The sequence below is a fragment of the Populus alba genome, chromosome 12, assembly GCF_005239225.2.
Source record: "Populus alba chromosome 12, ASM523922v2, whole genome shotgun sequence".
Lineage (NCBI taxonomy): Eukaryota > Viridiplantae > Streptophyta > Magnoliopsida > Malpighiales > Salicaceae > Populus > Populus alba.
Genome location: NC_133295.1, coordinates 10,281,350 through 10,353,438, shown reverse-complemented (window position 1 = coordinate 10,353,438; position 72,089 = coordinate 10,281,350). Strand labels below are relative to the sequence as shown.

The 72,089-nt window shown below is 31.2% G+C and overlaps 4 protein-coding genes across 5 annotated transcripts; 2 read left to right on the top strand and 2 right to left on the bottom strand.

Moving 5' to 3' along the window:
• The first annotated feature begins 18,632 nt into the window (after window positions 1-18,632).
• Window positions 18,633-22,107, top strand: LOC118044822 (probable inactive poly [ADP-ribose] polymerase SRO5). Of its 2 annotated transcripts, XM_035053309.2 has the most exons (6): window positions 18,633-19,055; window positions 19,163-19,715; window positions 19,872-20,113; window positions 20,210-20,346; window positions 20,444-20,539; window positions 21,698-22,107. In XM_035053309.2, the coding sequence occupies exons 2-6, from the start codon at window positions 19,165-19,167 to the stop codon at window positions 21,809-21,811; spliced, it is 1,140 nt and encodes a 379-aa protein (XP_034909200.1). In that variant the 5' UTR covers window positions 18,633-19,055; window positions 19,163-19,164; the 3' UTR covers window positions 21,812-22,107. The 2 variants fall into 2 exon arrangements, with proteins under 2 accessions (XP_034909200.1, XP_034909199.1); XM_035053308.2 differs by having other exon boundaries at window positions 18,636-19,715.
• A 5,885-nt stretch (window positions 22,108-27,992) lies between these two features.
• On the top strand, window positions 27,993-28,922 carry LOC118044855 (uncharacterized). The gene has a single exon (XM_035053335.1). The coding sequence runs from the start codon at window positions 27,993-27,995 to the stop codon at window positions 28,920-28,922; it is 930 nt and encodes a 309-aa protein (XP_034909226.1).
• A 9,772-nt stretch (window positions 28,923-38,694) lies between these two features.
• Window positions 38,695-44,279, bottom strand: LOC118044823 (1-deoxy-D-xylulose 5-phosphate reductoisomerase, chloroplastic). The gene is made up of 12 exons (XM_035053310.2): window positions 43,782-44,279; window positions 43,283-43,467; window positions 42,810-42,896; window positions 42,444-42,569; window positions 42,299-42,361; window positions 41,384-41,533; window positions 41,114-41,181; window positions 40,551-40,662; window positions 40,335-40,439; window positions 40,047-40,168; window positions 39,563-39,709; window positions 38,695-39,218 (listed from the first exon to the last, which is right to left on the bottom strand). The coding sequence occupies exons 1-12, from the start codon at window positions 43,867-43,869 to the stop codon at window positions 39,050-39,052; spliced, it is 1,422 nt and encodes a 473-aa protein (XP_034909201.1). The 5' UTR covers window positions 43,870-44,279; the 3' UTR covers window positions 38,695-39,049.
• An 8,504-nt stretch (window positions 44,280-52,783) lies between these two features.
• On the bottom strand, window positions 52,784-59,545 carry LOC118044856 (peroxisomal membrane protein PEX14). Its single transcript, XM_073412932.1, has 13 exons — window positions 59,384-59,545; window positions 58,703-58,938; window positions 58,508-58,547; window positions 58,190-58,381; window positions 57,778-57,987; window positions 57,394-57,458; window positions 57,147-57,261; window positions 55,864-55,937; window positions 55,694-55,736; window positions 55,546-55,613; window positions 54,740-54,784; window positions 54,587-54,655; window positions 52,784-53,432 (listed from the first exon to the last, which is right to left on the bottom strand). Exons 1-13 carry the CDS (start codon window positions 59,439-59,441, stop codon window positions 52,944-52,946), a joined length of 1,704 nt encoding a protein of 567 aa, XP_073269033.1. The 5' UTR covers window positions 59,442-59,545; the 3' UTR covers window positions 52,784-52,943.
• Between the last annotated feature and the right edge of the window lie 12,544 nt (window positions 59,546-72,089).

The window sequence follows — 72,089 nt, the reverse complement described above, 5'->3', positions numbered from 1 at the left end:
TATATTCCAGAGGGTTTGAAACAATTTACTTCATATACCACTACCAAACTGCTACATCATCAACATAATAAGTTCATTGGTATTTTATAGAGGGTTGGAATAAAATTACAATAAATGTCACTACAAATCACTGTAATTCCGTCGGTTTATTAAAGCGGATAAATTTTTTTTGCGTGTATTTTCTGTTTGTAAAGTCATCAATGTTTTTTTTACCGACATAAATGAAATTACCAACGAACAGTTTCTAAGGATGCCATATTCTAGCTAGTGGTTAGACCATAAACAAACATCCTTCCTGTCACCCAATTTCAAACGAATACTTTCTTTGATAGATACTAAAATTGGACCTACAATATTGGTGATAAAGTAAATTCCTTGCCAAGTATCAGATAATAGGAGATTAAAAAATGGGAGGCCACTATCGAAAATGGGTTTATACTTCTTGGATATTACATCTTGCCAACCTCTTAAGCTTTGATCATCTAGCCTTGAAAGCAAATTGATTAACAAAGCTTTGTTTTTCCTATTAACGATCCATCCTCTATCCTTTTCTCGCACCATTAAAATTCAAAGATACTTTGCATATCTTTCTAGCATTAGAAGTTCCAGCCCCTAAAAATCTTCTTTGAATAGATATAATAGCTTGAACGATACTTTTTGGCATAACAAATATGGACATATAGTATAAAGGCGGAGTTTAAAATTGTTTTGAAGCAAATAGATACAAACTAACCATACTTAGCAACCTTTATTTCCACATACACAATCTAGAGTGTATACGAGAGAACACTAGTTTCCAAGTAATAAATCTTTTTGGATTAGCTCTTAAAAGGAGTTCTAAGTATTTGATTGGAAAGGGATCTCATCTATAAAAGATTGATTCTGCCTTATTAGCCACAAATTCATTGTCCAGGTTAATTCCTACAAGAGACTTTTATAGAAATTAACTTGTAATCCTAATGCCATATCATCTCAAAATCCTATTAGCATGGATAAGTGAATTTCAATAATTAGGTATAAAAGCCAAAGTGTTATATGTGTATTGTAGATGACTGAGGAATCATCATTACTGTCGCACGTGTGCGGCATCGCGGCAAAAACATCCACCCTCAAAAATTTTTTTATCTTATGTGGCAAATGTGGGGAAACAAGGAATTCTTGTCTTTTATTAGTGAAAAAATAGAATGGAAATTGCCAACTAGTATTTTGGTCACTAGAAACCCTAACTAGTCTCAAAGATCAGGTACAGGGACTGGTTGTGTAAATGGAAGGTATTAGCACCCCAAATACGCCTACTTAAGGTAAGCTGCATTGTTTTATCGTCTAATAAATCTAAAGTCTTGTTGTGCTTTTTAGTTGTTGGTCCGTTTGTGATTTAAGAAAAGTTCTCATCGATAAGAAGATCCTTATTTTATCAGAAAAAAACCTAATTGTTCTAACCTCAACAAAAGAATTTAAGATATGGAGTACGTCTTATATATAAGATCATAACCCTAGATATTAAAAGAAAACAAAATAATTTTTTTGAATTTTTAAAATATTGGTCTAGTTCTCGTGACTTTAATAAACTGTTATTAAAGTCCCAAAATGCATGCTAAAACCCTTTTTTTTTATTTTTTATAAAGATACAATATGATTTTTTTTTTTATTATTTTTTTAGAGAGACTTGGCCGTATGCATAAAAAAAATATTTTTTTATTTTTTATTTTTTAATGTCTTGACAAAAACCGGGTATTTTAATACCGGATCTGTATCTTTACAATATAAAAATACAAACCGGTATTGATCAAAAATGTAGTAAAAAAATTTGCGGAAAATCACATATTTTTTTTTGAAATAATTTTTGAAGAATTTATTTATTTTGTTTTATTTTTGGGCTAGGCCTGACCTGAATATAACCTTCTAAATTAGGGTTGGGCTCAGCCCAGCCACGTGGGTTAGGTTGATGATCCAGCCTGTAGCAACCATGGACTAGTTACTGTGCATGAGCACAATAACCAGTTAATTAATTAGCCGGTTACTATGCACATGCATAGTAATTTTTGAAGAATTTATTTTTTTTTATTTTTCTTAGGCTGGGCCCGACCTAAATATAACAAGTTACTGTGCACATGCACAATATTCACCGGCTAAATAATTTTTGAAGAATATTTATTTTTTATTTTTTTTTTTGCTGGGCCCGACCTGAAATATAACCTTCTATATTGAGGCTGGGCTGATGATCCAGCTTGTAGCAACCATGGACTGGTTACTGTGAATGAGCACAGTAACCAGTTAATTAATTAGCCGGTTACTAAGCACATGCACAGTAATTTTTGAAGAATATATTTTTTTTTTTTTTAGGCTGGGTCTAACCTGAATATAACCGATTATTATGCACACGCATAGTATTCACCGGCTAAATAATTTTTGAAGAATTTTTATTTTTATTTTTATTTTGCTGGGCCCGACCTGAATATAACCTTCTATATTTGGGTTGGGCTGATGATCCAGCCTGTAGCAACCATGGACTGGTTACTATGAATGAGCACAGTAACAAGCTAATTATTTTCTTGTTTGCATAACGTGCACTGAGCACGTTCTACATGCAAGAAGATGAATAATGAACGAATATGTGGGGAAGAGAATTAACTGTAACGATGAACTCGGATGGTTGAGCTGACGGTGATGTTGGTGGCCGTTCTCGAAGGTATTGCGGTGGTAATGATTGTGGTGGTAAACGTTGCTACTACTTCTTCTCTCCTCTGTTTCGGTGATGCTTTCTTCTTACTCTGTTTTTTGTTCCCTCCTGTCAATGATGTTCCTGCTTCTCTTACAGTGGCTTCGTGGAGGTGTTGTTAGTGTTAGCGGTGCCACTGGTGGCGCCGAAGATGAGGACCAGTCGTGGTACACGAAGGATGCTGCTTCTGTTTTTTTATGTATTTTCTTATTCTTCCTCCTGCCTTCTCTTGTGTTTCGTTCCTTCCCCTCCCTCTCCTCTCTCTCTCAAATTTTCTGTCATTCTTTGTTGTCTCGTTCCCTCTGTCCTCCCTTTAGTTTTCTTTCCTCTGGCTTTTATAGCCAGTGGATGCAAATGTTTTACGGCAACAAAGTAATGGTCGGCGTACATCATAGTAGCCGTGAAACATGCCCCTTTGATTGAAGCAAATCGCACCTTCGCCGCTGCTAATTTTTCTCGACCAGCTCACGTAACGTCTTATAAAGAAGACAATAAACAGTGTTGAATAAAACGGCACCTTTTTGCAACTTTAAATGATATTTTTTTATTTAGTCCTTGGATGTTAATGCAATTTTGTAATCAAGCCCCCTGGAAAAATTTTAATGAGATCCCTTGATTTTAGCGTCTTTTCTTGTTTGGTCCTTGGTTTTGAATTGTTTCAATTACACCCCTAATTGGCCATTAAACTTCAATAACTATGCAATTAAGCCCCTGATTTGGCCAAATCAACTCTTTAAAACTATAATTGGACTCTAAAACTTTAATTTCATCCAATAAAAGCCTAAATTGACTTAAAATCTATTTTTCTTGCAATCGAACCGTCCATAAATTCAATTAAACCTTGGATAAAATTTAATTGAGTCCATAAATATCTTATTTTGGACTTTTCTTTCTCAACTTGAATTTTCTTTGTCAATAGGGCTCTCATCAGTAAAAAAATATAATGTAAAATTTTCAATTCTTGTATTTTTGAACCTCCTCAACCAATTCCTAGCTATTTTTATGGGCGTTCCAGCATCCTTTTCTTGCTTATATTATTTTTTTGAATATTTATTTTGATATTTTTTTTTGTATTTTCTCTTTCTTTTTTTTTTTGTGGGAACCAAAAAATGGATAACAACAATTACCATATTCAATATTCATTCTTAAATGATGGCCTTTAATTTTTTTCCATACCCCATGTAACCTATAACCTCACTACCTATTCATTTTCTCTCAAGAACAAACAAGGAGAACAATGTGTAATCCACCATATAAGAGAAAATTAGAAGGGTGAGGGAAGATTTAGACATCAAAAGACAAGACAAGAGAAGAAGAAAGCCAATAAGCAGCTGGGTAGTATGAGAAAAGAAGAAGAACAACCAAAATATTTGAGGGAGAAGGGGTTCTAAGGAGCAAAAAACACAACTAGGAAAAACCTAAAACCTTTCTAGAGAAATTTCAAACATTTTGGGTAAGGTGCATACAAGAAAACAATAGCTCTAGGTTAAGTTTTTGAGGAAATTTTTGGGTAAGTTAAGGTGAGTATGAGTATGGAAGAGAGGTAAAGAATGGCTAGGTGATATTCTTGACTCAATTAAAAAATAAAGAAACTAGGGGAAAGTCTGCAGATCTGAGACCAAATATGAACAAAGAGGGAGGACAAATATGTTGATACTAATTAAGCATACATGTTAAGAGACAATGCTGAATTTCATAAAATTATGATGTGTTGATACTTGAAAACATATGAACAACCTTATTACACATATTCTTGTGAAGCCAAATCCTTAAATGAACTATGTCCTTATGTGTGATTGCTAACGTGAGAAAATGATGAAATTCTGTAAGTAATAATGGAAGAAGAAAGGAAAAGAAATGCATGAAAAATGATAGTTTGTGTGCTAAACACCCAAATTGGGAAAAATCTAGGTTGTTATGTTAATTAGCTTACACCCAGGAATTGACATAGATAAAGGCATAATCTGGACTATCGCCCTTCATAGAAGTTGTAGTCTGAGATGTTATCTTTCCAACGAGTCCAACCTTGTTTAATTTGGATTTTTAGAGCTCCAGATATAAGTAAACATCTGAGGAGAGGTTAGGCTGCTACCCCTGCTGGCAGATTCAACCAAGTTGACAAAACATTGAAATTTAGCCATGTTAAGAATAAAATTCCTTTTCCCTCCCTTGGATTTGAATAACTGGTCCCAAATACGGGAGGCTAATGATGTTAGCCAAGATGGCTAACATCAGCATGACCAATACAAAGTATGAGAAATATTGAACTTGATTAACTATTCGGGTTTAGAATAGTTAATGATATCGGCAGTTGACGTCGGTATCAGCAAACTCATGGAACTTGATTAGCTTTTCTGAGGTGAAAGCTAATGATGTTAAGAATTCTTGACATTGGTATACTCGAGGATATCCCAAGGTAATATGGAACACTAATTAACTATTTCGGTTTGGAAATAGTTATGACATCAACGAGTTACATTAGTGTCAATATTCCCATGAACTTGATTAGTTGATCTCGAAATAGGCGACTAAAGATACTAATGTGAGTCAATAGTATCGGCAATGATCTTCCCGGATTGGGAAGAAGTGGCACGAAGTTGTGCTGTTGATGAAATTTGGGATGTTTATGAAATGAAAAATAATGGCTGATGTCTAAAAGAATAAATAGGGATATAATTATAAAAGACAAATTAATAATTCAAAAAAGCCACAATACATGGGCTAGTATATGATTATATGTGTGTGTGTGTGTGTGTGTGTGTAAATTTCCCTTTTCTATTTTATTGTATTCTTATTTTATTTATTCTTAAAATTATAAATTACAGGTCCTTCTACTCACGTCAGGAGTAGTATTTAGGTTCCCTGGTTTTCCTTTACATGAATTAGGAATGTAAGAATTACCTAGGTATTTTGTTCTTAAGTAACCATGTAACTTGGAAATATATTGTCATCCTTGTAATGTTGTGTTTGAATTATTGGATTGTATTATTTTGTATTTGGAATTCAAATGTTTTGTATGCTTCTCTTATTTGTTAAATTATGTATGTTAAATGTGAAAGAAATTGAGTAGATAAAATGTCATATTTACATTCTTGAATTTATTGTTAAGTTGGACTCGTTGTGATTGCAATATGATTAAGAAGTGAACATAAGATATGTACAGGATGATAGTCAATAACTTGGGACCTTCTAGTATAAGGAAGACTCTACCTAAATTTCGATGGAAATTTCAGTAAACCTTAAATAACGAAAAAAAAATTACCCACAAATTCAATAGTATAATTATGTTGTTTGGTCCTAGAAATAGGAATGTTACAATTAATTGTGTTGTTTGATCCCAAAAATGGAAATGTTACATGCATGACATGTTTTGTCCTTGTATTCTTAACTTTTTATGGATTTTACTCTTATATAATTTTATTTTATTTTAGATTCTATCTTGCTATTATAAATATTATTAAGGTTTTATCATTCAATCAAATCTTGTTATGTTAGATGTCATGTATCAAAAATCTATTTGTCAAATCAAAATAAAATCAAAATAGAAATTTGACAAATGATCAAAAAGAAAAGGAAAAAGGAAGAAAAGGCCCGATTAAATCTCTTTTCAATTTTTTTTTTCAATTTCATCTTTTGATATTACTACGTTGATTTTGAATTGGTTTTCATAATTTGTTTTGGTTTTTTTTTTTCTATGAAGTTATCACAGTCTTAAAAAAATCCTGATATTTGATTGGTGCATGAGCGTCTATTTTTGTTATTATATTATTAAGTAAAAAAAAAGATTGAAAAAAAAGTGTGAATTCAATGGAGTTCATTATCAGGATCACAAGCTTGGCGAGTTAAGTCACAAAGCCAAGTCGATACAATATGTTACCGTCTCGATATTAAAAAAAAAAAAAAGATGTCATCTTTAATTTTTTTTAAAGTCAAACCACATTTTTTACCCACTATTTGGGTTGCCTTTAGACTTACCAAGTTGACTTGATCACATCAGAACAACTCCTATGCAGGTTAATTTTAAACTCAAGCTAGGTAAGGAGTAGGTCAAGAGATTTTAAGGTTGACCTATTGGGTCAAGCCTTTTCTTTTTCTTTTTCCAATTAAAATTTCATCTTCCAATTTTTTCTTTCAATTGAATCCCTTTTGGCTTTTTGTTTTTCCTTCCTTTTTTTATCTTTCAACATATAGTTAATTTTGAATTAGTCTTCATAATTTATATCGGTTTACTTTCTATAAAGTTATCACAGTCTTATAAAAATATCTTAGTATTTGATTGGTACTTAATTTTACATGTCTATTTTTGTTATCATTATGTAAAAACTAGTTTTTTTAAAAATAAAAAGAAAAAATCAAGTAGTTAAACCTATTGGAGACCATGTTGTGTTACGAGTTTAGTAAGTTAAGTTGTAAAGCTCGAGTCGATCCAATATGTCGTCATTTCAATATAAAGATGCCATCTTGAATTTTTTTAAAAATAAAACTTAAACCATATATTTATATCGATCACCTAAGTTGTTTTTGGACCCGCCAAGTCAATTAAGTCATGTCAAGAAAAATCTTACACGTGTTAATTTTAAACTCAAGCTACACAAGGATTCGATTAAGAGGTATCAAGATTGACCATTGGATTGAGTTTAATAACAATAATAAATAGATTCTTATGACCTCAAATATTTTTTTTATGTTCAATTGTTTTTTTATTCCAGCCCACGATGTATCATGGGAAGTAAACTAGTCTTCTCTGTTATCCTAGCCCCTTCACTATTCATATGCTTTTTTAAAAAATAATCTATCTTTCGAATTAAATATTATTTAACTGCTTTTATTAAATTTTATCTTTTAATATTATGTTAATTTTGTATTGGTTTTTATAATTTATTATGTTTTGTTTTCTATGAGGTTATTACAGTTTTAAACAAACATCCTGATATTTAATTAGAGTGTGAACATCTATTTTTGTTATTATATCATTAATTAAAAAAAAATTGAAAAAAAAATGTTAAATTCAATGGAGTTCTTGATTAGGATCACGGGCTTGGTGGGTTAAGTCGCAAAGACGAGTTGATTCAATATGTTACCATCTCAATATTAAAAAAAGATGTCATATTAAATTTTAAAAAAAAGTCACACCATATATTTTACTAACTATTTAGGTTGTCTTTGGGCTTGTTAAGTTGACTGGATCACGTTAGAAAAACTCTTGCATAGGTTAATTTTAAACTCATGTTAGGTAAGGAGTTAGGTCAAGAGATTTTAAGGTTGACCAACTAGGTCGAGCCCCTTTTTCTTTTTAAAATTTCATCTTTCAATTTTTTCTTTCAATTGAATCCTTTTTTTGCTTTTTGTTTTTTCTTTCTATTTCATATTTCAACATTTAATTGATTTTGAATTGATTTTCATAATTTATATCAGTTTACTTTTTATAAAGTTATCATCGTCTCAAACAAATATCTTAGTATTTGATTGGTACTTAATTTTACGAGTGTCTATTTTTATTATTATTATATATATATATATATATATATATATATATATATATATATATATATATATATATATATATATATATATATATATATATAAACCTAGTGGAGGCCATGGTTGTGTTGCGGGTTTAGCAGGTTAAACTGTAATGTCCGAATCAATCCAACTTGTTGCCATCTCAATATTAAAATAAAATAAAAACATCATCTTGAATTTTTTTTAAAAAAGTTAAAATATATATTTATACCAATCACCTAAATTTTTTTTTAACTCGCCAAGTTAACTAGGTTATGTCAAGGAAAATCTCACACATATTAATTTTAAAATCAATTTATAAGTCTATTAAGAAATTTCAAAATTTACATTTGAATCGAAATTGATAATAATATTAAAAAATTATCATTTAGAATATTTTTTTATATTTAAAAAAATTTTAATACGATCTCGGCATATCGCATATCACGGCCAGTAAACTAGTCTTCTCTAAACATTTGTAGTCTGATTTTCCAAGCGTCGTGGGGCAGAAAAAATGGTTAAGTTATAATTAAACCTTTCACCATCCTTAAGCTTCACATCACAGGCTGCCAACCTAACACTCAAACGACTAAAATAAGACTATGCTCAGCCCTCTAATTGGATGGACTTACGTGCAAAAAAAAAAAAAAACTATTTTCAGCCTTCTAATTGGATGGACTTGCGTCCATGTGAACCGACTGGTTCCTAGTCTTACATGTGACGCACATTAATATTGCTGGCGGCTTTGGTACATCAAGCGAGGCATTGCAGAGAGAGATCTGGCTTGGCTTGGCTTGGCACATTAATATTTGACTAGGATTATGCCGTGATTTGATTCCAATTAAGAAAACCAAAATTAGATTATGTCTGTCTTTAGCTTGATATCATAGAGCATGATTCCACACTAATCACAACATGCATTGCATTAATCAAATTAGATTAATTTTGTCTCTAGCATGATATGAAGAAGACAATTCCACGCTGCACGTGTGAACACAATTTTAATTAGAGATTTTCTAGCTTCATTAATATGAATATAAAAAGATAGGCGATGTATGTACATGTCGATGATAGCGATGTTCGTTTTTTATTAATCAATTTAGTGAAAAATGTGACTTTCTTCTTCATGGAGAATAATAAAAATAAAAATAAATAAAAAAAGCAAGAAAATGAATGATCCATTATTTAAAAATAATAGTCATTTAAAAATTAACATTGGCGCGTGTCTATACCCACCCACCCCCCCCTCACGCATATATATATATATATATATATATATAGTAGTTTAGTTTGCAATTGAAAATATATATTTTTCATACCACATGGTTATTTTATTTCTTGCAAAAATAGAAGGAAAAAAAAAACATTAAAGGAGCTTCTTTTTAATTATGATCGATGCATATGGTTTGATTTTTCAAATGAAATACTTTAAAAATAATTTTGACATCTTATTGTAAGATTTTCATGTATTGTATGGACCTACAATTGTTTTTATTATCTGTATGTAATTAACATGGAATTGGGGTGATTTGTCCAATTAAAACGAATTCATTCTAGTATAATTAAAAAAATAATTTTAGATCCTAGATCTCATTTGACATATTAAAAAGGCTTGAAATTAAATTATATAATATTTGAAAGCGTGATATATGATATAGAGTATTTAATATTTAAGGTTATATAATTGTTGTTGTTGTAATTTTTTGAAGTTAAAAGTGATATTATATAGCACAATTTCTATCTTTGTATAGAAAGCTAGAGAATTGTTTTTATTGCATCTTAGTCCAAGTCTGTTTAAACTTAATATCTGAGACAAATTTGATTTCGATCATAGTGTCTTTATTATTATTATTTGGACCATGCTTATTTATCTTTGGTTTTGTTTGTTATTTTTATTTTATTTTGTTTGCGCCACTAATATTTCTATATTAGTTTGTTAGGGAATGTTGTTACGATTGATTTTCAAAGTGTTTCTCGTGTTGATATATATCAAAATGATGTTTTTTTAAAAAAAATAATTTTTGAAATCAATCCATAAAAATAATCCAAAATATATAAAAAATATTAATTTTTAACAAAAAAAAATATTATTTTTTTTTAAAACATGAAGTTATCAAACATATTTAACTTTGAGATTGAGCCTCGAGCCTGGTGCCATCAATCCAACATATTCTCGCTTTGTTATCTCCTTCACCTTCAGTTGAAAAACCTTTGAATCTCAGGCCTATATCAGTTCTTCCCGTTTACACAAGCTGTTCTGATAGATAGTTTAATTATCATTAAATGCCAAACATTGATTCCACACCTCACATTCAACATTTGTACTCAGAGAAAATCACTACAGTGGTATCATACTTCAAATACTGGCAGCTTGAAGAAGCAAAGCTGTTGCGAGCCCAAGGCCCGTATGAGATGGCTATCAGCCTGGCCCAGATAACAATTAATCCAGCATGAGCTCCCAGAAATTTACTGGATAGATTGATAAGTCAGGCCTTCCCAGCCCACCAAGTGAAACTCGTGGTTTCTTGGTCACCATCAGCCAAAGCTCCACTAAGGAGTGTTTCCACGGTGGAGAACCTCCGTAGGGAATATAAAAAGAGGCTGATCTTGAGCCACCATCCAACTCCAAGCACAAATGCCTTCATTTAAAAAGAATATTTTTGGTATCGAAAATCACAAATTCACGCTGCACGGATTTCCCATGCATACTGACAGGTATTTAAATTACATAATAATGTGCAACCTTGAACCTGCAGATCCACAAGTAAACATCGAATCTGATCGTTTATGTGATATAACTTCTTCTTTTTTCATTTATAGGTCCGACAACTTGTTCAGGATGTTAATGATCCTGAGCGTTTATGTCAAATGTTTGCTGGAGGGGGGGAGGTTGGAAGTGTACATGTGTTGAACAACACAAGAGTGAGGTACTTTCGTGTAATCTGAGGAGAGGACATGGATGGCTAAGGTTAAGAGTGGAACACTTGTTTCCATGGTCCCTTGTTTATCTGCCTCGTGGATGCCTGTATGGATATTTTATTTTCTTTATCTACGTAGTTACATCTTGGCTTACCCATAGAGTTGCGTTTAAACTAGCTGCTCCCTCGCTGTCTTTACAACAGCCACCTCCTGTGCCCAAAGTGTGTGTGTGTGTGTGTGTGTGTGTCATATCCTCTCGTCATTATTTCAGCTAGATATTTGCTTTCACAACGCTGGTTTTACTCTTAAAATGTTTCAAATGCTAGTGCAAATAAAATACTGCTATATTTGTTGATATTTTCTCGAAAGACCAGCTACTCTTGGCCATGAGAATGTTCTTGAAGGATACTGCTTTTTATTCCTATTTTACTCTTTCCCATTTGAAGCCAGCATTTGTGCCTTTAGTAACACCATTGACAGGACAATATCAGTTAGAGTAATAGCCAAGAAATATCTAATGTTGATGAAGAAGCGAAAACCAACTTCTTAATCATCGCCTATCTTCAAATCTGTATTGATCTCTCTGATTTATAAGCAAAAATAAATCTAATTAAAATACGGTTGCTGCTTTCAGTAATCTGTATGCCCTTGAGAATAAAATGGAAAAGGGAAAGAATTTCTCAAAAATCTATACCACATGTGTTCCATAGAAGCAAGCGTGGAGCTATATATATATATATATATATATATATATATATATATATATATATATATATATATAAACTATCTGCCTTTATCTCCAAGGCAATCCAGCTTCATTAGCAAGCGGTCCCTCTTGCATTGAATTGTCAACTACATTAAGCTAGATACTTGAATTAATGGACCTCGTCCTGAAGGCGTGCGTTCTTCTTGCATCATCTTGAATGATTTTAATTTCTAGGAAGCAAACTTTCATGAGGAACTTGTCAAAATGCGTCTGACATAAGGATCCTCACTGAGAAAAAACTCATTTACAAGTTCACGAATAGAAATTAATTTTTTTCCATTCCAAAAAGAATGATTATTTCAAATATAGCACTGTAGTCAGCTTAATTATAGCTTTAATATCCGACTTGGCATCAATGAATGACTTTTATTTCAGGAGATAAGGATTAAGAATACTGAAGAACTTACCAGCAAAAAAAAAACTCGTCTTTTTACCTTTTAGCTTTTGTTTTGTTCTTTGTTTTTTCCCGACCCAGCTGCATCATCTCTAATTAAGTTTATCCCTTTCTTGAAATCGATTATTTGGATTTTCTTGCAAAGTACTCTATATGATCTGTAGTTTTATTCATAATGGGAAACATGAAGAACTTACCATCGATCGATAGGTATGATCTCAGGTGTCCCAACACTGAGTGATATTTTACAAGATTCTTTGTTATAATTTAAGTTTCAATTATAGGATTTATTTTTGTTGCTTGGGGAATGTAAGCATGTTGAGAGCAACCTAAACTTTGTAGTGGATTCCTCTTCAACCTTTCCTGCATGCGATTTTAGGAAGAGAAGATTTTTCTTTCGTCCTCCTTGATAGATATATGTATCAACTTCAATCTCCTGCTTGTTATGACTTTTAAATAGTTGGTTTAATCACGCTCAGTGACTTCAAATTATTTCTCAGATTTCACATCTACTTATAATGGCCACTTAGAAATGTAATCTTTTTCCAACTCTTCTTAATTTCATCATTGACTTGAGCAATTATCGCGTCATTGCAGCATCTCCTCTATGTTTTGTATGCTAGCTATTTGAAAAGAAGGATGAATAGAAAGTAATAAGAATCTAATTGCTTATATATCTAATATAAAATCTCTTCATAATTATCTTATACAAAACTTCAAAAAAAATAGTTTTCTCATAGTTTACTATGATAAAACTACATGCTTGTTGTTATAAACTCTATCTTCTAAAAACATCATGCCACCAATCTTCAACATCATAAGCATGTTTGCATCTGGCAGATCCTATCTTTTTATAATTATGAATCTTTTTCAATAAAAAATAAGCTTTTAACTCTAATAATTAATCATCTAATGAATTTTTATTTTTATTTTGAAAGTCATCATCAAAAGAATGATTTTCATTAAGATTAGAAGTATGTCTACAAAAAGATTGACTACGAGAGTCTTCACTACATCGCATGTTATAACCACCATACTTCATATAAACATGATGCTACTATGAGTTTATAGTAGATCTATGGTTTGGTTCGCTCAAGGTAAGTCTCTTGACACAATATTCTTCAAATTATCTCTCATATTTTACATCTACTTCATATTAGCCACTTAAAAATGAAACCTTTTTCCAACCTTTTTTATCATTGACTTGACCAATTATGGTCTCAAGCTGCATTTTCTATATGTTTGGCCTGCTTGCTATTTTAGAATTTTGAATAGAAAGCAAGTAATAATAATTTAATTGCTTATATATTTAATATAAAATCTCTTCATAATTATCTTATACAAAACTTCAAAAATAATAGTTCTTTCATAGTTTACTAAGATGGAACTACATGCTTACCAGTATGAACTCTATCTTTATGATATGGTTCTCTGTACTGTTTTTTGAAACTTTACAGTGCTTTAGATGACCTCCACTCTTTTATCGTGAGGTGCGATAATATTGTCAATATTTCCATCCATCAAATAGGTCAACCTATGCTGATATCAATTGACGCGTCGTTTAGTGAAAGAAACTAGGGTTTCTCAAGTCTTAAGATTTTCACAACCTTGGACTATAGACAAATAAATGATGAATTAAAAAGTTTTGAATTATATTTTTGAATAATCAATCTTAAACTCAATAATCTATTTTGAAAAATAACTACAAAACTGTTTAAATTGTGGCTCAACTGGCCTAAGCTAATTAAAACCAAATCAATTTAAAGTTTTGAAAGGAAATCAAAATAATCTAATTTGGGTATGCTTTCGATATCGGATGATGCTAATAGACTATTTTTTATAGGGAACAATGCCTATAGAATGCTTTAGCAAACTTTTAGACTTATTCAACTATTGTATGAAAAGTTATGTTTATTTTCTTCAAAAAAATTGTTTGATGCATTTAAACCTCTTCACGGATTTAGATTCATTGATATACATCCCGCATCGGATTCTCAAGAAAACAAATTGATAAAACCATAAATACAGTTGTGACCCTGAAAGGGTAATGTAAATCAATTAGTTCCCAAAATTATTTTTCAAATATCAATGAGTTCTCAATGTGAAACTTCAATTAGTTTAAGTTGATATAATGGTTGAGTAATCATGTAAAAATATGTGATTTGTCTCTTACAATGATAAAAACTTCATAAACTTACTAAAGTCTCCTATATCACGTAATAAAATGTACTATAGGTAATAATTTTGTGTTGATATAAACTTTAATGTGTTGCCTTGGTTTCAAATTATATTTATATCCAATATCCTAGAGAACTCACTAGTTTTTTAAAGTAAAATCAAGTAACTAAAAGCGAAGGAAGTATATATATATATATATATAGGGTTCAAAATCCATTGATATATGGAGTATCAAATGGAAACTTGTGAGGTTTTTCCAAACAAATATATATTATCGGCACCAATATTTAATTAAAAAATAATGAAATGACTTGATGTTTTAGTTATTTGATGATCATCGAGCGCCTTCAAACCATCTTCCCTGCTCTGATAAAGGAGAGAGAGAGCCACAGTACTGTCTAAATCTAGCTGTGGGTTAAGTCACTGAAACGAAGCTTATCCAGGAGGAGGTCTAAGCAGCCCATAAGATGAGAAAGGCAGTATTTTCTATTTCGTTGGGAGCTAACAGGTTTCTTGGGGATCGAGATGTCCCCACCTATTCATGATTTCACAACAAGCTGTGATCATAGGATCGTCGTCATGTGTTGACTATTCTTTCCTACACATAGAATTTTTAAAATTCTATTTATCTGTTGCATTACAGCACCCATATTAGGGTTCAGGATTTCTCTAAAATAACTTCAAGTCATTAGTTTTTTTATAAACCAGTTGACTTTTAGACTACATGAGAGATGAAGGGCAACTCCCCATTTATATGATGATTGAATAAATTGTGATTATTAAAATTCCTGAGTAAAACTCTGTCATTTTCTCGTAAGATAATTACTCATGTGTATTCTTAGAAATTATTTTATTACAGAAGATCTATGAAAGCGAGATTATCACTTTTGTGGAAGGGTCTTGAATTACATTTAAATGATAAAAGAAAACGATGTAAAGATTAGATAAATCAAGTAAAATCTTTGTTTTCTTATATTATGTATAATTTGAAAAACAACTTCTTATAAGTGTTTTTGTGTTTTCTAAGAAATTGGAGAAATTGAGTTTTGAGAACTAGCATTTCCTCTATATATATATATATAAACTTTCATTTTCATAAACATGTTTTCTTTATTTTTTATTTTTTTTATAGAAAACTAAAATATTTTCTTATATTTTTTTACTAAGACCTTATGAAACCATATAATAGGTATCAGTGAATGGAAATTTTATCAGACTAATAGGTCGCAGTGTGTTGAATTAATAAGTTATTAAACCTGTTCTAGTACGTATGATTAATTAAAGAAATTATATTGGATTTTGATAAGTTAGATGAGAGCATAGATTGATTCATCGAGTTAATTAGATAAATAAATCTTGATAAATTAATTTTAATCTAATTTAATTTAAAATTTAACTTGAATTAAATATCAAATATACTAATCACTGAATTAATCTATTATTCTTAACCAAGTTTAATAATACCACTAATTAAAATATTATGTATTTGAGCTGATGTGGTAGATTGGTATAGGGACGCCTGAGCCTGAGAATGGTACTTTATTATAAAGTAAACAAAATGATGACCATAATTATTTATAATTAAGATATCCCGTTATAACTAAATAATCAAATTGATAATGGACTCATAATTCATAATTCATAGCAAATCATCCTTTTAAAGCTTATTTGTTTTTACATTTTAAAAATATTTTAAAAAAATTAATTTTTTTATATTTTTATTAACTTCAAATTAATATGTTTTTAGTGTTTTTAAATCATTTTGACGTGCTGATATCAAAAATAATTTAAAAAAAATAAAAAATATTATTAATATATATTTCAACTCAAAAAATTATTTAAAAAATAATTATAATTATATTATCAAACAAACTCTTAATCTTGATGCACACACTAATACTAGTTGTAAACAAGCTCTTTATCTTGATGCACACACTAATACTAGTTGTAGTTGCATGATTATTCATGCGTTTCCCACTTGATGATTCACAGCTATACTATACCTAACTAAAACATATGTTCCTTCCTACCCAAGTAGGCCGAAGCTTTGACCACCCAACACTACCTCGATATTGTTTTTGCGGTTATAATTTAAAAATAAATAAATTTAAATCATAAATTTTAAAAAATATTTATTTAGTTACAATACTAAAAAAATAAGATTTACATGGAAAAGAAATAAAAATAAATCTTCATGAATGAAAAAATATAAATATTAATTAACTTTTTTTCCATGATTAATAATAAAAAAAATCATTTAACCTAATAATTTCATCAAAGAAGAGAGAAAGACATATTGTTTGATATTAAAATTGAAATAGAAGGTTATAAAATTAAAATCGACTTGCTTTTTGCTTTAATATTAGTTATATAATACAATATATGTAGATTCTTTTGAAAATCATTATTGTACCATCAACAAGAGATCTAATTAATCATGTATATTTCGTGCATAATTTTTCTGTATTCCAAATCCTTCTTTAAATTTCTAAATATATCATCAAGTGAAACTCCATCCTCATCCGAGCCCATATCAGTAATATAATAAATTCGAACGTGGTTGTTTTTACTCGTGCTGTTTGGCATTGAAGTTAAAAGTTGTTGTTTTTTTTTAATTTAATTTTTTTTTAATTATTTTAAAAGATAGTTTGATATTAAAAATAAATTTTAAAAAATATAAATAATATTTTAAAAAAAACATTTGTAATATTTACTGTATTCCCAATCAGTCACCTTAGAGTCTAGGCACTATTGGGCATTGCATTCTAAACGGTGTTTCATCAAATTTCAAATTTTTTTTTAAAGTTAAAATTGAATGCGGTTTGTACTTTTTAGATCGTTTTAATGTGCTGATGTCAAAAATAATTTTTAAAAAATAAAAAAATATCATTGACATGTATTTCGGCACGAAAAGTTATTTGAAAAGCAACCGCTACTACACTGTCAAACACGCTTTTAGACTATTTTAAAGTTAAAATTGAGTGCGGTTTGTACTTTTTTAGATCGTTTTGATGTGCTGATGTCAAAAATAATTTTTAAAAAATGAAAAAATATCATTAACATGTATTTCGACACGAAAAGTTATTTGAAAAATAACCGCTACTACACTGTCAAATACGCTTTTAGACCAGGGAGCAGTGACCTATATTCGTTTTGCATTGTGCAGATGGCAGCAGCAGGAGCAGGAGGAGGAGCCCAGAAGACAGGATAAACTGATATTCCTGCTGCTCACTTTTTATTAATCATCATAAATCATAATAATGGTAGAAGCAGAAAATGAAAACAGCTAGCGCTTTTGTTTTTTTTTTTATTATTATTATTTTATTTATGTTGATGTCATTAAAATTAAAAACGATATAAATTTTAATGTTCTTAAAATTTATAAAATTTGAATTAATAATTTTAAAAAATAAACTTGACTAATATAACTAAACACCTTAAATTTAGCATTTTTGTTTTCTTGATCCACACAACACCTGTCCTGCATTTAATTCCTGGCTCCTAACCCCAATTTATTAAAGAAATTAAAAATCTGAATATTGTACGAGGAGTAACATTTTATTCCAAGAAAAAATCTTAAAGATAATAAATAGCATAGGATTTCTTGTTTTGGGAATGAATAAAGATTATTTTTTAAAATATTTTTTATTTAAAAATATATTAAAATATTTTATTTTATTTTTTTAAATTCTGTGCTGCATTTAATTCCTAGCTCCTAACCCCAACCTATTAAAAAATTAAAAATCTGAATGTTGTAGGAGACGAGTAACATTTTATTACAACCAAAAATCTCTTGAATGCTCTGTACATTTTATTAGAAGAAAAAATATATTATATGAAAGTGTAGTAGAGATTATTTTTTAAAATATTAGAAATATTTTAAAATATTTTATTTTTATTTTTAATATTTTTCAATATGGATATAAAAATAAAAAAATAATAATATTTTAAATTTTTTAAAAAAAAATCGAGAATATTTAGGCAATTACAGAAGTGCCTATGATATGAAATGGTTAAAACGAGAAAAGAAAAGGTAAAAAAAAACCGGGTACGAGCAATCCAAACAAAAACAAAAACGACAGGCGCGGGGGAAAACAGAGAGCGCCGCAGGCCAAGTCAGAGTGGGAGGGAGAGAGGCATCGCCAAGCGTAAACCAGAGTAAGAAGAGCGGTTCCGTTTATATTTACAAAACTACCTCTCCTCTCCAAGTAATCAAATTCAAACTCCAAAGAGATATATCTATATATATACATATATATATAGAACCACCCCGGCTTTATCTCTCTTTTAACTCCCTTTCTTCTCCTCCATTGATATTTTTCTCTTGCTTGCCCACAAAGTCATTTTTTCAACCCTCTCTTTACCTCTTCTTTCCAGTTCTCCTTGTATTCTTCGGACACAAGTTTGCTTACAACATATATTAGTTTCCATTCATGGCAGAGGACTCGATTTCCTTGGCTTCTTGTATCATCCCTCCTTCGCTATGCAACTGATCGTTCATTTCCTCTTACAATTCTCCCTTTCCACCATCTCCCAGTTTTCTATTACATATTTTATCTAGGCTTGCTGTCAAATACGTACGTTTGTTCTCTAGTTTCAGCAATATTTCAAGTAGAAAAATCTCTGGTTCTCGACAACTTATTTTTTTTTTTGACATCTCTTCTTCTTAAACCGACTTGAGCAGTTATGGAGTATACACCGATTCAAGTCAGAAATACCAATGGAATCACACACGGGTTTACTTCCGACAACACAACCAAGAATTCTTCACAGAATCCTACTACTACGAATTACGCAAGCAGACATTCACATGATCAAGAATCAGTTATTTCTGATAGCGAGAGTTCCAGTTCTGGTGCCAGTTCTGGGCAACTCCCATCATTTAATGATGGGTTGGTTCGACTTTTTGAAGGAGATAGAGTTCATGATCTCATTAAGCGAAGATTCGTTTCGGGTTTGGGTTTGCTTGGCAAGCAAGCAACAGTTGTTGCCATTCACAGGAACTCTTATTCTGGTGTTTTGGAGCAAGCTAGAATGCAGTCCTTTCAGATTTTTGCGAAAGCAATGGAGAACAAGTGTGGCGGCGATGCGAATGTTAAGTTTGGTTGGTACGGTGGTACAAGAGATGAGATATGTGAGATTGTGAAGCATGGTTTTAGTGCCCGAATGCTAGACAACAGTAATGGACTCTATGGTTGTGGCATTTATCTTTCTCCGGATGATTCTCCTGTTGAATGGTAAGCAAAAGATTTCTCTCCTTTGATTTCGTCTGTTTTTTATCTGCTTAATTTGATGTTAAACAATGAGACGTGAGCATCGAGCCCAAAGGATTTTTCATATATATTTTAGTTAATTTGTCGATTATAGGCTTCTTCTTGTCCTGTTTCTTACAGTGTGAAGAAATTGAGTGTTGATAAAGATGGTCTGCGGCATTTGTTGCTTTGCCGTCTAATTCTGGGGAAATCAGAGGTTGTGCATCCGGGTTCTGATCAGTGTCATCCGAGTTCTGAGGAGTTTGATTCAGGAATAGACAATCTGTCATCTCCTAAGAAGTATATTTTATGGAGCACCCACATGAACACTCATATTTTGCCAGAGTTTGTGATAAGTTTCAGGGCTCCTTCTCGCTTGAAAGGTAGGTCATCCACAACATTAGTGTTTGATGATGTTTTGAGATTGGGAATTGTTTCTTGATAATTTCTCATTGTAATACTATTGTTTGATTGTGCAGGGTACTTTAGAATTCCAGAATCCGTGAGGAGGCCAAATTCACCATGGATGCCATTTCCTGCTCTTATTTCCGCACTCTCAAAGTTCTTGCCTCCTACAACTACCAAGTTGATTATCAAGTATCATAGAGATCACAGAGTAAGTAATTGAATTGGATTTATTGTAGGAACCAGCATTCGAAAGGTGTTCGATTTCTAGTATAGTATGATCTCACAATGTTGAACTTTTGGTCCAGGAAAAGAAGATTTCTAGACAACAACTAATACAGCAAGTGAGAAAAACTGTGGGGGACAAGCTACTGATTTCAGTCATTAAGTCATTTAGAACCGAGGTATGGAACCTCCTCTAATGAAATAGTTTCCCTCGTCTTCAAAACAAGGATGATTCCTGAGTAACAACTCTTCTATCATCACTTTGAATAAATATAATGAATAAAAAACCAAAAAAAAATGTATTCTTTGATCAAAATAAACATAGAGAAGGAGCTAGAAGAACGAAAAATCTTTCAATTTAGAGTTTTAACTCTATGAAATTTTTTGAAGTTTAGTAGCGGGATTTGAATATCTTTCAATTTAGAGTTTTAATTCTTTGAAATTTTTTGGAGTCTAGTTGTGGGATTTAAATATCATGTTAAGTATGAATCATAGCTTTAATATTTTGTAATTTATTTTATTTATTATGTGCTCTAGATACTAGAATAAATATCTGATGAAGTCAAAAGTATCTCTATCAAGATAAAATAACATACTCATTTTCTTTATTATCAATAGGATCCATTATAACAAGTCTTACATTCATATTCTAGAAATACAAAAAGAAAGAAATTCCAGGATCGAATTACCAAAATACAATAGCATAAAATGGGTTAAAAAAACAAAACCAAAATGCTTCACTTTATATTAAAAAAGCTATAATTTAGTGATTTTTGTAAATTTAATTCATTGAAATTCCATCCAGTAAAACAGAGCCGTTATTTGGATAACAGAGCATGTTCTGTGCACTCTTGCGCGGTCCGGCATAGAGGATCTATCTTCCTTTTCTAGGAATCCCGTTAGATGTACACGATTTCCATAGCAAATATGCATCAAGGGAAGTGATGGTGCTCTATAACATGAAAAGATGAATTTTTGGAATAAAACTCACGAATATGATCGCGGAATGTTTTTCTGTTGAAGAAAATGCTTTACTTTGTTTCCTTTATTCCAGAACATGATTCTTAATGGCTTGCAATGGCAGCAGTCATTTTCTGCTACATGATTTGATTCATTAAATTAATTTTGCTTCTGTTTTCTTAGTAAAGCATCACTGAATAGGTTCATAATGATCATGCTAGCATCTATCTCTTAATTACTCGAATTTGCATATAGATAAGACCCACCTCTTGCACTTTTTCAATACACAGTCATTAATGTAATCTATACTCAGGTAGGGAAAAAAAAGAAGCAAAAAAGCCTTATTGGTGCTCGAATTCTCTATTTTTGCTCCGCAGATACTTGAAACACAAAGCAACTTTGAGGAAAAAAGGGTTCAAAAGGGAGTCAAGAATGGAATGAACTGTGATGAGAAGAAAGACGGTATGGAAGAATTGATGATGCATACATGAAGCACGGTGAGGAGCAGCATTTTGTGATCTGGGATGGATGGAAAAGACAGATGAAACTGACATAAACGAGTAGCTAATCCAAATTGACATATAGAAATCGAGTGTGTAGTTGTTGCTAGGTCTTGTTGTAGTAGCAGTGTAGTCAGATGAGCATTTTGCATCGTGGAAGTTTGATTTTCTTGTGGAATCACACGATTGCTATGCAAGTGGAAACATTTGTCAGCAACATGTGAAAAGAAATGTAACGTGTGATTCTCACTAGAAAAATAAAATGTTGTTACAGCTCAATGATGAAACTGTGGCTGGCTCTCTGTCATTGTACATTTGACGATCAGCTAACATTTTTTTTTATTTCCTAACATGAATGTTCAAACCAGTTTATACGCATTTCAATTAATCTTATGAATTTTAAAATTAACGATCATGTAAGCTTCTAATAACATTAAAAAGACTCAAACTCGTGACCATTGAAAAACAAATTCAAGATCTGACCAATTCAATTACCCTTCAGCTAAAATCTTGCTATACTAGTTGCTTGCTAGATGGCACAATCAGAAAATTAATGCTAGATGGCACAATCAGAAAATTAATGGGTCCTGGAAAAAGGATGGCCTATAAATAAGTCTTGGAGTGCATGTTCATAAGCATTATTACGCCAAGGAAATTGTTCATAAGCATGTTAATTGATTTTTCACTGAGCAGCTATAACTCAACTGGCATGTTCATCTTCGAGGCAGATGGGTACCTTGCGACGGCTTGATTTTTGGACAGATTTTGCCTGAACGGAAGCTACTGGCTCTAGCCCCAGTCTCTGCCCGATTGGGTTTGTCTCGGTACAAATCTAACATCAGGGAAGGTGTCATGGATTTAATTAGACAGGGGAATTTGGAATCAATGTAAAGAAAAATCTGTGTATATTTATCACACTTAGAACACATCAAAACCACCCTAAAATCAATGGATAGTAAACCAAAGATTTCTCCTGAAACTCCACAAATAGATCTTAATATAGTGAAATTGTCAATATATATATATATTCAAACTTTCACTCACACCAAACGGCCGTCCCATATTTTTAACTTTGTATATAAAAGTTCCTACAAAATGCCCAATATGGATATGAGAATGACTCGATGGGAAATGGTTTGGATTTAGATAGGCATACCGTGCTTGATATTGCGATCAAAATATTGTTTGTTAAAATAAAAAATAAAATTACTTAAACTTATTTTTTAAAATATTATTAGATTATTTTGATATATTAATATTAAAAATAAATTTAAAAAAATAAAAAATATATTATTTTAATACATTAATAAATAAAAAATATTTTAATAATAATAATAATAATAACAAGTATACTCTCGGTCTATTGTAAGCACCACATACAAACGAAGCTATTAGGTGCATTTCAATATTTTTAATTGATAAAAGAGAGACATAATCTATGGTGTTTGCTACAAAAGAGGAATTTTAGATGTTCAGAGAAAAAAAATAAAAATAAAAAAGTAAGGTTTGGAAATAAGGAGGGTAACACCGACTCTATTTATTGGCCAGTTTTTACCCAATTTAATTTAATTAGGATATAAAATGAAGGTTTTTACAAATATTAATGCAAAATGTTTTCAGATACTAATATAAAATTACATCTGGAATAGTAAAAGTGTAATTTCATGAGTATTTTACCCTTTCTTTGTAATTTCATTGAATAAAGATTTATTAAAAAAATTATAGAATCCCAAATTAAAAGGCCAGAAAATTAAGGGGGAAACCTGGGAAATCGAAGGCCCACTTAGCATAAATGGGCCGGATTTTCAGTGCTAAATCCGGCCCAAACCGCTGCCATGCCATCTGTGTTTTCAGTCACCATCAACAGCTACCCTTCATCTTTTCCTGTACTTTTGGTGTGGCGAAAACAAAATTACCCAAATCATCATTTCTTTTCCGTCTTCATTTCTTGCTTAAAACAAATAATAATAATAATGAAAAATATATCACAGCTTGCATGATGATGGGAAGTTCTTATGAAGAGAGGAGGTAGCGTCTTTAAGAATTATGATTCGTGCAAGTAAATATGATTTCACCCTTTTTCTTTAATCTGTGTTTGGGTTTTAATTATAACTTGAGCAGCATTCAACTGCATTACAAGGATATCTTATTCTCTACTTAATGATATAATAAATAATTCAATATATAATTTTTTAATATATTTTTTAAAATAAAATTTTTTTGAATTTGAAACATGTACAGAATCAATTATCTTATGTTACTAATTAATTTTAATTAACCAGTAAAATATTAATCTAGCAGTTAAGGCACTGTTATATCCCTGTAAAAATGAGAACATAAGTTTGATATCTAGAAAGTGCATTTATTGAGTAGAGTAGTCACGAACCTCGAATAGGACTAGTCTCACTTTTTAAAAGGATGGGAGGATACTTGGATAAGAACAAAAAAAATAATAATTTTAATTAGAAGAGAGGATAAAGCTGGTTATTAGGTTTTGTCAAAAAAAATCATTTAAATTCAAAAATTTAAGTTATGTTGGATATAATTCCAATAATTATTTGATATTACGTTTAAATAACAAGTATGAACTAAGACTTTTGAAAAACAATAATTTGAGAATATATAAAAAAAATACCCTCGAATTAAATTTTGTGTTAATCAAGATTAATTTATAGTTCGTATCACCATTTTAGAAATATCAGCTTACCCTATTATGCAAGCAAAAGAAAAAAAAACACAATTGTATGAAGACTATTTACACGCATCATATAATTAAAGGAATAAAGAAAGAATAAGTCGCTGTATTTTAATGGCACTTCAGATGACTTGCACTCAAAGTCTCAACTCTTGTCTCTGTGTGAAAAAGATTAGTTAAAACACAAGTGTTAAACCCTTCTACGTTCTTGAAATCTGAGAACAAGCTTAGACTTCTTAGAGCTGCCCTTTGCGTGTCCGAAAATCGCTCAATTAATAATTAATTAATTAAGTTCAACAAAGTAAATGATGGTGATGTTTTTGATATTGTAGTCATGATTATTTTTAAAATTTTATTTTTAATATTAATATATTAAAATAAATCAAAATTCACATAAAAAATTAAGATTTTTAAAAAACATATTCACCGTAAAAACAAATCGATGTTTTCATTGCTTACACACCACCTAGACTTTAAACATATTGAGGGGTGAATTATGTTCACAAGTATGGGCACACCCATGCTCTTCCAGCATACTCATTGGGCAAAATCATTGTTAACAAGTTTTGCATTTTACATTTCAAATTTATCTGGTGGTTGATAAGGTTGCACGAAACGGCATTAATAGTAGAGTTTTAGGCAGGTAATTGTATTTCAACCCAATCCATAATTGGAATTGAATATAAAATAATAAATTAAAAGCTTCATGCTTGTTTTTCTATTTCAATTTCAAATGTGTAATTAAGAAAAATTTTAAAAAATTATTTTTTTGTTTTAAATTAATTTTTTTATAATTTTAGATCGTTAATATTAAAAATAAATTTTTAAAAATTAAAATATATATTACTTAAATACATTTTCAAATAAAAAATTACTTTAAATAAAAACGGTAATTATAATAAAGTTTCGTTACTCTTATCATAACTCCTTGGAAAGAAAAGGTGGGAGGTTGTATTTTTCACGTGTTGGCGGCACAATCGTGAAATACGAAAGCACGTATGTATTTTTATTTATTTTCTGTTGAATATCAGCTTGTAATTGATTTTGTGAGATGCTTGTAGCGGTGTTCTTACAGCCCCACCAAATACGTGATGCATGATGACTTACCTATAGTTATTGGCAATAAATAATAATAATAAATAATAATAATAATAATAATTAAATCAAGGTTACGCATGCCCTTAATTAAGCAACCATTCTTTTACCAAACAGTGGACTTTTATATATATATATATATGAAAAATATATTCTCTAATTAAGTTCATTTTCTCTTTGATTGATATTTTAACAAAAATATTTTTTTCGTGCTCCAACAAGTTTATTATATTTAAAAATGCAATCCTTATATAACAAAATCAGCGCTTGCAATTTCGAATACATATTTAATGATGTCATTCTCTTCTACTTGAAAATATTTGTCCTGTACCCCATGCTATATTGCAATAAAATATTTCAATTTAATTTTTAATGCGACCAAAGAATGTACCGACGTTATGAAATTGGTTTTAGATATCATGGTTTATTTGAAATTATATTATATACTAGGTTATAAGTTTTGCATATTAATTTCATTTTATTTAGGATAATATTTTATTAATTTATTTGTTGTTTTTGCCACCTAGGTTTATTTTTTTTTACTGTAATTATTGAATTTGTCTTACATTTCTTAAAAACACAACCATCTTCTAAAATTTTTTAATTAAAAAAATATTTAATTTGACCAACGATGTAGCATGTGTCACGAAAGTAGTTAACACCGTAGCTAGTAAAATACTACAAAACCTGGGAAAACCAAAAAGATAAGAAAAAGAAAAGGTCATTGATTATTGTTGAGTGAAGGCGTCTGTCTTTCAATGTATGATGTCCCTTACATTAATTTAATGACACTTGGAGGCATGAAGCAAAAATGGTGGATTGTTAAGCAGAGTAATTAACGTGGGAGGCCTGAAAGCCCTACACGTGTTGATCATCATCACTAGGCATGGTGTGATGGCAATCTACCCTCCAAAACAGTGGTGCCCATGCCATCGTCCTCCCTGGATAGAGGTTGTTGCTTTACCTTTACAAAAAGGAGAAAAAAAAATAAAAAATAAAAAATAAAAATCACCAATAATATTGTTTAAAAAAGGAAGAGCATTAAATTGGCGGTACTGTCTATCGTGTGATTATCCCCTCTTACCTGCCCTCCTCCAACCTCCTGATGTCTCTCCCACTTGATCTCCATCACCACACATATTGCCGTATTAATTCAACGAAGATGGACGTTTCGTTGATGATTTGGAGCTAGCTAGGGCTACCAATGACTGTATGTGAAACCAAGAACAGTATAAGAAGTGGACATCCACGTCATTGGCCCCGTTTATTTTTATATTTAAAAAGTTTTAAAAAAAATTAAATTTTTTTATTTTTTTCAAATTAATATGTTTATAATATTTTTAAATTATTTTGATGCACTGATATCAAAAATAATTTTTAAAAATAAAAAATATATTATTTTAATATATTTCTAAATTAAAAAAAAATTAAAAAAACAATTATGACATCACTTTAAAACTACCAAGTTTTGGTGAATACAGCAAACACAGTGCTTAACTCAAGGGCTGATGTTATATATATAAATAAAATGTAGAATCCAATGAAACATGTGTCTGTTTAGTTGTGTTTTTAATTGTATTTTAAAAGTAATAATTTGATAATTTTTTTAATATTTTTTTTGATGTGATGATATTTTAGTGTATTTTTAAACCAAACATATTTTTTTACAAATATAATGCATAACAATATTAAGATTATTTCGATGCATTTAGCATTAATGAATATAAACTTTAATAGAAACTTCGTAGGAAAGAGAGAGAATAAATAAGAGCATCATGGATGATCAAACCTTTAAAAAGTTTTGATTGTGATATTTGATTGAAAGTGAGTTTTAACAAGTTTTCTTGTTAAAATTTGATTTGTTTAATTATTTATTTAATATTTTTAGGTTATTTTAATGTGTTTGTATTAAAAATAAATTTTAAAAAATAAAAAATATATTATTTTAATACTTTTTAAAATAAAAAATATTAAAAATAACCACTAAAATATTAAAAAACATTATCTTAATTAATTAATTCAATTTACTATGGGTCAGGGTCGCCCGACCTTCTCAAAAACTTTGAAAAATATGAAATTAGTTTTGGGTGACACGCACCAATCACCATCACAGCCTCCTTAATAAAGTGCGTCTTCCTCTGCTTCTCTCTCTCCCCATCCAAAATATACACACAAATTTCTCCCATTACTTTCCACACCCATAAAGCCACAACCAAGCCCTCAACTCAAGCATCTATATATCCAAAATCCCCCACTTGTTTCAATCCAGACCAACCCAACTCACTCTCTCTCCCTCTCTTCCTCTCTCTCTCAAAAACTGAGAACCCAGCTCTCCAGTTGCACGATTTTTCGCCATTAAATTTAGGCAAGGATAGCTCCATTATGCAGCCAAGTAGGCCCTTAATCACCCTTTCTCCAAGCTCTCCAAGCTTCAACTCCTACTCTTCAAACAAGCTAGCAGAGATTGCAGCAAGGGTCGTCCAAGAATTCACAAACGAATCAGAACAAGTAGAAGACGCGAACAACAACATTTTCTCTTGGCAAGAACAAGGAGGAGGAGAGAAAAGCAACCACCCACAAAACAACGACGAGGAGGGGGAGGAGGGGGAGGATGACTTCGAGTTTGCAGTTCTAAGTAGGCCAGAACCACAATTCCCTCCGATTTCTGCTGATGATATCTTTTACAACGGCCAAATCAGACCCTTCTATCCCTTATTTAACACCAAGTTACTCTTAGACGACCAAGAATCCCTACCCAGATCGAAAACTGCAACCAATAGTACCCAAGATGCCAAGAAACCAAATAGATTACCCCTCAGGAAGCTCTTCTACGAGGACCGTGAAACCTTTTCGTGTTCTTCATCGGAAGCTGATGATATTGACAGCCTAGAGCCTGAGCCTGGAACGTACTGTGTGTGGACGCCAAAGAAGGAGGAGGGGTCTCCAGGGAGCTGCAAGAAGAGCAACTCTACAGGGTCTAATTCAAAGAGATGGAAGTTCAAAGATTTTATTTACCGGAGTAATAGTGATGGTAAGGATACTTTTGTGTTCTTGATGCCTAATAACAAGAAGAGTGGCCTCCATCACCAGAGATTAGGCAGCGATGACCAAGATGGGAACCATAATAAACAGGGCACAGAGAAAAGTAAAGAAGCGAAAGGAGCTGGAGGAGGTTTGTTTCAATTTCAAGAACATTATTACGTGAGGAGTAAAGAAGGTGATAAACGCCGCTCCTATCTGCCTTACAGGCCGGATTTGGTAGGGTTTCTGTCTAATGTTAATGGGGTGGGAAGGAATCTTCATCCATTTTGAGAGGTAGCGGATGATTAATATACATATTCTTATTTTATTTTTTTTGTTATTTTTCCTTTTAACAACAAATTTTGTGTGTATTAATTTTATTTTTTGTTTTCGTAGTAGGTAATCATTTATAATTTTCAGGTTGGATTTCAATTTTGTGTGCAGATAAAATAATTAAGCTGTCGTGATGGATGATGTTGTATGTTTACAATAGTTTTTTAAAGTTAAAACATTTTTTAAAAATATATTTGATATTAAATAAAAAATTAGCAAATCTTTGAAGTCAATAGGCTGGCTTGTGGGAGTGGTATAACTCTATAAAAATAAAAAATTGGGTGTCAATGTTCCTTCTTCCCAGCTTCTTGATGATAAGTTAATATATTGTCAGATCTTGTAGCAACTGGGATAATGGCGCGTAGAAATTCTATAATAATCGCTCATTGATTGGTTGGGAAAACTGTGTCTCACAGGGCAGGAAGTGTAGCCATTGGCTATTGCAAATTCGGAACCGCCATTGATTTGGTGTTCTTGTACCCAACATTTGACCCTTGAGATCCATACCATCAACATTTTGATTTTATTTTTCAATATTGTATGAAAAATCCACACGGTCGAGCTGGTTGGCATGCTGTTTTCCTTTCTTCTGGCATAAATCCTCGTATCTTAATTCCACAAGGAAAAATCAAACTATATATTTCTTATCAAATTATATTAAAATATTTTTTTATTTTTAATATCAATATATTAAAATAATCTAAAAATATAAAAAATAAATTTAAAACAAGTGTATGTATGGATATATATCACAAGTCAAATAGGGATATGATATAACTTATTTAAATTCAAAGCAAAATTTAATATCAAGCCTAGAAGATTTTAAAATTTAGATATCAACATTAATCAAAGAATTTAGCATATAAAAAAAATGTCCATCTATTAATCTTAGGATAGTTTAATTAATCACATCTTAAATTTACTCTTCAATAATTATGAATTCGAGTTTTTTCAGGATTACTGAAGACTTAAATTATTGTTAATTTTAAAATCTAAAAAATTAATTAATATATATATATATATATAAGTTGGTCCAAACACTCATATGAAAAAAAAAAAAAAAAAGATATATCATTTATTTTATATTCAAAGTATATCATTTTTTGTGCTTGTGTAATTTTAATAATAAACAAAAGTACAATGATTTTGATATAAAATGTTATAAAATTGTCAAATCCCATTCCAGATGTCAAGAATCCAACACGGCGGCTTGCAAATTCCAACGCTGGGAAAGCAGATGAGCTGCCGTGACAGTGTCGTGTGAAAGGAAAGGAACCCAAGACCTGATAGAGAGCATAGCAGTGTTGTCTGTCCCCAGAACTGGGCCTCCCCTTCCGCTATGGTGCCGCCAGGAAACATTTCTGGGTCCTGGTCTCTGCCTTTTGTTCTATCGCTGTCGTCCCCGCGTCAATCCCACTGCAAAAGCTTCCATTAATATCTAGGAAAATGTGTAAAGTGGAACGTAGAAATTTCCACCCTCTCTCCCTCCGGGTAAACTGGGAGATTATGATACCTGAAAATGCAAGTGCTTTGATAAACAAAAAACAGAGGATCCAATCAAACCCTAAACGGGAAATTAAGTGGGAAATTAACTGCTGGAAAATTTAAAATTACCTCAAATCAGATATAATAATGTAGGATTTTTAGGTTTCACGTCGATGAATAGAGAGACAGATGACCCAAAAACATGGATAGGTGCGAGTGACCAATATTTCCTAGACGTCCCACCGTAATTCACTCTATATGCGTAAACAAGAATTACTGGTATAAAATGGAAAGAAATATAATTTAACTTATTAGATTTTGAATTTATTCTTTAAAAACTATTAATTTAAGTGTTATAAATTTCAAATCATTAAAAACTTAATTGTGTATTATTAATTTTAAAATTTTAAAAAATTAATCAATATATATATATAAACTGACCCAAACATCATGATTAAAAAAGAAAAACCAAATAACAGTCATAAAAAACTAAACAGAAAGTGACTGTGGTGAGCTTTAATTTATACCGATAATATAAATCATATCTTGGATCTCACCTAGCAGCTTAAGCTATTGGGTTGAGATGGTTCTTTGACATGGTATCAGAGCTTTAATAACCAAGCAGTCACGATTTTGAATCTCATCATCCCCATTTATTTGATAAAATTAAGCACAAGGTAATGTGAGCCTGTGTAAGTTTCAAGTCCAAAGAGCTTTCATTTAAGGAAGTGTGTTAGAGAATAATATAAATCTTATCTTAAATCTCACCTAATAACTTAAATTATTAGGTTAAGATAATTACTAGTAGATACTAGCTACATAAAGAATTCAAAGAGAATAAATGGCAGCTAGCGGTCTGATATCTGGCCTCGGCCTGTGCACAACTTCCCTTTTACTCCTTTTGGAGAATACGATGCCAAAGCATGTTCCTTTCTGGAATTCACAGGTATCTAATATTTCTTGGATTCCTAACCAAATCAGAATTGAGACCTGCCATGACCTCCACACTGAAGAAAACCTCTTTACTCTTTTCCATTCTCAGCTTTTGTCTTCTTTCTTGATGTTTTTTTCATTCTCACATTATCTAAAATACGGACAGCAAACTTCTTGAAGGGGCAAAGACTCTGTCATGTATACGAGAAATTAAAGAAAATTCTTGTTTTCACAACACAGAATTTGATTATTAGTTAAGACGTACATAGTGTTGTTTGTCATCAAGGACGTGGTGTAACATCAAAAAAAACTTGAAATTTGCATGGTAGTTTTGAGTTCAAGTCAAACGTGTATTTTTTATAAAAATACAAGAATTTTATTCGCTTATCTAAACTTACAAAATATATTTTCCAGATGATCGGTTTCTCAAATCTCAAAAAAAAAAAAGTTAGTATTGTTTGTGCATGTAGAGTTGCAAATCCTCTTCAATTATTCTCTTATTGTTTCAAGATTTCCATGCAAGTCTTTATAGAAGGTTTGAACCGCTGTCCGAATCGTTTCTTTATGAATACAAGATCAGCCATGTCCCAAATATACAAGCTCGACAATCCTCCTAAATTTAATCACTGAATCTTGAGTCTACACTGCTCCTAAATCTGGCTTCGCCGTCGTCACTGCATCCATGGCTCGCTGTTTCTTGTCTCTCGAACCTGTACCTGAGAGTAATGGATTCTGTCAACATTCTCGGGCTTATTATTTTTCTAGAAGAAAAAGAATTAGGTGGAGGTAGCTAAAGTCCTTAAGGTAATCATCGAGGTTGCCTTTTCTTTGGAATTTGGATAAAATTCCAAGGTCATCCCATTAATTAATGGTGTGTCTCTTGGGTCGCTGTCTATATGGCAACTGTGCCATTGCCGACTATGCTCCTTGCAATAATCTTTGCTTGACCTATCATTTTTCAGTGTGTTAATTTGTCTCAATCATCAAATTGTTACCGTATTGTTAATTTATTTCCCCCTTAAAATTTACTGAATTAAGGATCAATATTTAATCCAATCGTTAATTATCACCCAATTACTTTGCTAAAGACATAAATAAATACTTTGCACAAAATTGAACTCACACAAAATATGAATGACGTGCTTACACATGATCAATAAAATAACCAAATTATTTCACTCTAAGTTCTAAAATATTTTTATTCTCATCTATTTATCTTTAAATTTTATTTATTAATATAAATATTCAAACTAATTTATATATATATCTTGTAATAATAAATAGATAGCCATGTTCGCAAGGCACCATGAAAGCCCCACATTTGGATGGTGCCTTCCTCGGAAAATGGCGGGCCAAGTTTTTGTTTTTGTTTTTTCTAAAGTCTTCCTCTCCCGTTTTAACTTTTTTTTTTTTTTTTTTGTAATTTGGGGTGTCTGGACCAGCTTATACACACTACAATTAATCCCTGTATTCACTGAACATCCTAAAAAAAAAAGTCTTGGAGTGGGACAAGAAAGGGAGCACCATGCTCTCCTTAAGACCTAGATAGCTCTGCTTTCACATGAATTAACGACATACGATAGCAAATTAAGAAGAATATTAGATGCTTGCTAGGAGTATTTGTTGAGCATGTGCAGAGACTATGAACACTATCTTTCCTCACAAGTGGGGCATCAAGTCTATGTACTGTCTGTAAATCGATCAACACGCTAGAGGTTTGGAATGATCGATATAGATAACCGATTTAATTTAAAAATTCAAGCTGTTTGTAAGTCATTGGTTTCATACCTCCATGGTTTGACAAGCATTTGTCTTGAATTGAAGTTTCTTTGATGTTAAAGTTGTTTAATAATCAATTTAATCTAAAAATTAAAGCTGTTAAATGAAGTTATAAGATATGATATATATTATATTTTAATATATCTCTTTAAGTGAAATTTATATAGGCTTGAAATTTATAAATACTAACATTATATTGTATTTAATTTTTATTAAATAAACGAAGGTGATGAGATTTGATCTCGTGACTGCTTGGTTATTAAGGATTTGATACCATATTAAAAAACTAATTCAACTCAAAAACTTAAATTATTAAATAAAAAATCTAAGATATTATTTATATTATACTCTAACACATACTCTTAAGTGAAAGTTATTTGGACTTGAAATTTATAAAGATCCATACTACATTGTACCTAATTTTTATTAAATAAATAGGGATAATGAGATTTAAACTCGTGACTACTTAGTTATCAAGGATCCGATATCATGTCAAAAAATCAATTTAACTAAAAAACTTAAACTATTAGATAAAATTTCAAGACATAATTTATATATATTATTCCATATCATATACTACAGCACACAAATTCTAACAATTATGAAGAAAGGAGAAACCATAGTGAGTGATTCTCCATTGTGAGAGGGAGTCAAACTATTAGCAGCTAGGTCTAAATTATTAGGAAGCATGCTTATATAGCAATTCTGGGAGAGAGTGAGTGCCGGAACTTATTGCATCCCCCTCTTGTTTAATTTTGTAGCGGCCATCAAGTATTACAAGGGTCGTGAATCCCTTACAACTACCAAACAAAAGAAAAAAAATACCTAGAAAAGCACTCAAAAATATTATATTCTCTAATATTTTACGAGGAAAAGTGATCAATCCCGACATCAATTATACCCAAAAGGAACTCCGAGTATATGCACCGACAATGTATCTTTATTCTCTATAATAATCTCTGAACTTATTCGTTATGATTACAATTTTTTGTTTTGTTTTTTATTAAAAAAATAAAGAACTGATTGGGTTTAATATTATTATAATTTTTATTTTATTTTTTGGTTTCATGGCATGAGGCACTACCAAAATTAAGAAACACACAATTTGCAACTGTACTTTGCTACTAATATTAGTGTTGAGAAAGGAATATCAATGCTGATCAGAAAAGAAAGTCAAAATTAATTCATTATTTATTTGCAGACAAAAATAAACTCTAATCTACCTAAAAAATGCAATAAAAACTACAAGTTTTGTAGCCAACAAAATGATGTGTTATAAGAAAAAAAATATTTTAGTTTCAGTAATTCACATATTACCGGATTAAGATTATTTTTAAAATATATTCTTAAGTTATATGCAATTGCATGATGTTGATGTTAGCCAAAAATTATTTATTCACTTGTGGATTATTTGTTTTAATGATAACAATACATTATTGCATTTAATATGTATGTCAAAGTATTATTGTTATAGGAATTATTCTACACTAAATTGAAGTTATAGACTCTTTAGATACAACCATGACTTGAAAATTCTCAAATTTATATCTTTATGTAATGAAGTCTTTATAGAATTTAATTTGACAACATAAAATGATTCTAATCATCCTAAAGTATTTTATTGCCAAATTTTCATCCACAAATACTTTTAATACAAAAATTACATAATGAAAATTATCTCATGAAAAATTATTTCTTCATATATTTTGGTATTTTTACTAAAATGAAGAGCATATGATAGTTATTATGTGCTTCTATACTTTAAAATATCTTAATATACACTTATAGGGGGCAAAAAATCTTATCACATTGGTTTCTACACTATTTGTTTATTATTAGATAAGGCAACAAATTTGTAATTTCAAGAGAAGTGTGCTCAATACTCCTTTTGTTCTCTCAACAACTCTTTTCTCTTAAAATATTCAATCTATCTGTTTTTTTACAATGGAAAAAGCACTTGGAAGAGTAAAAAATTTCTTCTCTTATTTTATGGTTGTGAGAAAAGACTAGTTTTTATATTTTTCTATAAATACTCAATTGATTTTAATGTAAGATTTCTCTTACACTCCCTACTCTTTTATAATTTTATATACTTGATGCTTTGAATTTCTCTTATTTTTAGAAGCTTTCCTTTATTTTTGTATTCTCTTGAAAAAAAAATCATATATTACATCAAATCAATTTCTCACCTTTCTAAATTAGATTATATTCTATAAAGACTTGAGCTAATCTATTGTAATCTTTTTATCCTGTAAGAAGTGATCTTTCTCTTGTGAAAAATAAACTAACTATGAAATTGTAAGTGACACTTTACGAATGGAGTTCCTCTAACTAGCAGTGCTATGATTTTTAGAAATCCTTTGAATAACTTATGTAATGAAGTACAAACAAGCTATTTACCTTCCGATGAAGTTGTGAAAAAACTTCACTCAAAACATTGGTTTTCAATGGCTACATCTTGGACTGATAGGGTGATAGCTCCAATGTATATATTTGTCTAGCCTTGGTTGCTCATGGAAACAAAAAGTACCCTATGAGAACATGGAATACTTTGATTCTTAAGTCAATATATAAAGGTGAATAGTGTAATGTACGGGGAGAAAAAATAAAATGAAGTTATAAGAAATGTGTATTTGAGTGTAGCTTATCCACATTGCTTGGATAGAATTTGTACAGCCTAACCTAGCTCTAGCTGGGAATGCTCTAATTTTTATGTGGCTAGAATTTGTATGGCATGGTCTAGCACCTTTGATGGTTTGGCTATCTATGGCTATCTCTTCGTGGCCAAGGATATGATTTTGATTTTATCTAATGACTAGGTGTATCTATATCAAGGTTGTCAATTCTATTTTTATAAGTGTTTTGTTTTTTCAATTGGAATGAAATGTTTCAGTTTTAAAATGTTTTGGCGTGCCGTTTCGGGATTGTACTATTCATATATATATATATATATATATATATATTCAAATTCAAGATAAATTAATTATAAATTATGCAATACAAACACAATGCCAAACAAATATAATTTTAAAAATTTAAAATATTTCTAAATAGTCAAGATTAAATAAATCTTTAACTTAAAGTAATTCAACTTAAACAAAATATTAAAATATTATGAAAGTAAAATGTTTTAACACAAACATTTTAAATATAAAGTTAGGTCAATGTTATCAAGTGGCTAATGAAATCTAAAACATCCCTTGTTTTGCTCAAATTCCTATAAAATATAAACATGAAAAAAAAAACAGCATGAATATAAACCATATATATTAGTGATAAATCTTATTTTAAAAAATTAATATTATTGTTAATGAAAATAGTAATAATAATTTTCAATATTATTATTAATATCATTGTTATTGAAAATAGTAATGAAAAAAAGTTTTTTTATAATGGGGTGGTTTAATTAATGAAATTGAGCAAGGTTCAATTTGATTCAATGGCTTTTTTAAGAGTGGAACGGAACATGTGGAATGAAACCGGAACATTTCAGGTAAAATTTAACCAAAAAATCCAGAACGGATCGAGATTTAAAATGAGATGAAATTTGTTCTGTTTTTTGAATTGATATGGAATATTTCGGCCATTACAGGCGGAACGGAACAAAATTGATAACCTTTATCTATACACTCAAATCTTGGATTTTCTCCATGAAAAATGAGACATATCATTGAAGAAGAAATAATGTGCTATTATTAGCTAGTCATGGTGGTTTATTGGTTGTTATATCATTAAATATTATTGATGAAAATATTGATAATGAATAATGTTATTAGCATAAAAAAAAAAGTTCCTGCTCTACATAAATAAGTTGTGTGTGGATAGAAAAAATTATTTGCATGAAATGTCTATGTGGCTAGCTCTTGAAAACCCAAAAGAAATACATAGAAAGGTGTGTTGAGATAATATTGAACAGATAGAGAATGATGTAGGTGTTGGACTAAAATTTCAATTTGGTTAGAATTCTAGCCTTTTAGGTTGACATGGTTGGAAAAACCCAAATGACTCCCTTTTTTTTTCAAAAAAAATGAAGAAATTATGCGATATCATAATCAAGGCAGTTGTTCCCTTTCATATTGTTTAATGTATAGGAAAGAAGAAAACATTGCTAAACTCTAATTACCAGGAGAAAAAAAAAAAACACCTAGAGTGCTCTGTTTGGTTGAATGTTCACCTTGATGGCATATCGCAGTTCATAAATGCCCAACTCATTGCCAATAATTCAATAGCGTTTTTATATTGCGACAATAAATATTTTTAAAGTGTTTTTTAAATAATTTATTAGAAAATTTATTTTTAATATTAACATATTAAAATAATTTAAAAAACTAAAAGTCTAATTTTAAATAAAAAAAAATTATTTTTTTATCAAATAGTATTTTGAACGTAATGTGAAAGATTACATGAGAAGTGTTCAAAAGCCTTTGAAACCAAAAATTAAAAAGGGAGTTGTAAGTGGGTCGTGGCTTAATTTTTTTTCCTGTATTTTCAACAAATAGCTGACATATATGACTTTATATAAATGTGATTAAAAGTTTGCATGAGTTTAGAACCTAACGTTGATAGGGATCAAAGACAAATTCTCCATTAATTTTTTATAAAATATTAAAGCAAAGTGTTTTTGAAGATTAATCATGTTCTCTAGATGTTGTTTTTGATTTATTTGGTGAGGAGGAAGACGAAATTACCATTCTTGAGTTATGATTGATTTGAAGAAATTCAGAGGTAAATTGTTTGAATTTTGAAGGAGGAAAAGGTTATCAAAGGAATTACAAAGATAAATTTGAACCGTCGACAAGTGAGGACATAGTTTGTGTCTTTTCAAGTCAAATAACGGTGAAGGAGAAGTATTAATATTGTAATCATTAATTTTAAATATTTAGTATATTAATACATATTATTTTAAAAATAATTTTAAATAAAAAACCAAGAATTTTAAAAATACACAACCAACTGCGTTCCCTAATATGCTTTTAAGATTGATGTTTAAGATAGTTAGAATTTGTTTGAAAGTGTAGTAAATATTATTTTTTGCTTGAAAATATATTAAAATAATGTTTTTAAAAATTTTTATTTTTTATATAATAAATAATACATTAAGACAGTATAAAAATATTAAAAAAAAATCAAATAAAAAAAATTTAATTTTTTTTTAAATAGATTCGACCGTACTTTTGAACAAACACTTAACAGCAATGGATCGAGAAAATTCTTGGAATGCTTAATGGGTTTGGAAGGGTTCATAGGCTTTTGGTTGGATATGAACGCATGATAAAAGCTTTTCCTATTTAGCCTTATTAAGAGTTTTTATTTAACGATCAATTTTCATGTGATGCTTGCATAAAAATATGTGAACATGGACTTAGAAATATTTGAACATGGAAATGGACTCACTTTGCGTTAAACCAAGAGCTTCTAATTACAAGATTATATGATCTCTGAGTAAAGAACGCCAGCAGCTAGACCTGGAGAAAGAAGCCACCAAGCAGTCCAAAGATTGAGGGATTTGAATACTATATTAGTGATCTAAGAGAGATACAAGAAGTGCTCGTTTTGGATTATTTTGTAGAGAAGGGTATGAAACCATTAACAGATCTCAACTTTTCTGCAAAATGCATTTCTTTAGGGTTTTATTGCCATAACTTTCACGATCCTTCAACAAGAAATGCACTTGTGCAAGCTTAAACTGGGACATATTCTGGTTGCCTATCTTAACATTTATATCATACTGCTAATCAATCCCCAGATCTTAACTTCTCTGCAAAATGCATTTCTTTAGGGTTTTATTGCCATAACTTTCAAGATCCTTCAAGTATGCAAGAATGCCAGTTTTGGCAGGTCTTGCCATGGCCGAATAGATGCTTGCATGGCGTTGGCATGTGGTCCAATCAAGCAAAAACAGGACTTGGACCAGAAGAGTGTTGCAAGCTAGCAGCATATTCTCGAGCCCACAAGTCATAATGTATAATTTCCTCAAGAGAAGGTGAGACCACTAATTCTGCCTGGTGCTTATCACATGTTAGCTCCACAACCTTGAAAATGTCAAGATAGCTTATCCTGAAAGAAAAAACAGATAAATTATTTGTTAGCTAGGAATTCAAAAACCAGGACACACTAGTACACATTATGGAGAAACAATGAAAAGTAAACAAACGGAACATAATGCCTCACAAAAATCTAAAAGCATCAATTGACACAGTGCAGCTTCTTACAATCACCACTACAGTATTTATGACATTCTTATGACCCACACCACTATTTACCATAGAAATAGGCAAAACAATTGACTATTTTAGATTTTTGAACCTCCTGAAAACATCTAACCAGTAATCCGTGCTGTTGCAACTGTCATTATCATCAACATATTTTAGATGAAAGGAATAACCAACATCAATACTTACTTTTCATCTATGAACATTTCTACAGCTTTCTCATTAGCAGCACTGAGGACTCCTGTCATGGTGCCTCCAGCTCGTCCAGCAGCATAAGCAAGATCCATAGATGGGTATTTTACATTGTCAGGAGCTTTAAAAGTTAGTGATCCAAGCCTGCATCATCAATTTAATTTAGAATTTTAAATAAACAATTAATAAAAGACTGAGCATTGGGCATGTTTGTGCTTCTAGACCATTATCAAATTCTATTTTGCATCACTTTGGCTCAGCTAGAATGTAAAGTTACATAACTTTTGGTATCATGTCTGCAAAGAGACTGGTTCACAAAACACTTATTGTCAATGTCACCATGAAATAAATAACTTGCACCCACTACGATGGGAAGTTTCATATGCTGGATTGCTATCATATCCACACACACACACACACAAAATAAAAAAAAGAAGGGAAATGTTGAAGCACTAGTTTGAAAGGGAGAAAAGCTAGTTACTTGCAAAGATCTAGGCGAGGCCAAGTAATTTCAGAACAGTAAACTCTGTCTGGCCATGACATTGTGTAAAGGATAGGCAAGCGCATATCAGGCCACCCCAACTGTGCGATAACAGATGAGTCCTGTAAAGAAACAAATGGAAATGCAAAGATTAGGAGAGAACAAATTTGAATATGTCCAGTCTAGTCCAGAGTCCCTAGAGATTGAAAATGGACAACTGAGCCGCTACTGGAAAATGCAGAAAACTAGGGGAAGCCAGCCAACAGGATAAAAATTCAAAATTCCGACCTGTGTTTCAATCATTGAATGTATTATAGACTGTGGATGAATTACGATATCAATATTATCATATTCAGCTCCGAACAAATAGTGGGCTTCAATGACTTCTAAACCCTGTTGAAACAAATATAAATAATAACTGTAACCTTTTTATTCAGAAAACATTATCCATCCAAACGTAATTGGTGATTCCAATTAAGAATCAGTACGGTATTCCAAACAAACCTTGTTGAAAAGGGTAGCAGAGTCTACAGTAATCTTTTTACCCATATTCCAGTTGGGATGCTTCAAAGCATCAGCTACTTTAACTTCTTTCAATTTCTCAACAGGCCAATCCCTGAGATCACCAAGGAAACAAACCAATAGTTAAACCCAGTTTTGAATAAACAGTTTACGATGAAGCTGTGACATCCCAGAATCAGCTATTAAAACGTGATAGATGATAGATGATACATATCAGTTGTTTGCTACACAATAAACTTATTATCCAAACATGTTCTCTTATAGTATGAAACTTTAAGAACACATGGTACCTGTACAAGTTATATTAGTTAATGAGATGTCTGTGCTGAAAATATGATGATATCAATTTAAGATACCTTAGCATTTTCAGAGAAAATGGATGTGAAGATAGAGGCACAAGTACTCAAGCCCAAGAAAACAGGTCTTCAACACTCAGAACTTTTCAAATTACTGAACAAGTATATAGTTCTAAAACATAATTAATCAGAAATGACATCAAAGGGAAATACTTGATGCCCCATTTAGACTAAATTAAGATCTCACACCTGAAAGCCCCACCAGAAGCAGTTAAAATGATGCGCCGCAATGCACCCTCCGGCAGGCCTTGAATACACTGAAGAAAGGATATATATATTTTAAGTTCTCTATTTAACAGAAATGGAATTCGTAACTATTGAGTAACAGAAAGATCTAAAATCATGAAAATGCTACAGATAAGAACTGGCAATTAGAGTTCAGTATAAATTAGCAGAAGCATTTGAGATTTATATCTAAATAGATAAGCTTCAACTATCAGCATAGATATGATTTCATACCTGAAAAATGGCAGAATGTTCAGAATCAGCTGGAAGAATTTTCACGTTATATTTGTGAGCAAGAGGGAGAACAAAAGGACCCCCAGCAATTAATGTCTCTTTATTGGCCAAGCATATGTCTTTTTCAGCTTCTATTGCAGCAACCGTAGGCTAAAAGAGATTGAAAGAGAAACTATAGTTGGTTGGTAATAATTGACCCCTTAATACTGAATTAAAATCCTCGACAAGTAACTAGATAATTCATAAAACAGGGAAAAAATGTCATTTACTCCAAAGTAGTGTAACATGCTGTCTTACAGAAATGTGGTATTAGCAGGGATGCTAGGGACTGGAATTTTGAGTTTTCTTGGGCTAAGAGCAACCTGCATAAGACACATTTCGTGTCTGTTTTTTTTAAGGCTTGCATGGAATGCTACTCTTTAAAGGATATAGAAGGAGCGCGATGACAGGATTCATGGCAAATGCAGTAACACCTATGAATTGCTTGTTAAGTGGAATGCCCAAGTTGTCGGTTATAGGCTTCATAATACTAGGATTCTGCAGAATATTGGTGTAAATTCTAAGTATCAATTCATAGGCAGTAATTGGTCCTTAATAGGCACCTAAAGTTGTATTGAGCTGTTACTTTTCATAAATGTTATGTATTGGTTATGTCCTTTTAGTTGTTTTTTATTAATGAAAAACTTTCATTCATCAAAAAAGGTGAGAAAGAATGCACACTCAATAACCACTCATTTTTTCTTTACTATGGGTGGAGGATTTACACAATAATGTCCACATCATATTGAAGTCAGACATCAGATTCTCACATTACATTATGCCTCTCATACGAAATCCTAGTCTGAGAAATATTTTAGATATGCTGGATTTCAAAAAGACTAACTGGAGAATGATCAATCAGAATTGTGATTTCACCTTTAGGCCTGCGCAACCTACTATTCCTGTAACTACACTGACAGCATCTGGATGACGAGCAACCTGAAAAGAAGTCATTGTCAATTAATAACAAGAACAACTTCAGCAGGCATACAAACTGAAAAGAGAAGTGATGTTATTCTACCTCTACAACTCCCTGCTCCCCAGGAATAATCTCAGGCTTTTCCTCGACATCAGCCAGGGCCTCTTTGAGTTCATCAACTAATGACTCGTTTCTAACAGCAATCAGTTGAGGTTTGAATGTCCTCACCTGTAAAACCCCAAAGAGAGAAGGGGGGGGGGGGGGGGAGTTAATGAGACCATAATATGATTCATTTTCTTGAAGCTTTAAACCTAAAAGAAAACAGGTAAAGACATCAATTAAGATAATTATCCCAACCATCACTTCTAATACTCAAATAAAGAATAGATTGGGAATCACACGTTTCAAAGCACATAATCTGAAAATAAGGTATTGCAAGTTCTTTACAACATAAAACCTACTGATTACCTGGTCTGCAAGAAGAGCAACATTTGACCCAGCTGCGAGTGCCACAACTTTGAATTTATCTGGATTCTCCGCTACAATGTCCAAAGTCTGCAAGATACACAAATGATCTAAGCATGAAGGGCATCTGAGAAAGAAAACCAAGACAAAGCAGGCTAAAGAATGATAATTATTCTTGGTAAAGCAACCGACCTGAAAAAAAGTGAGTGTACCCAACTCCAGTAAAGGCTATATTGATCCATAATTAGACTATCCTAAAGTGAAACTAAGAGTGACCCTCCCCACTTCTTTCAAAGAGAATGTTACCAAGCAGAACACATGTTTGATAAACCTCCTATCCCATGAGCTTTTCAGCCTCAATGGCTCATTCTCTATCTAAGTGTTCAAAATCAGCAGCCAATTAAGTAGAAACTCAAAGCATAAAAGTAATTTCAATAATTGGGACAGTTTTGTTTTTGGCCTAATTATATTGTTACCTGCGTTCCGATGGAACCAGTAGATCCAACGATTGATATAGGCTTAGGACCATCCCATGTCTTGCGTCCAGGTTCTGGACAGGCTCTTCCTGGCCAAGCTGGAGGTGGCTGATTCTGATTCTGATTCTGAACTGAACACTGAATTCTTCTCCCCCCACAATCCTTCCTCTTCAAACAAAGCCCACCTGTGTTAAGCACCAAAGTTTCAAACCTTTTTCATTTCTACCAGAAAAAACAACGAAATTCGACTCTCAAGCCTTCCACAAAATTATCCATTGTTAAACTGAGAGGTCACCCAAAAAGTTTTTTGCATACATAAAGCAAAAGGTTCATAATTGCCTCAAATGTTTCACCTTTTCTATGACACCCAAAAAGGTAAAATTATCCAACTTTCTTCTACACTACTTTCTAAGAAACTTTCTGCTCTTTTCTTGAAAACAAAACAGAAAACCCAGAGAAGCAAATTGACACCAAGAATTAAAGAGAGTGGAAAAGAAACCTTGAAGCTTATGTAGGCGATTGGATTTAGTAGAATCCAAGAAAGAGATGGCCTTGATTTCAGCTGGAGATAGAATATTAAGTGCCATCTGGTCTTACCTAGTTAATAACAGTACTATCTTCTAACTTTGTTGCTCAAAATCCGAAGGTATGAAGAGACAAACAAGAGCAGAAAGAAAAATATAATCTTTTTTTTCTTGAACAGTATTATATGTGCGGTGTCAAAGATTACATGGCCAAAGACATAGCAATAATTTGCATGTGCCCCATGAAAAACAGTACTAAGCACCGCTGAATTTAAAGAAAGAAATGCGTGGCTTTGTCAGTTGTGGGGTTTCCTTGTTTCTTTTCTGGTTATTATTTTCTAGATGAAAACGGGGGAGAGATAAAATAGAGGATGAAGAGAGAAGTAGTGGGCGTTGAACATGAATGAGTGGGGGGAAAGGACGATAAAGGAATCAAATCATCTTCGTGGAATTTAGTTTGATTCATTGATGTCACAAAATCCTGTCCGGTCCTTCGGTAATGGTAGTAGTGCCACCATTTATCTGTTTCCTCTTTATAACTCTATTATAATTAGAATTATTGGTATTATATTAACTTTTAACGAATAATTCTGCAAGAATATTAATTTTCAAAGAATTATTTTTATTAAAATAAATAAACACATTCAATATTGAATATGTCTGAAACATGATAGAAATTAAGGTTAAGATTTGATACAAGTCAACTATGTATAAACTTCACCCACGAAATCTGGATTTTTTTTGTTTACTTTACCACATTTTTAAATACACTCGTTGTCTAAATGGTATAAACATTAGTATTTTGTTTTTAATTAAATTCATGATTGCCTGCCAAATAAAATATGTGCAGTTTACTTTCTTGTTTTTTTTTTTTTAATTTCTTAATGGTGCATTATTATTATTATTATACTTTACTTTAAACAAATGGAGAAAATATTATAAAGGTACTATGAACACAGATTCATTACATTATAAATAACACTATAGCACCTAAGAGGTGTTTTATTTTCTGTTTATTAGTCAAAAAATATTATTGGATCTAGTTTGGCCGCTATACCCAACACTATTAGGTTTGATTTGCAGTCAGACCCAAAGTTATTGGATCTCAGCTAGGTAGCCGAATCCATCAATCTTAGATCTGGTTGAGTAGTTGAACTCAACATTATTGGGTTTGACTGAGTTGCCATATATTTTTATTTTTATTTTTGTCTTTTTAGATTTTTTTTTTTCTTTTATTTGTTTTTCATACAATAAAAAAAAATTGATGGGATTTTTTTATATTATACAAAAGTTGAATGATGATAATTGTTTTTCATTTGAGGATAGATTGAATTTTTTATTAAAGCTTTTTTTTTGTTTCAAAAATGCTTTAAAAAATTGATTTTTAAAATTTTTTTCCTTTAATTTCAATTAATATTTTTTGATGTTTGTCTATTATTTCAATGTAATGATATACAAAATCACTTTTTTTTAAAAAAAATATCTCAATATATTTTTTAAAAAATATATATTTTAAAAATAATCATTGTGTAATAATATAATAACTAGCATATTGGCCCATGCTCCAGAGTAGGTCAATAATATTTTTTTTTTAAATGTAAAAATACTTGAATTAAGTTTGCACCATCACCATCTTCAAAAAAAAATATTTTCTACAAGAGCATCATGAATAGCGCATGGTAGAGCACCGCCCAATACACCAATAATTAATTTATTTTCCTTTAATTTTTTTCCTTTTAAGATATTTCTAATTTTGTTTTTTCCTTTTTAATTTTTTTTTCTTTTTTTATTAAATTTTTTTCATACCGTAAAGAGAAAATAAATTGATGTGACTTTTTTTATATTATTCAAAAGTTAGGTAATGATATATATTTTTTTTCATTTCAAGTTGAGTTGAATTTTCTTGTTAAATCATGTTTGTATTTGCATTTCAAAAATATTTTAAAAAAAATTTAAAAAAAAATGTTGTTACTTCGAAATTTATATTTTTAATGTTTTTGTATTATTGTAATGTAATGACAAACCTAAAAAGTCAGACACAAGACTATTGGGTCTGGCTCTACAATCACACCCAAGATAATAGGTCTGACTTGGCCGTCAAACCCAAAACACTTAAAATCACTTTTCATATCATTTTTATTTCAAATAAAAATTATTATTGACCGTTGCAGATTGCAAACCAATATATTTAGTTTTTGTTTATTTTATGTTTGGTGATTTTTATTAAAAGGTATTTTTGGTATTTGATGCTCATTATATTATTTATTTTTGTTTATATATTTGATGATATAAAATATCCTTGTAGTATAATTTTAAATTATTAAAAAAATCATTCTCTGTAATTATCAATCAGTGAAATAGTGAGATACTTCCAAGTGGAAGAGTAAATCATGATACTGTAGACGTGAATTGTTTTACTCATGCTTAACTCACCACAAAAATAGTTAAGAACAATTTCTTTGATGCATCCTATGACTATATATATATATATATATATATATATATATATTGTAAAGCACGATGTGCATGTACTGCAAGTGTGTTCTAGAAGAATAAGAAAAAACAAGGACTCGATGTTTAATAAATTAATTTTATTTTAACTAGAAGATTAAAATAATAGACGAAGATAATAAATAGCAAAACAATATTTTTTAAGAAATTATGATAATTTTGAAAAACATTTTTAAAAACACAAACTAAAAAAAAAAGATAAAAAATTATCAGCTCGAATCAATCCGAGGTATCGTGATAGATATAAAACCTGAGTAATAAGAAGTAAATCTGATTCGGATTAACTCGCAAAACTCGTAATCTAAATCATAAGATCAAGATAATCTAATAGAAAGTTTTTGAAGAAAACCATAAAGGGATTATATATATATATATAAAAAAAAAAAACCAATGTCTAATGATGAATTAAACAAAAAAAAAAAGAATATCAACAAGTGTTAACTTTTTTCAAACATGTTATCCGAGTATTAGACCAGAAGCATTATGCATTGAAAAATCACAAGGCACAATCCCAGCAAATCAAACATTGAAAAATAAAACTGGCAAAAAAAAAAAATACACAAGAGGATCTAAAAAAATAATAATTAAGAGAATGGGGTGAAAATCAAAATTAAAAATAAATTAGAGGACAACTACAAATATTTTATTGAATGATTGAACTAAAAACAAAAATAACTTTAATTAAAAGAAAACAATGAGGATTAAATTGAAAAAAAAATAACACATCATAAATGAATGATAAAATTGAAAACTAATAGATTTTTTATAAAATGACCAGTGAAAAATATCAGAAATTAAAAAGACTAAAGATTAAATTGAAAAAGAAAAATAACTTACGAAAAATTGAAAATTAATAGAAATAATTTTTTTTTTAAAGACAATAAAAAAATTAAAAGAATAAAGAATAAAATTGAAATAAAAATAAGAACTAACTTGTAATTAAAATGGAAGGAAAGAGAAAAAGAAAAAGAAAAAAAAAAAAGAAAAAAAGAAAAAAAAGTTTTATTAGCAACAAACAAATCATCTAATACTGGCATGCATTGCACCAGAAGAAAAAAGTTGCGGTGACACTTCCAACAACCCAGTAAAAGGGCAAAATTGACCACTACAAAACACCACACACACTACTCTAGCATATATTGGTGCTTTTCACATTACATGCGTATCATAATGCTCTAAAAAAAATAGTAAATTACAAAACAAATAATATAAAAAAATGAAAATGACCCTGGATTAAAGATCATTTTTTTTTTATTTTAAAGACCCAGCCAATATATATATGCAAAAAATCAACATCAAAGGATTTGACATATACAGCTACAAAAATAATGAATGCTAATTTATGCAGTAAGTGAATGTGTTCCACATGCACTAACCATGAATCACATGCATGTGTTCAAAATTTTCAACGAATTAGACTAGAGGTTTTTAATATTATTTCATTATCTACCAATAAAAGCAGATTATCAAACATTAATCTTTTTTTGTTTGAAAATTTAGCTGTGATTTTTTTTAAAATATTTTTTTATTAAAAAATATATTAAAATAATATATATATTTTTTATTTTTTAAAAATTTATTTTTAACATCAGCGTATTAAAATATTAAAAAAAATATTAATTTAAAATAAAAATATAAAATATTTTTAAAATATAAAAATAAATAGACTTACACCTGATGTGTTACCACAATAATGGTATCTTGAATTAGAGCCCGTTTGGCTACGCGTTAGAAGTTGCGTTTTTTTAAAAACGCAGGAAGCAAGTGTTTGGTTAACCAAAAACACTGCTTACTGTGCATGGTCCCACATCCAAATCGCGTGAGAAACGCAGGAAAATGAAAAGCAGGAAAATGCTGCTTTCGGGAAATCCAACCATGATACACTGTTCACTGAACAGTGTATCATGCACCTCCACTGTTCGTTGAACAGTGGAGTATGTAAACAGTGCAAAAATTGCACTGTTCACGTGAAATTCTTTTTTTTTTTTTTCAGTGTTAATTTTTTTAACATTTAAAAAAAAACATTAGTATAAAGTGAATTTATTGCACTATAATATCAATTTTATACCTGATAATATTTTATCTACGCTCAAAAAATTATAAAAACTGTAGTTCTTATCGGATGAATTTTTGTATGTAATGAAATTATAAATAGTTTAATGGAATAATAAAAAATATTTTTTATAAAGTATTTTTTATTTCATGATGTAATAGGAGTAATTAATTCTATAATATTTAAATTTAAAACCATTAATATTAATATATATTTTAAAATTATTTTATAACCTCAATTTTAAAAGCACTTTTAACCAAACACATTAAACTGCTTTTTCTTCAACTTCAATTCCAACCACAGTTTTAACCAAACACCTATTTTTTTCAAACCAACCTCAACTAAAAGTACTTTTTATAAAACAACTTTTTTTAAACCACAACCACAACAGCTACCACAATACCAAACACACTCTTAATAGGACCCCAAGATCTGTCCTCTCCTGTGGTTTTTGGGTTCTTGTGTGAAATTGTAAAAGAAAGTATGTCATGTGGCGAAAATATTTCTTTTCTTTTTTTATCCCTTGGTTTTGTTGATTTTATCTCTCGTTTTTTTTTTTCTTTATTTGCCTTTAGTGTTGTGTTTATTTGGGATTAGATTTGGTAGATTGCTTTGACTGTGTGGTGTTAATAAAAAAAAATATTGCTCGGTTGATGTTTAATTTGCTAAAATTAAATGAAGATTTAATAATTTAAAACAATTAAAGTTATGAGACTGAATTTGAACAATTAGGAGATATTCAACCCCTTTTCTTGCCAAATACAAGGAATAAAATGCAATGGAAAAGGAAGGTTAAGTCCTTTTTTACCCCTCAATTTATTTATTTCCCAATTTGATCATTCAGATTGTTTTAATTTATGATTTGACTCGGTATGTATTATTGTCTGCTTGATACGAAAATCGTGCAATATCGAGGAAGATTTTTGATGCTCAATTGATGCTTTGATTTTGTGAAACAAAGCAAGTTTCAGCAATTTCAAACAATTAAGTTTTAAGGAAGCAAGATTAAAAATAAATAAAGCTGGGGACAAGGGTAAACTTGAAGAATAATTTTGTTGCAAGCAACTATTTTTATTATATAATTAAATAAAAAAAATTATTAAACCTAATAGAATCCATAACACAGATTGTAGGTGGAGTGGGGTTGATCTAATTTATCATTATCTCAATATTTTTTAAAAACAATTATTATCTTAAAACAATTTTAAAAATTAAGTCATATTTTTATTAATCATTTAAGTTATTTTAAGATTTATAAAATCAATTAATTTAAATAGGGTCAGCTTTTATGCCATTTTATTATAAATTTGAGTTAATAAAAAAGATAGAACAAGAGTTTTAATAGTGATTCAACTTGATGACATTGTCAAAGAAAACTCTTCATACTCTTACTAATTTTTTTTATATTTGTTTTAAAAATTAATCTAACTACGGCAGAAACCATACCAAGAAACTAGTTCTGGTGCTATTCAGTGTGTGTAGGGTTAAAAAATATATATAGTTTAAAAAAACTCATTTGTCAAGCTATTTCATTAGAAAACACCTTTTATTTTTTTTTTTCTTGTTATACATCAAGCATATGGAAATAATTTTTCTTTGTCTTTATTAAGTTCTATCATTTGTCAAAATTGGGAGCTGAAATGTTTTAAATGCTTGGTGTTGGAATATTCAAAGGGCGAATTATATTTTCCTCCCTTTAGTTTGTCAAATGTTTCGCATTGATACCTCACATTTAAGATTTGTCAATATCTTTAGCATTTTCAATTTGTAGCAATGACAACCTTATCATCCATTGTTTAGTACTGAAGAAAGTGTCCATTTGCATCGACATAAGCCAGTGACAAACAATTTATATAATGCAGATGACAAAATAATAGATTGAAGACCCAAAATTAAGATCTTCTAAACTTTGAGGATCAATATAAAAATATAAAAACAAATTTATATATTCTACGACCAGCATATCATTAGTGGTGATCATTTTTGGTTCAGTTCAATTTTTATATACAAAAAAATAATCAAATTGAATTTAAAAAAAAAAACCAAAACCAAACCGAAACTGGTTCAAACTGATCGGTTTCGGTTCAGTTTTTTAAGACAAAAACAGGTTTGGCTCGGTTTTTTTGTTTTGACTCGGTTTTAGCTTGGTTTTTTTCTCGGTTTGGCTTGGTTTTTGTTTTATTTTTTTTTCGATTTGGGTTCGGTTCAGTTTTTTCGGTTTCGAGCTTATAAAACCAAAACCGAACCGAATCGATTGGTTTTTTTAAAATTTAATCGGTTTGATCAATTATTTTTTCACCGTTCAATTTTTTTATTTTTTTTTTCAGTTTTCTTAGTTTAATCAATTTTTCAATTTTTTTATTCACCTCTAATACCCATCAAGGTTATCGATTAGTCTCTTTCGTTTCAGCATCTTGCAGGGTCCTAAAGCCGGCCGATATATTTATTTATTGTCGTACCTGTTCGGTTTCGGGCTAAAAAGGTTGAAGAAACACTATTGAAAGACTCGATTCGCTAACATGGCAGCTGCCCTTTCTAAATCCAAAGTAGGAAGAAAGAATTGTTTTTTTGCTTTTAATGCTCTCTCCCTCTCTCATTAAAGTCTTTGAAACTACTTATCAATTTTATATTTTCAGGAATAATTCGTTCTCAGAGAAACAAGTAATTATGTTGATATTATTTATTAACAATAACTTTCCACTATAGCATCTGCAGATTATATTTTTTTTCCTTCTAAAAAAATAATTTATTTACACTCTTTCCATTTTATGCCACAATTAATAACATTTTTAAAGTTATTTTATCAAAACATTAATCATATCGAAAAAAAGAAAAGAAAAAGAACGCCACTTACAAATGTTCAAGTTTCATGATTTCATTCACAAAAATTAAAAAAGGTATCATTATTGATATAGTTTTAAAATTCAATAGGCTAAAAATAAAAGTTTTTAAGTATATAGATAGAGTATAATTACATGTTCACTTCAATATCCTTTTCTTTAAAATTCAAGAAGTTGATGATAAAAGATTTAGTACTAATAAAACAATAATTTTTTATGGGATTTATAAACTTTTCGATGGTAAAATTAGTTAATTTTAATAAATAAAAAATATATATAAATTTATAACTGATTATTAAAACTTTAATATAATATAATATAATTTAAAATCTTAAACTGTATAAAATTTTAAGAAATAATTTATATTATTTTTTAATATATTCTTATAACATCTTTAACGAGCAGAGGCCATTCCCCACCACTCTCTCTTTCCTACGTTGGCGAGTAAGCTGGAGTCTATGTTCCAAAAGTTCCCAAATCTCCAGTTCCTTGAGTCCCGGCTTGAAAGAGTAGCAAACCCACTGGATGCTATGAGTTGAGCCTAAAGACTGACATTTTGGATCCACACAGATGGCAAGCAAATAATTCTAGCGGCAGAACAAAATTATACTAGAGGTGAGCAAAAATATCAAGAAAATCAAGAAAAAATAATTAAAAAAACTAAACCATAAAAAAAAATTAATTAAAATTTTTAAAAAACTGAACTGAATCGAACAAAAAAACCAAACCAAAATTGAAAAAACTGAGCCATATTCAAAAAAAAACTGAATCGAATCGAAACCGGCCAATTCGAACCGAAAATGATCACCTCTATATACGTGGAGTCATGTAGCCTTGCACAAATGACTCTTGTGTTGCGTCCAGCTGCTCTTCATGATTGGTATTTTCCAATATCATCTCCAACTTCAATTTCTTTTCCTTCTCAAGATCCAACTCCCCCATCAGATTAATATAAATGTATATGATATGAATTATTAATATAAACTCAGGGGTTCTGTATGAAAATTCAGACGCATGAGATATTTGTAGATGTAGTAATGATTATTTTTCAAAATGTTTAAATAAAATAAAATGATAACTTGAGTTTTTTATGCAATATTAAATTATATAAAGTTATTTTTATTTTTTCATTAAAAAAATAAACAATTTTTCATTGAAAACACATCACTTGAGATGAAAACTAATATATCTCTGGCTCTTCAAAAGAAAGAATAAAAATCACCTTCGACCCCTAAAAATTAAACAAAAATTTTTTAGAGTCCATATCATATACTTTTCTGATATCGTAATTGCTTTGCTTCAAAACTAGACAATAAAAGCTACAGAACAATAGCCAAACACGCTCTCATGCTATAAAACTTTTGCTAGCTAAATTTCAGCTTCTGCTGGTCTCAACAGGTGGCAGGTGGAGGGTTCAGAGAGGGTGGCCTCCTGTATAACAGAGAGCAAAGGAAAACCAAAATTATTCTTCACAACTTGGTATAGCAGGCTTTGACATTGGACCAAAAAAGCAAAACCCAGATATGCACGGTGAGCTTAATGAGAAGGGCAAAACACCACGCACACAACAATATACAAAAATATTATCCATTATTTGTAAGGCATAACTTTATTCTCTCCATTATTTGGAATAAAAAAGATTGTACCAGGCTGATCTAACATATTCTTGGGCAGTTGTTTCAAGCATCAAACTGTGATTTGGATCAAGCAGATCGTGCAAATCAAACCCTGCTTTAGTTCCCTTCATGGACTTGTTCTGGCTCCTCCTGTATCTCACTTGAGTTCAGCACTGACCCCCCACCATTAATCTCCACAGCACCCCCTGATTCTGATATTTTTGTTATCCTTTGTAACTCATCAGCTGTGTCTGTTGGATGAGACACAGATCGATCATCTTCCAATTGTTCTTTCTGAATTGATTGTTTTGGTCGTCTGATGGCTTCAGCTGCTTCAGCCATCACAACAGGAGGTGGCCGGGGAGGGACCCATGTGCGCCTAACTGGTTGCTGGTTGTTTTGTCCACCATAAGGTCCAGCCTTTACTTCATCTTCATTATCTATCTCTGCAATTCCAGCATTTTTCCGCTGCAACCAGGGTGCAGTGCTCTCACCATCAAACTGATAGATACCATTGTCTCGTACCTTGGAATTCAAATCTTCTCCGCTCACTTGAGACTGAAGCACCTGGCTTGAGTTATTTTGGACTTGACCAACCTCCCATGGCTGCTCAGACAGGAGAAGGAGAAGTTTGTTTTAATGATAATTCAAAAATTCTTAAGAAGATTCTTGTTATTCAATCATATTCTGCAGCAGTCTAAAACATCTGAAGACATTTTTCCAAGCTATGTATCTCAAACCACAATAATGGATTCTGTTTTTAAGAGTGAACTTAAAAGCCTGTATCAGTCAACTCAGAGCTACTTCTGAATCATCTGATAGTATAAGACATCATGCAATCAGTAAAACTGAGTGTTGGATTAAGTAGACGCCACACCAATTTGTAAGGCCTTTTTCTTCCCCTAATTTTAGCAATGCTCTTGTCAAATATAAAAGACACTCAGGAAAAATTAATTACACTACTCGAAGCAATCCAGGAGTTTTAAATCAGAATAGTGGAAAGGTTGATGGAGGGGGAGGGGCTGGTGACTCTCTGAAGACTGGTTGCATTTTCAGATTTTCATACCTAATATGACCAACTGAATAAGAAAAATTATATATTCCACATTAGCCTATGATTCTATTTGGAGAAGAAGGAATGTGAGGGAGAGCCAAGAAACATCTTGTCAAATATGCATAACATTCATGAGTTTCTTTTTTTCAATAATGATATTCAGGAGTAAATTAATTACTATAATGCATGAGTTTTAAATTAGAAGAGTGAAAGTAAGAATGCTCCGTCCGCATCTAGACAGGTCGATGCTCTGCATCTACATGGCCAACTAAATAGAAAACCCCCCATTTGCGTATCAATCCATGAAAAAGAAGGAAATGTGATGCGGAATGAGAAAACACTCCTTCGGGAACTAATACATGACTAAATAGGAAATTTTGTTCTGTATATTATAAAACAATTTTTTTTAAATAAAACTTTGTTATTTTCTATTTTGCAGTTAAAATGATTTGTAAGGAATCTAGTTATGTCTCCTATTTGATATTTTTTAATAAAACTTTTTTATTTTCTATTTAGCAGTTAAAATGATCTGTTAGGAATCTAGTTCTGTTTCCTATTTGGTACCTTTTCCTATAGTTTAGTTTTCCTATCCCATTAGGTTTACATTTTCCTGACTTTGGTGCCTAAACCAATCACTCTATTTAAGACATTAGAAAGGGGGGCATGAATTTTGATTGATCAATAATTTGAGTCTTCAGTTGCACACCTTAGTTCTAGGCGCAATGCGAGGATTTGAAATTTGCTGACTAGGATTGGGTGGTTGATCATTGATATCCTGCATATAAATCCAGGATGACAAAATTATCATGTCACACAGAGAAGGAAGCCAATTTCAGTGTAAGGACTGGGTCTGACTTACCCTGATATTGCCAGGTCTCTCTCCTCTCCGGACCATCTCCATGATCTGTGCAACATAATTACCAAATGGTTAGCGGAATTCTATCAAAGGCTACTGAATCCATCAGTGTTGCCAAATTGAATCTGTAATAGTTATTTCTTAAGCATCACCATACATGAAGAAAGGTGCACAACATGGAAGGAGGAAAAATTCAGACATCTCAAGTTGGAAACTCAAATTCCAGTTAGAACAAGGAACATCAAGCTCATACAGTTAAGAAATCTTGAGAAAGAAGTTGTCTCCGTTCAATGTTTAAACATTTAGCAAATTTTCCTTAAACTAAGCTGGAATTGGCTTACATTGCTACAGAAAGTATCAAAGTTGAAACTTTCTTCTCTACTAAGCTTCAGATTTCAGAACCCTGTCAATTCTGAAATGTTTCCATCGATCCTCATTTTCAATAATTAACTTGAAACTGTTTAATAAAGTGGTTCAAATCAAATGTCTGACCAAGGAAGTTGAATATCAAAACTCTGGAACTAAGGATTCAAAAATGTCTAAGTAGGGTTCTAAGAAGTAAAAACCTTAAATCAAAACTAAAAAAGAAAACAGAGGTATTTTATGTCCTCAGTTGCATGCCTGTTTCCAATTAATGAAATATGATGCAATTCAACATAAAGAAAGAAAGAAAAAGAGTTGCATCTATGTTTCACTCCAGAAACACCAGCATCATGCAACTATTGACCACCGGTCCACTGCAGCAGGATTAATTCCAGTGGATGCCAGCCTGCAATACAATTGAACAAATTTGTTACACTAGTTCTTACCTCCATATATGACTTAGGGTGTGGTGCAGCAGAGGGTTTAGCAGATGCAGGGTGCGATGAAGATCCCCCTGTCCATAAACTCCAATTAGATGAGATGGAAATTGAAACAGAAAAACAAAAACAGAAAATGAAATGGCTGGAAAATAACCTGAGTGCAAATCAAACTCTGCCTTGCCATTGGTATATGTTTGCTGCAAAAAGAGAGAAATATTTAGAGCTTCAAATTGCTTCGCATAAAACTTGTCTCAATTATCCTGCAAACTTTCATTCCAAATCATGAAGCTTTCAGTGCCCAGTCCACACCTAAGTCATGCTCACCTCTGGATTTGCAACCAAGGCTCTATAATCTTCTTGATCAGCAAGAGAGTTTCTCACACGGTTATCTGTTTGACCTGATGAGGCAGTAAAAAAAAAAATCAACAAACAGATCTTCTGATAGTGTTGAGACACGTTGTCCACAAATCTCAGAACGCTTCAAGATAAAATGCAGGGAATGAAAAGGAAGGCCACAAGTTACAGTTATTTCTCTTGAGGCCTTCTCACTGGTGGCACATGTAATATTGTTCCCAGACTTTTGCAACCAACAAACACTGAAGCTGAAAGCCTTTTTGCATAATTTCAATTACACTCAATGTAATATTTTTGCTCACCAAGGCACCACCTTAAGCATCTGGGCTACAAACCAAGCAGATTACTCAGGGCAATAAAGCCAGATAACTTTTTAATGCATGTATTAACAAGAAAGAGCAACAAACTTGAACAATATTGAACCACTCATTACAAACAAGAAACTGCAACATGCGCAAGAGCAATAACTACTGCGGCCATTTATTTTGTCCATAACTGGCCAACAACCAAAAAGTTCAAAAATAATGTAAACGATATGAATCATTTCTTATTTTCCAAAAAACATTTTGCTTAATCAAAGGTCATATAAGCATAGGAAAGTCTGGTCAATTCATACATCCTTAGACACCAACAAAACTCTGCAAGAAACAAATCCTCTTGTTCTCTCTAGGTTTAACTTTAGCTTTCCTGGATAAGCAACAATAGAATGGACCACTGGTCCTATTATTTAGGTTTCATGACTTTTGCATAATACTTTATGCCAAATTAGAGATGCATGTAGTAGAAACTCCAAATATTTACAAGGTGACAAAACTACAAGTGTAGATTATGATCCTTTTTAATTAATTAGGAATCATGTAATTAGCATGTGAACTTTTAAATATTTCCTAGGAGGTTAAGTTATTTTACTTGGTGATCAAGACCAGTGATTCCTTGTCCTGCAAGGATCTAGGGCTATAACTAGCACAAATAAACTAGTAAAGGAAAAAACCCTGATTTATGTGAAAGCTGCTACAATATACTACACTACCTTGCTACGATAACTTATCAAATCTAAACTATTATTAAGGATTTGCTCCAGCATCGATATGGGCAACACGTGGTAGAAGAATTGAAAATGATCAGCCAAGACAGTGACCTGCTGAATTAGTTGAAAGATAACAACTTTAGGAATGGTTTTCAGAATGCCTGAATGAATCATGTACAACTAGATTAGCCTTAAAATTTTTTGAGCAGGAGTGTCAAAATAGCACCTCCATCTTCTATGAATGTCTTAAAGTTGGGGTGATCATCAGCATCAAGCACTCTGCAATCCACACTCCATTTCCAACAAACAAAAAGATAGCTTTTTTTAATTTTCCTCACAATCTATATGGTTTGCAAAATAGAACATTTACAAAGGGAGTCTCACCACTATTGCATTAAACATATAAACAGTCAGTGCAATGCCTTAATGCCTGTAAAAAAAGGCAATCATATGCCTAGAAGCTCTGAAAGCACAAGTGACAGAGAAAGTTCTTCTTTCACAGATACATTAATAACAAATAAAAAATTCTGAATGGGAACTGCAACAGAAAAGGGACAACAGAACAGCATCTCAACAACATACTTATGCAAGCACATAGAAAGAAATATGTTTGGTTTGATGTCAAAGCAAACATCTTCTCACCTTCCAATCTATGTATGGCAGTGACTCAATTGACTTCATTTGCCTGTACTTGCACATCTAACATATTCATAAATTCCTTGAAGTATCTCTCTGAAAGAGTTGAGCAAGGTTCAACACATTACAAAGAAAATAACTAATCAGAAAAGCCTTTTAAAAGAAACCAGTTTTTCTTTAAGAAAGCGGTGGAAATGAAAGAAATTCTATCATTATCCCACCTTCATTTTTTGAATTCAATAGTTCCTGGCTCGCTCTTGCAACATCAGCAGCTGCCGCTGCTGCTGATTTGGCAGCTGCCGCAGCTTCTTCTGCCAAACTTGGCTTTAAATTAGTTTTCTTCACATTGTCATCTTCTTCTTCCAACACAACCTTACGTATCCAAGACTTCAGCCCGCCCCGGAATAATAGTATTCTGAACAAGAAATATGCTATCAGTTCATGTTGTGAAAATTAACATATAGAGCCTTACAACAACTGGTACATTTATTTACACTAAGATGGGTGTGGGAAACTTATAGATGCAACCCTAAACCATCTTTTGGAAATGGAAAACAATGATATAGGCATTAACAGTAAATGACTAACATGACAGAGTGATTGTGTAGAAGTATTTTGATAATTAACCTTAACTAAAAACAGCTGTTCCAGCACTGAAACTGCCAATAGTCCTACGGCAAAAAGCGACAGCATGATACCAGTGAAACCGAGATCGAGTCAAAGTCCCTACTGAAGAAATTAAAGCAGTAGGAGCAGCTGCTACAGGCTGCAGAGCTTGTGCTGAAGCTAGTGGCTGAGCATTTGGTGTTGATTTCACCTGTCCCTCTGCTTTTCTCATAGGACAACACAAAATTCAATCAATGATGCAAGGATATACAAATCTTGGCAAACCCAAGGACTGCTTATCATGAAAGACAATAAACATCTCACTTTCATATTAAGATCTTATACCTTGATTCAAACTGGTTGCCTGTGTGCTTGGAGTTGGATCCTGCAATTTGCAGAAAACATCAGCAGGGAAAACAAACACATAAAAATACAAATACAAATACATTGAGAATCGATTAGCTCTCGCCAGAGAAAAAAAAATGATTAAACAGGGTGGCATGTAAGAAAGTGGGGAGCCAAAACGAATAATTTGTTTACCGGCACACGAAGAAAAGCTTCATCTATCTCTTCCTTTGTGAGGCCCTTCTTCTCAAGAAACGATCTTCTATACATAACTGGAGAACCCCTAACTTTTGGGTGCGAAAGAAACTTTACAGCATTCTGCACTTGTTCCTCTCGCATTGGTTCCGAGTTCACAAAGACAGACGGAGGACTTTGCTTGATAGCCTCAACCTCAGCATCTTGCTGAATCCCGTTTGTTGGCTGTACATTCCCTGTAGCTCAAAGATAAAAAAACCCATTACTCTATGCTTAGAATTTTTGCTTATATCCTAAGCTTGAAGTAATTTGACACTCTATAAACAAATAACGCCCCCCCCCCCAACCATTGACATCATCTTTGATTAGTCATCCCATAAACAAAGGAGATAGCAATCAATTGCAAGTGTAGTTACGCATCCAATAGCTCTTTTTTTTTTCTGGTTTGCCAAATAAGAAATAATTATTGGCTAACCAAACAGTTTTTTACTTAATTACTTCATCAAACTTGTTAACAACCACAAAAAGAGAGCGAAATTCAATTATATATATAAAAAAAAAAAGGAGATTGAACCGTAAGCATAGCTAAAAACTTAATTAATTGAGCTTCTAATCACATAATTATAATAATAATCTTGTAAGCTCAAAGATATAATATCAGTACAGAGAGGGAAATCGAACCAGGATTTTGATCGGCAGGGCTTGAAGGAGGAGGAGGATCCGATGATTGAGTCGCCATACTCAAACCTCCTCTGTTGACTGAATTTTGAAACCAGAAAAAATAAAATTATAGAGAAGGCCAAAAAAAAAAACAGAGAGAGAAGCCTAGAGAGAGAGAGAAATAAATCTACGAGCCTTAATATAAAGATGATGACGTCGATGGTGCCTGTCAGCCAGAGCTAGTTTTTGCTCACTTCGAAGCTCTCTTGCTATCACTTGCTATTTTTTTTTTTTTCTATTTTTTGTTGTTGGAAGTTTTTTAATATTTTTTCTAATACCAAAAATAAACGAAGGAGCTAATTTATATCTTAGATCCCTATAATTTATCAATAATAACACAGCAATCCATATAGTATAAAAATCACTTAACACCCCTTGTTTGTCCTCAATTTATTTATTTTTCAAAAAAAACGTTTTTTGTTATCAAATTCTCCTTATCTGGATCCTACTTTTCTTTGTTTCTTCAAATAAAAAAGAAGAAAACAAAATAAATCAGGAAAGAATGTGATGCTGGTAGAAGGACCGTGCTGACAAAATTTAAGAATATTAGGATTAGATATGAAGTATATGAAACAATATGGTCGCAGTAGTGAATGTTATTAAACTACAAGGACTGGGGCTAATAATTAACTCAAAAGGACAACAAGAAAGAAACGGTGCGAAAGGCAGATAATAAAATTGCAGTGTTTTCCAAAAATAAATTAATTAAGGTCTTATCTCTCTGCTCTTTTGAAGGAAAAACAACAAATAGAAACGGAAGAATGATTGCAGTGGGTTTTTATTTTATTTTATTATCAATTTCAACTAATTTTCATGGGCTTTTTTGCAAATTAGCCCTACCACTTTTGGGCTTATTTCTTTCTTTCTTCTTCTTGTCAGACCTAAAAGAAAAGCGATAAAATTGGGCCTGCTCGAGATAGAATGTTTTTGAAAACGCTGTTGCTCCTATTAATATTTTTAAATTTCAAACAAATATCATTTTGACGACACTACTAAACGCCTACCAATAAAAATTTATTTTTATTATATTAATCCCATAAAAATTATTTGCAGTTGAAATAATATCTTTCTTATCCCTTTTTTTGAAAGTGGTTTTTTTTTTTTAAAAAAAAAAAAAAACTTTTGAAGTCTTATTTATGTAATAGTTGAATTAGATAAAAAAACTGCCTATCAAATTTTTTATTAACATAATTACATTGAACTCTTGTTGTAGCCTATACTTCTGGATTCGCTTCTTTATTTTTCGTAATAATAATTAAAAAACTGTTTCTCCTACTTGTTGCATTAAAAGCCAAATCACTCGTTTCTAATTAAAAAAGATTAATTTTTTATAACATTTGTAATATATATACCCTTTATGCTTTGCAAAGATATAAAGTAACGTTTTAAGCATTGGATCTCAACATATTATAAACATTTCCCGGTTATCATAGCTCCACCTTTATTTATACATCCTTATAATGGTATTATTATGATATAATTGTCAAAAAAAAAATTTAAAAATATATTAAAATGACATTTTAAAAAAATTATTTTTAAAACCAAATATCAAAATAATTCAAAATATACAACAAAAATAAATTTTTTCACAAAAAAAAAATTAAATCATGTTAGAAATACAAGTTGGCTCTCATTTCCAAACGAAACCTTAGTATAATTTGTTATTATAATTATTAAATAAACTAAAAATGAATTCAGTCAGTTTACTATTATATATAAATAAAATAATGAACAAGTTAATATATTATATAAATCGTATTATAACAAATTGGTTTCATGGTTCACTTTGTCAACACATGAGGTTCATCCATGGTTTGTAAATCAGGTAGCTTTTGACTTCTTCTCTTCTGGAAAAAAAAAGTTGAACAAAACCATCTTCATCCGTCTCTATCGGTGATGTTCTCTTAATAGAAGAAAAGGAGAGAGAGGCTAAGAACGTGGAGACGGGAAAGAAAAAAATTGCTTGAGAGAGATGGAGTTTCTCTAATGCCGGTGAAGATGAACAAGGTGTGCTGGTGATTGTATTGTGCATACCAACTGAATGGTAGGTCTGCCTCGAGAGGGTTTTAAGTATATTGAGATAAAATCATAAAATTATAATTTGAAGAGTTTTTAAGAATCAATATCTAATATGTAAAAGTCTAAGTAAAGAGACTAGTTGTGCATGGAAAATATACATCACCTCTAGTATACCCAACCTGTGGTAAATTGCATTATTGATTAATTATTTTTTATAAATCATGTTTCTATTTATTGGTATATCTAAGATTCAAGAAATTGTTCTTCTTAGTAAGAAAATCCATATCTTATCAAACTCAAACCTAACTATTTTAAAACTAAAAAATTAATAGTGTTTTTTGAAATTTTAGTCAACTCTTAATAGATAATCATAAACTTGTCATGATATTCACTAACTAATTTTTATTATTTTTCAAAGTATGATAAAAATATAATTTTTATTTTTTTTATAAATATACATGAAACTTTTTAGAATTTGGCTGTATGCACATAAAAAAAAACATAATTTTTGTATTTTTTTTTTAATAAGGAGTTTTTTTCTAAAATTTTGAAGAAATATTGGGTCAATAAAAATATAATTTTTATTTTTTTATAAATATACATGAAATTTTTAGAATTTGATTGTATGCACAACAAATAAAAACGTAATTTTGTATTTTTTAAAATAAGGAGTTTTTTTTCTAAAATTTTGAAGAAATATTGGGTTAGTATCTTATAGTATAAGTTTACAATCCAAATATTATATGAAAAGATCGAAAAATATGTGAGGGATCCATAAATAATTTTAAAAATGATCCCTAAATTGTTTCTAAATTTTTGAAAATCATTTGAATTTTTTTTGGCAAAATCACAAAAAAAAAAAAAAAAAAACACATTGGAAAGCCCGTTAGCCACCTTTGCATTGACATATAGATCTACCATGGGGATCAAACCACTCTTGATTCGAAGGTCTATAACTCCATATTTATTGATTGAAAGGTGAGCTCTCGATTAGCTCGAATATGTCAATACAAAGGTGGCTAGGCTTTGAAAGCTTGATTTTCAAGTTTAATCATTTGATGCTTGAATATTCTAGCTTTTTTTATAGTTCACTAAATCAATTTTTAATCCCTAAAACCATTACAAAGAATTTTTTGTTAATTTATTGAAATGATTTGCAAAAGGATGGTTTTTGAATTTAAGGTTAATTTAAAAGAAAGTTGAAGATAAGCTTAAATTGGTTAGAGATGTTGGTTGATGGCAATATAAAGAGTCTTTAGCTATACTAAAACACCCTTCTATGATGGAGCCACTTGGGAGCTATAGGCACTATTTTGCTTTAGTAACATTATCTTTAAGTTTAGTATATTTTTACCAATATTATCTCCATTTTTATCTACAAATAAATGAATCGACAAGATTTTAATTCATTTGTTCAAGATATTGTTGGCCATCTTAAAGCCATGTAACAATTAAAAAAGATTATGGTAGGTGGACAAAGGTTGCAAGACACACAAGATTTTCTAGTTGACACCAGGAATGTTAGCATAAAAACTTTGTTTTTATTATCTTATTTTATTTATTTATCTAATTTTGAATAATTATTTTAAATTTTGGTTTGTTCTGGCCTATTAGATATTTTTTAGGAGTTTATTTTATTATTGAACTTATGTTTGTTTACCACTAGTTTAGGCTAATTAGCTTGCAAACCAAAATGGATCCATTAATGTTAGTTAGATGAGACTATATTATGTTCCTTTGAGCTACAAATTTAGGCAACAAGTTGAAGAATAAACATGAGTTTTACTTTTATTTGTTTATGGCAAAACAATCTTTTTTTACAGAGACAAAGATTATACACTAACTTATCAAATATTAACTGGTTTGGTGGCGTCATTCACATACTTAGAGTTCTTAGATAAATATGTTATTTTTAGGTTTAAGTTTTTCTTTTTTCCCAATACCTTTGATTCTTAGGTATATAGTTACTTCTGGATTAGAGTTATGTTAAACTTGATTTTCAACTTTATAGGTTGTTATCTACTTTAATATAATCAAGAGATCCACATCAATCAAAATCCTAAATCAATGAAATTTCCTAATTTTAGTATTAGTATCTAATGTTTTTCATTTAAATCCTAAATCAACAAAATCTTCTACTTTTAGGAATTAACATCAAATTTATCGATGAGTCTTTTATTCTTAGGGACTGACATCTTTTCTTTAAAATGAAATAAAATAAATTCTAAGATAAGTTTAGAAAATAATTCAGACAATTAATGGCATGTAATTTAGAAGAAATCATATAGCAAAAATACCTTTGTTTTGAAAAAATGTGATAAGAATGATGTTTATCTTTCCTTAAGTATAATCAATCATTTACCTGAATCTATGAAATCACTGTTTATTTTAGGTGGCGAGTTTATTTTTACAAATTTTCCCTTTGTTTACTTGAGAGACATCTTTCTTGTCATGGTGTGAAAAAAGTTTATATTGGTGTGCTATTTGACCATTAAATTTTAATATTTTTATATTATGGTCCTAAACTTCATACTTTCACATGTTAGTCTTTGATTGTTGAGAAATGAGAAAGAAAGTCATCAAAAAAATAGACGGAGAGAAAAATAAATTCTTCATGCACATTCTGATAACAAAAAGATCAATTATGGTGTAATTAGATTTGTAATAAGGAGAGGAATTTCATGGAAGTGGTTTGAAGTATTTATCTTGTAAGAAAAAAAATAAATGGGGGATCAAAAAGTTTTTTATTCATTTATTTTTTTATATTTATTGTAGAGTTTGTAAGTATGCGTGTTAAAAACATGTTTCATGAAGTTCATAAGATGTTTTTAAAGTATTTATAGATGAAGACAAGTTGAAAAAGAATTTTTAGAGTTCAAAAACTTGAACCCTAATTTTTTAGCCATTAGAGATGGCTAGAATTCAATTAAGCAGCCAATGTGTCGTCCATTCTAAAATAATAAAATATATTGGACCACATGTTGTTTTCCCTTTAAAGAAAAAAAAGGAAAGCCATGTATGGGCTAGCCTTTTGATGCACTGCTAGGCTTATTAGTTTGTGCTTGGAGCATGAGCCCCTCTTTATAGGCCTAGACACGATTATCTTATTTGTAGGGCTGAGCATTTCCGGTTCGGTCCGGTTTTAAACCAAAATAAACAACCAATCCAAATTTTTTTTTTAATTTTTTGAACCGAACCGAACCGAAAACCGGTTTAAACCGATTAATTTTGGTTCGGTTCGGTTCGATTTTTTCCCCTTCCAAACTGGTTCAAACCCAATGGTCCTCTCTACTTCTCCTATAACCTTGACCGCAACAACGTCTAACTGCACATAGTGTTGATTAAGGTGATCTAAACAAAACTCAACCCTGCAAATCGGGAAAAAAACCCAAGACCCAAACATTGTAATTAGTCAGTAAAGCCAACCACATAGTCTGTGAATGGGTTACGTTTAGAAGAACTTTATGTCGTTTGATCAACATATTCTGATGGACGTTGATGGGAGTGAGTTTGATTGTTCGAGGGAAAGTTCATCCATTTTATTGTAATTAATCAAATGGCAGAGAAGTTGTAGAAATCCACAGATATGAAAAACAAAAGAAAAGGAAAGGATCTACTATTCCAATTCCATTTATGGCACATACTCGACAAGAAAATTAAAACCCAAAAGTAAAGTGAAAGAGATGCATAGAAGGGAGTGGGGGGGGTGGGAGGGCGGGGTAAAGTGAGATACAGAGAAGGGAGAGGGCGGGGGGCGGGGGCCAGAGGGTAAAGTGAGAGACAGAGAAGGGGGGGCGGCTAGGGTTAGGAAATGTTTGTATTTATACTTGTATTTTTTTTAAGTGCTGGTTAATTGAACCGGTTCAGTTCGGTTGGTTCAATCAGTTTTAGACTTTAGAAACTGAAACTGAACCGAACCGGAATTTTTTTGTGATTTTTTAATCAGTTAATTCGTTTTTTTTTTCAATTTGATTTTTTCGGTTATTTTTTTTCCGGTTTTCTCGGTTTAATTGGTTTTATCGGTTTTTTTTGCTCACCCTTACTTATTTGTTACGTTGCCATCACATGTTTTAGAAAAAAATTATCTTTCAATTAATTTATTAAAATTATATTTAAACAATGATCCACTTATGCCATAACTTTCGATAACAATAGAGTTTTTTTTATTATTATTTTTATGGTAATAGTTAAATTTGATTTATAAATAAATATTTACTTAACCTAATATGCCATTTTTTAAAATAATATGCTTATTGATATTCCATGAGAATACAGTATCTACTTTATTATTGTATATCTTTTAAATTCCTTTTTTCAAGTTTATTATTTTTTAAACTTATTCATACAAGTGTGTAGAAATGATTGATTTATGATTTTTTTTATTGAAACTTAATTTCATGATTATAATAAATTTTTATTTAAAAATACTATTTCTGATTAAAAAAAAACATATTTTTTAAAGCATAAAAAAAAATACATGAATAAGAAAAGGTTGTTTTTTTATTTAAAATATTAGTTTGTTGCTCCTTGTTTCAAGTCATTAGAATTTTTGACAAATAATTTTTTTGATTGCATTAGTTTTTTGTTTCAATAAACCTTGTTGTTAATAAAAAAAAAAAACTTATTATCATAATAGAAATAATTACATGAATGAGAGAAGATAATTTTGATTAAAAACAATTTCTCCAGAATTCTAATCATTGACTTTCTTATCAATATTCATTTTAATTTTTATATAATTAAATAAAATAAAATTTAAAAAATAGCATGTGTTACAAGGTCAAATATTTGTATTTATATTTATTTTTTATTTTTTACAATGAAGATCAACTTTCCATTTGAATCTTTAATTAATATTAATCACTCTTTTAATGATTTATCAATTCATATATTTTTTCAATTCATTTTATTATGTACATACATTATCTTTTCAATTAAAAAATCACATGATTCTAGAAAAGGTATTAATAATGCTTACACCCACATATCTTTTAGGTTAGAAATTACCTTGAAATCTATGTTGCGAGTACACTTGCTAGTTACATAAAAAAAATAGATATAAAGCAATATTCAATATATAAATTTATATGATTTTCATGGTTTAATGTCTAATTTTTAATTTTATTTAAATAGGTATATGATTTTTATTTGTTTTGTACAATACAATATTTAAGTAAATTATTATCAAATATTGATGCATCTTTTAAATGATGATATGAAGACAATGTTTAAAGTTGAAATCATTAATAAGATATATGTTAGCGAAAAATGAGAAAGAAAGTTTTCTACAAAACTAGATAATAATAATAATAATAATAATATATTTTATAAATAGCTTAGTTATAGGAAACCTATTTTACTTTACAAACTTTACTTTTTTCTTTAATCAAAGCATTCTAAACATAATATATTTAAGTTTAATCAAAATTTAAAATATTAGAAACTTATTTAAATAAAGTTAAAAATTAAAATAAATAAATTTAAGCAATTGAAATTGCATTATCCCTCGTGTTTAACAACCTTAACAACTAACATGCCTAAATAAGAGGTTTATTTTGGGGTATTTTTCTTTAATTAACACATGTGTCCTAAAGTTTTCACAAAATAATACAAGCAGAATAACATTTAAAAAAAAAAAAAAATAGAGTTAAGGAAATATTGTTGTTTCTAAGTGTGGTATTTTAAAAAATTTCACTTGAAAATTGTGATATTTGAAGTAAAGTATTAAAATGGATTGGCACAAACTCCAAAGAGATGAAAGAAAAGAAAATAATAAAAAGAAATAATGAGATTAGAGGCATATTAAAACTCCAATGATAATATTTCTAAAACCATTAAAAATAGTTTAACTAGATATATCAACAAATTTCTAGGAATGTTGTCACTAGTGATCGAAATAATCAAAACGCTTAATTCTAAAGCGATAGGTGGATTACTTACTTTTAAATGACACATGTGAATCATGCCAGCTACTATTAATAAACTTTTTTAATGTTTATAGATTCGTCTTATAGAACTCTTTCCAATAATTATAAAAGTATTATCATCAGAGTTTCGGTATCCTCCGGGTCTCATTCTTTTTTTCTTTCCTTTTCTTTTACCTTGTTGATTTCAGAGAAGATAAGTCAAAAGAAACTTATCTTATTCATTAACTGGAATTGGCTATAAATAGCCTTACAAGGAATAACAGAATTGCAGAAGTCTAGCTCAACAATTCCTAAAGAAAAGGAAACAGATAAGACCAGATCAAGCTAAGCTGAGTGGTCCTATTAAATAGGAATATGCATAACAAACAGAAAGAATAATTCAAAGTTGAAAAATAACAATGAAATGAACTGCAACTTAAAACATTATTTCAACATCCTCATTTAAACTGCATGCCAGTTGCATCAGTTTATACTGGGCATAGAGCAGATTCCCATTAAACCACGCAGCTTCACAAAAGCATCATTCTTCAATGGTTTTGTCATTATGTCTGCAATCTGATTCTGAGTGTTGCAGTGTATTACTTCCACGACCTCCATGTTGGTGAGCTCTCGAATGAAATGAAAACGAACATCAATATGTTTGCTGCGTCCGTGTAGTACTGGATTTTTGCAGAGCTTAATGGCAGAGCTATTGTCACAGTGGATTGTTGTAGATTCCTCTTGATTTTGTCCCAATTGTTGCAGAATTCTTCGCAGCCATATAGCCTGGCACGCACATGATGTTGCTGAGATAAACTCAGCTTCAGTAGTGGAAAGTGTCACTATGGGTTGTTTTTTCGATGACCATGAAATTGCTCCTGAACTGAACATAAATATATAGCCTGAGGTACTTTTGCGATCTTCAACATCACCAGCGTAGTCACTATCTGAGTATGCACTAAGACTTTCAGATCCTCCTTTCCTGTAGAGCACCCCGAAATTGATGGTTCCTTTTAAGTATCTAAATACCCTCTTAGCAGCCATTAAGTGTAGTTCAGTGGGACATTCCATATATCTGCTGAGTAGACATACTACAAACATAATATCGGGGCGTGTGTGAGTTAAATACATCAAGCTACCCACGATTTGTTTGTATAGTGTACTGTCTATTTTAGTTCCACCATGATCCTTGCACAACTTTGTTCCTGGGACAATAGGATTAGTAACAGAGTTGCATTCATTCATCTTAAACTTCTCCAATACCTGCTGTGCGTATTTCTTCTGCCCAATAAAGATACCAGTTGAATTTTGCTGAACCTCAATTCCCAAAAAATAGTGCATCCTTCCCAAATCAGTCATTTCAAACTCACTCATCATGGATTGTTTAAATTCAGCAAACATACTGTCATCATTTCCAGTGTATAATAAATCATCAACATAAAGGCACACAACTAGAAGTTTACCTTCACCTCCTGTTTTGATGAACAATGTATGTTCATAGGGACATTTCTTGAAACCTTGAGCTGTGAAATACGATTCAATTCGACTGTACCATGCACGAGGTGCCTGCTTAAGTCCATACAATGCTTTCTTTAGCTTGTATACCATCTGTTCTTTTCCCTTTGTCACAAAGCCAGGAGGTTGCTCAATATAGACTTCTTCATTTAACTCACCATGTAGAAAGGCTGACTTGACATCCAGCTGATAGATAACCCACTTTTTCTGAGCTGCAAGTGATATGATCAACCGAATTGTGTCTAGACGAGCTACCGGTGCAAAGACTTCTTCGTAATCTATGCCATGTTGTTGCGTGTATCCCTTTGCTACGAGACGAGCTTTGTGCTTGTCAACCTCACCATTTTCTTTAAGTTTTGTCTTAAAGATCCATTTCACTCCCACCAATTTTCCTTCTTTTGGTAGCATAGTGAGCTGCCAAGTGTTGTTCTTCTCAATTGCCTCAATTTCTGCTTCCATGGCTTTCTGCCACTTTTTACTTTTCATTGCTTCATTATAGCTCAAAGGATCACTTATGGGACTGCCTGCATAGAAAGCCAAAAAAGCATAATCATCTTCTTCTTCAGACAAGTCATCCCCACATTCATAGTCCTGCATCCAGCCTGGTGATCTTCTTAGTCTGCCCTCTATTGAATGTCTGTCACCTGTGACTGTAGACTTGGTTCCCCTGTCAGGAACTGATATGGCTGTGACATCTTCATTGAATGTTATAGCTGCACCTGATTCATCTACACTGTCATTAATTTCTGTTGGGCCCATGCTATCGGTTGCATTATCAGTTTCATCATCTTCACTGCTTCTCCTTGTTGCTGCACCCATGTTATCTGGATTGTTGTCACCCCAGTCGAGATCAGTCAAGGTGGTATCTGCATGAGTTTGATTCCAATCCCAGGTTCCTTCTTCTTCAAACTTCACATCTCGGCTGATGATAATCTTTTTGGAGATTGGATCAAACAATCGGTAGGCCTTTGATTCTTCACTAACACCAAGTAAAACACACTTTAAGCTTTTATTGTCAAGCTTTGTTCTCTTATTGTCAGGAATATGAACATATGCAATACATCCAAAAATCCTGAAATATGAGACTGAAGGCTTGATTGTACTCCATGCTTCTTCTGGGGTGATATTTTTCACAGCAAACGTGGGACTACGATTCAGTACATGAACTAACCAATTAACACCTTCAGGCCAGAAAATTTTTGGAAGTTTTTTCTCGGTTAGCATGCTTCGAACCATATTCATAATGGTTCGATTCTTTCTTTCGGCCATACCATTTTGTTGTGGTGTGAATGCTGCTGTTAATTGCCTTCGTATTCCATGTTCAACACATAAATTTTTGAATTCATTGGAGTTGAACTCACCACCACGATCGGTCCTTAATCCACCCAAATAGGTCCCTGATTCCTTCTCAACAGAATTCTTAAAACTTCTAAAGACATTGAATGCTTCTGATTTCTCAGTTAAGAAATGGACCCATATTTTCCTACTGAAGTCATCAATAAAACTGAGGAAATACCTTTTGTTACTGGTTGAGATGGGGCTGATTGGTCCGCAGATATCTGCATGCACCAGTTGAAGCACTTTTGTTGCTCTCCAAGTGCTGTGATTTGGAAAGGGATCCCTTGGCTGCTTCCCTAGCATACACTCTTCACACAGCTTCGCAGGCTCTTGGATTTGAGGCAATCCATGCACTATATTTTTCTTCTGAAGGGTTTTCAATCCATTGTAATGCAGATGACCATATCTGCGATGCCACACCCTAGCTGATTCTTCAGTCATTGCATTGCAGCAAGTTTGCTCATTTGTTTGACATTGAGCAAGTAGAATGAACAATCTATTTGATGACATTGTGGTCTCAATGATCAATCCTTGAGTAGGGTGATAAATCTTACATTTCCCATTTTGAATTAGAATTGCAAGACCCTTCTCTTGGAGTTGACCAATACTCAGCAGATTGCTCTTTAGACCAGGCACAAAGAAAACACCAGTGATAACTTGAGTCTTGTCATTGAATCGAACCCTTACATTCCCTTTCCCCATGACTGTTAAGCTTGAGCCATTTCCAAGCTTCACTGTCTCTCTGAAATGTTCATCAAAAACGCAGAAAAGCTCCTTCGTTCCACACATGTGGTTACTGTATCCCGAGTCCAAAAACTAGTCCTCATGTGAACTGATTTTTATGTCATCTGTATATGCCATCAGCAACATTTCTTCACTGGCATCTGTAAAATTTTCCCTGAGCTCCCTCTTTGGACAATCATACTGGAAATGTCCAAATTCATGGCAGTAATAGCAATCCACATTTGACTTATCAAAAAATTGTCTGCTGCTGCGCCCTCTTCCTCTTCCTCGAAAAACTCCTCGGCCCCTTCCTCTTCCACCTGTAGTGTCACCATAAGTCACCTTCAAGGCCTGTTCTTCATTAATCGTATGATAATTCATACGTTGTTCATGAACTAAGAGACTGCTCTGCAGTCCATCAATGGACATTGTTTCCACATCATTGGACTCCTCAATTGCACAGACTATATAATCAAATTTTGTAGTCATAGAGCGCAGAATCTTCTCAATGACAGCAACATCATCCATTTTCTCCCCGTGAATTCTTTTCTTGTTGGCTATTGTAAGAGTACGAGCAAAGTACTCGTTTACAGATTCACCAGTTTTCATTTGTAGTATCTCCCATTCTTTGCGTAGTGCTTGCAACTGAGCACGTTTAACCCTTGTCGTGCCTTGATACTTTTGCCTTAAAGAATCCCAGATATCCTTGGCCGTGTCTCTTGTCGCACCCCAAAAAAAATCAGCGCGCGGCATCGGGCTGGCGATTTTTCTCGTATGTTGTTGTTTGCTTCAATTTGGTTCGTTGGAGTCGCCACCTAGTAATTGATTGCAGGCTACTAGAAAACCGGATGTACTGGTCTCGTCAGAGATTCACGGGTACGGGACTGGTTGTGGTTAGGGAAGGTATTAGCACCCCTAACGCACCCTACCTAAGGTAATCTGCTTCGCGAATTTGTTGTGTTAAAGAAGTTTTAATAATTGTCTTTTCATCGGAAAATTAGAAATATCACTTACGTATAAGTTAATAATTCTTAACCGTGATCCGATCAAAATATTAAATTCTTCTTTAATATATTTGCAATTTTATCATTAAAAAATATGTACAAATAAATAAAACAAAATACAAGCACACACATACACTTTCACTATTTTATTTTTGTTTCTTT

Excerpts from the sequence above, each read along its gene's own strand:
- LOC118044822 (XM_035053309.2), top strand. The coding sequence starts at position 19,165 with ATGGAGTATACACCGATTCAAGTCAGAAATACCAATGGAATCACACAC. Across the intron at positions 19,716-19,871 it reads GATGATTCTCCTGTTGAATG|TGTGAAGAAATTGAGTGTTG; the intron begins GTAAGCAAAAGA and ends TGTTTCTTACAG. Across the intron at positions 20,114-20,209 it reads GGCTCCTTCTCGCTTGAAAG|GGTACTTTAGAATTCCAGAA; the intron begins GTAGGTCATCCA and ends TTGATTGTGCAG.
- LOC118044855 (XM_035053335.1), top strand. The coding sequence starts at position 27,993 with ATGCAGCCAAGTAGGCCCTTAATCACCCTTTCTCCAAGCTCTCCAAGC.
- LOC118044823 (XM_035053310.2), bottom strand. The coding sequence starts at position 43,869 with ATGGCACTTAATATTCTATCTCCAGCTGAAATCAAGGCCATCTCTTTC. Across the intron at positions 42,897-43,282 it reads CTGGTTCCATCGGAACGCAG|ACTTTGGACATTGTAGCGGA; the intron begins GTAACAATATAA and ends TGTATCTTGCAG. Across the intron at positions 40,663-41,113 it reads GCTTCTGGTGGGGCTTTCAG|GGATTGGCCTGTTGAGAAAT; the intron begins GTGTGAGATCTT and ends TGGTGATCTCAG.
- LOC118044856 (XM_073412932.1), bottom strand. The coding sequence starts at position 59,441 with ATGGCGACTCAATCATCGGATCCTCCTCCTCCTTCAAGCCCTGCCGAT. Across the intron at positions 58,939-59,383 it reads CCCTGCCGATCAAAATCCTG|GGAATGTACAGCCAACAAAC; the intron begins GTTCGATTTCCC and ends TTTGAGCTACAG. Across the intron at positions 54,785-55,545 it reads ACCCTAAGTCATATATGGAG|ATCATGGAGATGGTCCGGAG; the intron begins GTAAGAACTAGT and ends TATGTTGCACAG.